Source organism: Vigna umbellata, chromosome 6 (assembly GCF_029865625.1).
Source record: "Vigna umbellata cultivar VRB3 chromosome 6, Vumbellata_1.0, whole genome shotgun sequence".
Classification (NCBI taxonomy): Eukaryota; Viridiplantae; Streptophyta; class Magnoliopsida; order Fabales; family Fabaceae; genus Vigna; species Vigna umbellata.
The window spans coordinates 26,919,460-26,991,548 of NC_142170.1; the positions used below are offsets into that span (position 1 = coordinate 26,919,460).

The 72,089-nt window shown below is 31.1% G+C and overlaps 4 protein-coding genes across 4 annotated transcripts in view; all 4 read right to left on the reverse strand.

Moving 5' to 3' along the window:
• Positions 1 to 1,277: 1,277 nt before the first annotated feature.
• LOC124823661 (transcription factor MYB14-like) lies at positions 1,278 to 2,888 on the reverse strand. The gene is made up of 3 exons (XM_047295915.2): positions 2,647 to 2,888; positions 2,440 to 2,569; positions 1,278 to 1,876 (listed from the first exon to the last, which is right to left on the reverse strand). Exons 1-3 carry the CDS (start codon positions 2,777 to 2,779, stop codon positions 1,432 to 1,434), a joined length of 708 nt encoding a protein of 235 aa, XP_047151871.1. The 5' UTR covers positions 2,780 to 2,888; the 3' UTR covers positions 1,278 to 1,431.
• Positions 2,889 to 32,018: 29,130 nt separating this feature from the next.
• Positions 32,019 to 33,440, reverse strand: LOC148197086 (transcription factor MYB58-like). The gene is made up of 3 exons (XM_088092968.1): positions 33,308 to 33,440; positions 33,018 to 33,147; positions 32,019 to 32,484 (listed from the first exon to the last, which is right to left on the reverse strand). The coding sequence occupies exons 1-3, from the start codon at positions 33,438 to 33,440 to the stop codon at positions 32,019 to 32,021; spliced, it is 729 nt and encodes a 242-aa protein (XP_087949094.1).
• Positions 33,441 to 42,194: 8,754 nt separating this feature from the next.
• On the reverse strand, positions 42,195 to 43,736 carry LOC124823663 (uncharacterized). The gene is made up of 3 exons (XM_047295918.2): positions 43,547 to 43,736; positions 43,317 to 43,446; positions 42,195 to 43,202 (listed from the first exon to the last, which is right to left on the reverse strand). Exons 1-3 carry the CDS (start codon positions 43,677 to 43,679, stop codon positions 42,527 to 42,529), a joined length of 939 nt encoding a protein of 312 aa, XP_047151874.1. The 5' UTR covers positions 43,680 to 43,736; the 3' UTR covers positions 42,195 to 42,526.
• A 27,724-nt stretch (positions 43,737 to 71,460) lies between these two features.
• The window catches only part of LOC124823664 (transcription factor MYB30-like), a 1,329-nt gene continuing 700 nt past the window's right edge, over positions 71,461 to 72,089 (reverse strand). Inside the window, exon 3 of the mRNA XM_047295919.2 lies at positions 71,461 to 72,089. This exon is cut by the window's right edge and continues 143 nt beyond it. Coding sequence (XP_047151875.2) covers positions 71,578 to 72,089 — 512 coding nt within the window. The 3' untranslated portion in view covers positions 71,461 to 71,577.

Here is a 72,089-nt window from a genome sequence, read left to right on the forward strand (position 1 = left end):
AAATCTAAATTTTCATCTCAAAGGGAATACCGAATCTCATTCACAACATTCCTTAATATCTTAATGCATTTTTAACCAAACAAATTGGAAAAGAAAAACTCCTATTTAATTATACCTTGTCTTGCAAGAAAAACAATTCCAATATCCAAAACCTTTTAAAGTAAGTTGATAAAACTTTCAAAGCTTCACACAAGCAACTTCTTTACTAAATCATCATCACTTTCCTATTTGTTATTTGATTCAACATCTTAAATGCTTCTTAATCAATATACCAACAACCTTGATATTGTATTTGGATGAAGATTGTTAGAAAATAATAACTTTTCTAACAAATTTTAACTGTATAACATGGATAGTTAAGTTTAAAAGAATTAAAATTTTAAAAATTTATGGGACAGAATTCGATATTTTTTTAAAATATAGAAATTTAAAATTTCCGTTATATAATATTTTGTTCCAAACATAATATACACATTTATTGTTTGATAGAATGACGAGAATGTAAATTTGTTTTCTTCATAATAATTATTTAAAAGTCACAGCAATACATATAATTTGAATCATTATATATATATATATATATATATATATATATATATATATATATATATATATATATTAGGATAGTGAATACCTAGACTCTTTATTTTTACATAGAATCTAATTAAAATATATATAATGTATAGTATGATTTACGACATCATGGGAATCGGTTAGAAACTCAAGCAATCAAATTAAATGTGGAATTAATGTTAAAGATGGTTATGTTAAGCCTAAGACAAACTATTATCAATTAAACCATAGTCAGGTCAGCGCTACTCAAAAGTCTATATCAAAAAAATACAAGTTTATGGTATTATGGTAAATTGGTTGCATTCATTGTACATTTATGGTATTATGATAAATTAGTTACATTTATTGCTAATACTGTCAGACGCTTACTAACTTTAGCATTACAGTGTCGTGTACATGTAACTTTCTAGTTCGACAGAACCGTAACAAATATGAATTGAAGGAATAATCTTAATTTAAACTTGAAATTTGAATATTGTTATGAAGAGAAAACTTAACATCGATCCTTAAACTGAAACATATAATCTTATATCACCATTGTTAATTTTATACTAATTACTTTTAAAACAACTTTTAATTAGCTAATATTGTAAAATTCACAGTATGTCAAAATTATATGTTATTGATTTTTGTACTTTTATAGTATACAATTTCGATTCTCTCATGAACATGAGTGATTGTCGTTCTCAAAAACAAAACCCAAGTTGCTGACACACAAATCTCTTTTCTTTTTTCCCCTTAAGGAAATTAGGAAAACAAGAGTCAACTCTTATTTCCAAAATTTCCTCCAAAATCAAGAACATACGAGCAAATGTGCAAGACCACTTCAATAATTTCAAGCATATTCTAGACTCACAACTACCATAAGTAAAATGGTTCTGTCCCATAAGAGGAAATGTGAAAATAGTCTTCATCAAGTGCGTTTTCTGAAATAAAGGGTTCGGTCCAGAAATTGCTACTAAACCCTAAATCCAATGTTTCCCATGAAGCAACACTTTCTTCTTCCTTGCACAAGTTCATGGTTGATTCTGTGTGACTTGAACAAAATGAAAGACAAGGGGAATTGTGGTCGGTGTAGGAAGTTTCTGAGGTAATTGACACTGAACTTTCCAAAATGTGGTGAGATTCAACACTATGACCCTCGTTCATTTCCATTTCAAACTCTTTGCATCCGTTGGACTTCAAATCTTCATCACAAGAGCTGTTATTGTTGCTGTTTTGGAACTTCTTTAGGTGGCTGTGCCAATAGTTCTTTATCTCATTGTCTGTTCTTCCGGGTAAACTTTCAGCAATCAGAGACCATCTATCACACAAATTTCACACCAAATACAAATCAGTAAAATACCCTTTGTTCACTGAATTCTCATTGTAATGAACAATTGTCAAACAACTGAAGATGTTGAATAGTTGTTTCTCTTTTTATACATAACAGTAACACCAAAACTAGAACTGGTGCATATATTTGATGCCTATACTTGTAGTGGAAACTATTCATCAAATCAACAAAACGACATGACCAAATTGAATTATTAAGCAAGTAAGTAACATGGTTTTGAAAAATACAAATCCTTTGTACACTGTCACAGACGTTTTTGTTAGCATTGTCGTTCAATTGAAATTAGATTTGTCGTTTTGTTACATAAGTCAAACTTTAATTAACATTATGATACATAAACTTTATCCTTTTAAAAACTGGTTTGGACTTTAAAATCAAGATTTTCTGACTCATTACAACCGTAGCTGCGACAGTATCCAGAATATTTGTGGGCGACATTTTCAGCAATGTAAAAGTCGATGACAAACATTGTGAGTATGAATTAAAAACTTAAAACTTTGAAAATTAATTAGAAGCAACAAAAGGCGTACTTATTTCCATGCTTTTTATGCAAATCAGTGATGATTTGCTCTTCCTTGGGGGTGTAGTTCCCTCGTTTTAGATTTGGCCTGAGGTAATTCATCCATCGAAGTCTGCAACTTTTTCCACATCTTTGCAACCCTGTTAGACAGAAAAGTAAAAAGGATGAATGAAGAAACTCTAAATGGATCTGATGATTGATGAGAGTGATGTAAAACCTGCAAACTTTGGAAGTTGACGCCAATTGGGGTGGCCATGATTCTGAACATAGGCAATAAGCTTCTTGTCCTCTTCTTCACACCATGCTCCTTTCTTTGTTCCATTTTTATCAAAATAGGGAGCTCTTACCATGGTGGTGTTGGAATATGTTTGTTTCTGAGAGCCAAGTTAAGGTAGAGAAATGAGGTGAAAGCAAAAGAGAATTGGGTTCCTCTGTTTTTGATACAGTGGAGTTGAAACAAACGCGTATCATGTGTTCTGACATCTCCAATCATGAATCAGAACTTATATAATCCAAGGATGGACCCATGGACCCACTCCATTTTATTAAGACTGCTTGTAAACACAGTTTTGCATCCATTCACATGAGAAAGACAACAGTGTCCAACTGTCCACATCTTCATTCCTTCTTCCCACATTATTTTACGGTATCTTTAGTGGTCCTATATGTTTCCAAGAAACATGTTCATCAATCAGTACGAACTTGTTTTAATTTATAAAAACCTCATTTTCGTTTTCTTATATTCGATTTAAAATTTATTATTTATGTTTTGGATATAGGGTTGAGAATCATAGTTAATATTCTTTCAATGTATGTATTTGTGTCAAATCTTTAACCATCTAATTCTTTATTTTATTTTTATATTTATAAATTTTGAAATGAATTTTTATTTAAAACTGATTTAATCATAATTCAAAGGATCTAAAACTCAATTAATATATTTTATCGGTAAATATGTTGAATTTGTAATACTGATGTTTAATATTAGAATCATCGATCAACATATTTGAAAAGCCGTTCAGTCTATCGAAAACCTAATATTACTAATGATCTTCCAACATTCCTTCAAAAACATTAATCCTTTGATCAACGAGAAACTGATTGGTGATACGATATAATTTAATATAATATTATCGTTATAATTATAATATATTTTAATAATATTTGTTGATTATTTTTTTCAAGTAAAATCAAATTTAAAATTTAATTCTTAGTATTTTAGTAGTTTTTTGAGATATTCATCATTATCTGAAACAGTGTTTATCATACGTAGGTTTACCTTACCAGAAAGACAAAACATAGTAGTGGAGAAACAATAAGGTAGATAAATTAACAAGAGTTAAAAAAGTAAAGAATAAAAAGAAAATGAAGATACTGGACTACTTAGTCCAATATTTTAATATTATATTCTTCCAAATGTTTAACCTTTATATAAAGGAATGGAAAACCAATACTTTAACTTTCTTTTAAACACATGTAAAGCAAAATTATATTATATGCACTGTATGGGACCTATTTGGTATTTTCATTTTCTACTGTATGGGCCCTATTTGCCAATGCCATGATTCATGGAAAGTGCTAGAGTACTAAAATAATTAAGATCGACTATAATACGATATCTCAGTGCGCTTCTTTTATTATTTATTTATTTATTTATTTATTATGTCCCGTATATCTTTTTGGAAATAGTTTTGCTTGAAATAAAATTTTTACACACTTTTAACAAAAATCAAACATCGAACTGCAGTGATCAACTTTAGGGAAAAAAATGTAAATTCTAATTTTACAGTGACTGTAGTGAAATAATTTACAACAAACGAATGAAAGATGGTCTCTTCATAATAAATGGTATCCACAACGTAGACGATAAAAAAAGAATTCTCTGGATTTTTTTTCATTTTTTTCAATTCATAAAAATGATTACGTTGACACTGATAATGCAAAAAAATTACATAACTATTCCTAGCCCCAAACTAATATTTTATCACATTATTACTATTTGTTACTTTTATTTTAGTTAATAACGTATTTTAAGCGTTGTAGGTCTTATGTAATTAAAATTTATAAAATTCAATAATTTTAAATATATTATTTATTTTATTTTACTTAATAAAAAAATTTTAAAAATAATGTATTTTAAACGTCATAGGTTTTATGTAATTAAAATTTATAAAAAATCAATGATATTAAATATATAAAGGTTAAATATGTTTTTTTTGTGTTTTACCTTTTAGTAAAAATTAAAATTAGTTTCTTTTCCAAAATTTTGAATTAATTTATTTAAATTTAACAAAATTTGGTTCAAAAAATTAAATTTATATATTTTTAAAGTTAAAAAATTAAATTGAACCAAAATTAAAAAAATTAATTCTAACTTTTATTAAATGTTAAGAATAAAAAATATATTTAATCCAATATATAAATTATAGTATAACAATAAGAAAATTTAGATCACTTTTCTAATTATATTTATCTTAAAAGGTTGTGGAATTACATTTATAAAGGTTTTTCTTCCATTACTTGTTATTCTGTTTCTTGTTCATTTTTTTTTCTTCTACCAATCCTATTGTTCAAGAAATAAACTCTGTCGTTACTTATAATGTTTGAATGACTTGAAATTATATGAGCAGGAGATTCAAGCAACTTATTCATTTCTAATCTAGATTTGATTAAGTAACATATTCAAAAGTTAGATAATAATTTTATTAAGAATAATCAAAATAATATTGCTCTCTGTGCATTTCTTCTTGTAGAGTGCTACAGTCAACTAGAGTTAAGGAATCAAGTTGAAGATTTGTTAGAAAACTGCATAAAAGTCTCGTAAAGAGAAAACTTATTTTACATTCCAAGTACATTTTTTATAGACTAAATAATGTGTCAATTTCCACATCCAACCATACTATCCACTAAATTCGATATTAATTACATATAAATAGTATTTAATATATATTAACAATTAACTCTCATCAGTAACTTTACATTCCCACCAATATTTTTGTCCTTTAGCAATTAACTCTCAATATTATTGTCTTCAATATCACTTAACACCCTTTAATATTCCCTACCATGAGAATATGAATGATAATCTTTTCTTATACTTTTAATTCGTAAATACTTATAATAATTCAATCCATTTAATTAAAACAATTGTAATGAAAATTACAAAGAAATATCTAAAAATATATGTGGATTTTTCTCTTGTTAAATTTGAAGATGTACATAAAAACCTTTTAGATATGTGTATGATATATGAATACGTAATTATTTCTTTTCGAGTGAAGAATGTTTCATCTATTTTCATAGATTATATGAATAAAATCTTTTGTCCATTTTTATATTATTTTGTGGTGTGATTCATATACGACATATTGATTTGTTTTCATGTTCAATATAAAACAACATCTTTAAAAGTTATAATTTATAGTATATTAGTAAGCGCTCGATTAAAAAATTAGTATTAGAATTAAGACCATAAATTATATTCCTAATAAGATAATTGTTCCAAAACAGATTGTGGTAAGTACATAAATTATCCCATAATATAAGCCAATTAGGCTGAGACACAATTAAAGAATTTGATTCCGTAAGAATTGTTGAGAGAAAGGTTGTGACTTTCTCATGTGATAATTTATGCACTTTGAAACATTCCTTTAACTAATATACAGTGTCTTCCATTATTAGTTGATAAAGTATACACTTGATTTTGAACATGTATTGGAACTTGATAATGTTCAAGTTAGGAAATATCTATCTTTCAAAGCTAAATAAATTAGAAACAAAAATAATCACATTAAGCAATACTTTGATAAAGATATCACTATGGTTAAGGTGGTATGAGAATTGAAGTCTAGCGACTCAAATTGGGAATTAAAGGAAAAAATATGATAAATTTATCCATATATTTCTTAGTGATTTTTGAGAAAAAAAAAGCTTGTTAGTAAGAATGTAATGTTTAATTTATTTAAGATAGAGAATAAAGTTTAAATTAAATAAAGAATGATTATTCATACTAATACTTATAAATCCTAAATTCTCTTACTGACTTCAGTATCGGAGAGTCTTTTACAAGTTGATCTCTCCCTTCTGAGAAGCAAGGAAGTCCATTATGACTAACAAAAGCTTGTAGCCACTATTAGGTGATAAGTGTGATAATGACTTAAGTCGCACCTATCAGAACCCCTTATTTGTTTTTTTGTCATTTATTTCATGTAGAATTCCATTAAAAGATGCCAGACTTGTATATAGTTTTCACATATAAAAATCATTACCTATAGGAAAATGGAGGATTGGAGAAGATTAAAGAGATGTTGCTAGAAGCAACTCTCCCAGCGAGTCATCAACATTCGCCTAGCGAGATCTTGACAACACTAGCCCAACTAAGAAGCCTAGTGAGTTGAACAAGTCAACATGTTAGAAAAACTACCTCTCAACCAGCGAGAGGATATTATGACCTAGCGAGAAAACAATTGTTGGTGAATGTTTGAATATGTTAGAGATATATTGTGTCGATGAGTGCATAGAGTTTGGGTAAAAAAGTCCAACCCTGATGAGTCTTTACCCGTATCATTTTATAACCTTTATATTCAGTAACTTTATATGTTTAGAACTTATTTGAATCAATAATTGTTTAAATTCATTGCCTAAACTAGTAAGTAATCATAATGATCTCAACAAACACAAAATCTCTTGGGAAATGATACTTAGACTTACAATCTATATTACTTGAATGATTTTGTGCGCTTGTTAAGGATACTAGGATCTTATCACTTGTTCGCAAATCCATGCTCAAGATCTTAGTAAGATCATTTGGTGTCTACCCTGGGATTGAAGCGCTTTTTAAGGATAAAATCGTGATAGAGTTTCACACTCTAAAGTGACTTAGATGTATGGTGATTGACTCTAACGATGTCACTTGATGAACTTGAGATCGATACATTAGGCCCACCATGGGCTGATAATGAGGTTCTCAAACGAATCATCAATCCCTTAAGCCCTCCATTATGGATGACCAATCATTCCTCTTGGACCTTGATTGGGGCTTATGTTCCTACCATACTATTAGCATTCTCTTCAAGCCAAGTTAGGCCAAAGCAAGAAAATGAAGCTATAGAGGTAGAAGTGGTGCAGAAGCTATGGATATGATGGTGAACCTTATGGTTTTGGAGGTGTTCATCACAAATTTGGTGAGTATTTGATGTGAGATGGATAGGTCTCTTGAGAGGTTGAGCCAACTCTAGAGAAGGATGGCTAGAGGAACCTCATGGGATACTTAGCCTTGACTTGAGACAAGATATGGATGCACAATAGTTTTGGCATCATAACATTATGATTTATCTAGTGTTTTAACAAGGGAGGAAGATACCTCTAATAATAGAGGAAGGTATCTCCAAAATAGACCAAAGCCCTAAAAACTCTTTACTCTTAGAGTGTCATGTGGCAATCCACTTTAGCAAAAGTTTCTCCACTTAGAAAATGATATATGACCACTACCTTCTTAAGAAAACTCTTCATTAAGAGCTTGCCATATGGCCACCGTGTCCCATGGTGGGACACCCGCCACCAAGCTATGGTTATAATCCCTATACTACTTGGCTCTTAACACAAGGCCTAAAAGATATCTTATACTACCTGACCGTTAATACAAGGTCCATAAATACTTTATGATGGCCCACATGAATAAGACTTTAGCTCCACCTTACATACATGATTCTAATTCTTCTTGAATTTGTTTTGCTATGCTTCTTCTGATTGGACCCTTGGCTAGGAATTTACCATCATACACCCATTAATCTCATATCGCTTAGGAGTTTAGGCCTAAGACAGTTTAAATACTCCTTCCTCTTTTCACCCTCTGAAAGGACAAAATCGTGATGGAACTTCACATTCAAAATCGGAAAATATCTCAAATGCATGGTGATTGACCTTAATGATGTCACGCAACATACTTGGAATCAGAACATTAACGTTCACCGTGGGATCGATAATGAGGTTCTTAGATGAACCATCGGTCCCTTAAGTCCTCCATTATGGATGACATGTCAATCCCCTTAGACCTCGATGGAGGGACTTATGTTCCTACCATACTCAATAGTCTAACATTACTTAGAAGTTGAGATCGAAAACATTTTAAATACTCTTTCCTCCTTTCATCCTCGTATGAACCTTTAAATACCTTATATGTATATGTATAGTGATTGATCTTAAGAATATTTAGGTCAAGTAATAATAAGAATAAACTATAAGGGTGTGTTTCAGTGTATTAACAAAAATTATATGCATATGGTTAATATATATTTCTAGTGTGTGGATAGATAGATAGTTTGGAGTTAAAAACATATAAAAAAAAGTTGTCATATTTTTATCGAGTTTATCAATTATTTTAATTAGATTGTTTAAATAATTTAATAAGTTAAACAAATGGAATGGTGAAATAAATTATGTAAGAAGTTTAAAAAATAAATATCGATAAACGCAAAACTAAAAGAAAAACACTAAAAGGTAGAAATTAAAATTTTAGTGGAACTCTGGTTTCAACGTCTTTGCGTAGTTTGCAAGAAACTCCTCTTTTTAGTGGGCGTCTCCGGTTTCTTTTACCTTGGATAAGATCGTCCTATATAAAAAGTCGTCAATAAATAATAATTAAAAAAAAATTATGTTGAAAATACTTTTATTTTAAAATATAAATGTCTTAAAATAATATTCAATTAAAAAAAGTTATTCTCACATTGCAAAAAAGTATAAATAGTTTGTTCTCTCATTTTTTAAAAAAGTTTTGACAGTTCATCTCGAAAGTATATAATGGTTGTCTCTTGAACGTTTAAATTTTTCCTTCTATTATTACTATTTTTTTTTCACCAGTATTATTATATTGACTTGGATTTTTAAAAGCAATTTCAATGTCACACACATTTTTGACTAATTCGTTAAGTAGAACCGCAAAACCGTTTTTCTACAGTATTTGGTTTCAAATGGTTTCTATGGATTTATTTGGATCAACTCATTCAGACTGAACGCGTTGCAAATTAGGTTGATTTGCAGTGTTGAAGCTTTATTTTTACATTAGTTATTATTAATAGCTTGGATTTAATTAAAAAATTAAAATTTGAATCATCCTATCTTTATTTTTATTTTAAGTTGTTCATATAAAATGATGGCATACCTTAGAAAGACTTCAATTTTTTTTCTTGAATGTCTTCAACCTTTTATTTTTATATAGTACTTTCTCTCTCTTTTTTCTCATTTTCCTTAAAATAAAAGAAAGATATATTTGCAGAAAATATTTAATGTTTAAGTTAATTTTTTATGTCTGTAGATAATAATGACGTAACTAACGAAAACATAAATCATACTTTTCAGAAAAAAAAATGTTATTTATAGTTATTATATCAGTTTTTTTTCCTTGAATGGAGTTGGACCCATAATTCAAATACATATTAATTCATGAACCTTGATAACTAAGTATACATATTAAATCTATTGGTGTTTTGGATTTAAGATTTTAGTATCGGACCTTTATTTTAAGGTTTAATCCTTTTTGACGTTTTTATTTGTGTAGGAATGTCTCAGAGGTCCTCGTTTTCTAAAGTGTATCAAAATAGTCCTTAATTTTATATTAATTGAGTCGTTTCCGTTAAGTTGGCTGGACGACGTTAAAAAAATTGATGAGTGGGATGCTGAGATGACGAACGAACACTCGTCCACCATCGAACGAACGCTCGTCCACCAGCGAACGAACGCTCGGCGACCACCGAACGAACGGTCGTCCAGTGTGGAACGAACGGTCGTCCAGCGATAAGAGGTGGACGAACGTTCGTTCGCTGTAGACGAGCGTTCGTTCGTCATCTCAGCATCTCACTCATCAATTTTTTTAACGTCGTCGAGCCAACCTAAATTGATATAAATTTTCAAAATTAAGGACCATTTTGATACACTTTAGAAAACGAGAACCTTTCTGAGACATTCCTACACAAATAGGGACGTAAAAAAGGATTAAACCTTATTTTAATTATGTTTTATCTTATTATTTATTTATTTTATTAAATTTGATTCCATACGATATACCATGTTATGTACTAAAAGTAAGTCAATGAAAACCATTGGGTGGAGTCACTTTAAGCACTCCGATTTCGAGGGTCGTTCAATGTGTTGGAGACTACGAAAACGAAATGCACCACACACGCGGTGGAGAAAGCAGAATCGTCAATTTTTCAACCAACAAAAACGGAATAGAAAAAAACAAAAATTTATCAAACACGGTGACCAATGACCATATATATACGCTGTCTCCATAAGTAAAAAGAACAAGTAAAATATTCTGTGATAAGTAAAAAAAAAAAAATTAAAATATTTATGGTATCGAAATAAGCGCGATTGGGGTTGATTTCACGAAAATAGCGTAGGCTGATGACGTCATATTTAAGACGTCAGCACGTAAATAAAGCTAATCTTACTTTAATGACGAAACTGCAAAGGAAGGCGTCTTCTTTAATAAACAATATCATTTGATTGAGATAGATTCTTACGTGTCTCACGATGAAAAACTATGCCCTCGTGCTTTTTTTTTTCTCTTCGACTATATGTGGCATCAAACATATTCAAATTCAATTTTGTATGTAGTTTTAGTTTCTAAACTTGTTTTTAAGAATTGAAAATAGACAAATAAAGGATATATAGATTATGCTGTATATTGCCTTTATTCGATTGAAAAAAAAAATACTCTGTTAACTAATTAAATCTTTTATGTTTACAACTATTCATTATGAGAAGTTTGGTAGTTTTATTAATTAGTTGATATTTTCCATATGTTTATTGTTATACTATTTTTTTATTCATTTTCATCTTTTATATTTTAGAAAACTCCACTTAATTTTTTATATTTAAACTACAACCCACAAAAAATCGTAACATAATTTTTACAATTACAATTTTCAAACGCTAATATATTGTTAAAAAATTAGGATGTTTTAGATTTATGCATTCAAATAGAATACTATATAAAATCTGCAAAACAATTTGATACATAAACAAAAAAGATTAATTTGTTAATGTTACTACTCATGTTTGTATAATATATTATTCATATTATATATATATATATATATATATATATATATATATATATATTAAAATGTAGTTTTAAGCAAAATTGAATTACAGTTCTTGTAGCAAAGGTTTTAAGAGAAATTATAATCATTTGCTTAAGGAACGCTTATAGTTTTTGAGATTGCTTTAGTGAATATTAAAAAAAATTGTGTTGTTGCAAATTTTTTAACGGATCATGCTTACATTGATGTACTAAATCAATGTAAATTATATTTTGAATATATAATCCTCATGTTTAATGACAATTAGTCGATGAATTGTTTTTCATTTTAGTGTAATAATTTTAGTGTAATTAGAAAGTTAATTTGTTTGAATGTGGCTATTATATCTTATATTAGATGAAAGTCATCATTTTGACATGTCTTACTAACTTCTAGACAAAGGTGACTTCTTTCAAAATTTGTTAAAGCATGTTTTACATTTATGATTATTACATAATATATATAATGTAAGTTGACTACTAGAGTTTTCTTGAATAGTAATTAAAATCAGTCACCGAAAATAATGCTTTCACTAAAATCAATTAAACGTGTTATGTCTTCAATTACCAATTTCCATTATCGCACAATAACATCTAACTAAGAAAACAATGAAAAACCTCCATTTTACAACATTAATAGTGTAGTTAGCTTTAATTTTTTGTTTGGCTAAATTTTTTGTTTGATTTGATTTTTTTTATTGAACTTCTTGTTGAAAGGTTTGGGTTACATTGTATGTATATATGAATTGGTATTTTTTGCATTTCAAGTTTTATAAGTCAGAACCAACTAAATTTAGAAGAAAAAAAAAATCCAAATTTATATTTAGATCTTGCATTGGTTCACATAAATTTTGAAACTTTTATTTGTGTTTATTTGATATAAGAACTCTTTATGTTAGATATCATGTTAAATAAAAAATTACAACTCTTCTATCACTATAAAAATTCTTAAAATTATTAATAAAATTTTACTGATAAAAAAAATTATTAATAAATTTGAATTATCAACAAATTTTAAAATTTTAATTATGTAATATTTTATATATTGAAACAGTAAAAAGATAGTATAAACATCGATACAAATCTATTCGTTATATGAAATATTAGGATGTAAAAAAAAATTATACCAATTGAATACAAGATTGAGAATAAGAATGATTTTTTACATAAAATAAAGAGAACATAGTAATGAAACTCGTCACTCTTACATCCTCTTCCTATCAAATTTAATATATGAAGTTCCTTTATCAAATTTAATATATGTAAGTTAGAGTGGATTTGGAAATAAATTTTTTTAATCTCTCACATTAATCAAATTCTTCACTAATTTTTATAAATGTTGCTTCCAAATTTACTTTCATTTACCTCTAAATTTACTCTCATTTACCTCCAAATTCACTCAAATAAACAACAACAAAATTTATCTTCAAATCCACTCAATCATTCTCCCCCAAATCCATTCAAGTAAACAAAGGGTTAAGTTTTTTAATCTACAAAATTACACGATAAGTGAAGTGAAGTTATGATATTTCCTTTACTTAAAAAAAACTAATATTCAATAGCTCATTACATAGACTGATTTCATCCTAAATATCTACACAACATATTATATCATTTCACATACATACACAACAATCTATCAATGTTTACATCATACTCCTACAAAGTAATTATCCTTATAGATACATTCTCACATCAAAATAAGTTTTCTCCATTTTCTATGCTAAGTTTATTTTTTTTTAACTGGATTTATTTTTAAAAAATGTTACTGCACATTTTTTATAAATGAATCGTCACTCAAGTTTCAGTGACTTACAAAACTTTTTTTCTTTTAGAATATATTAAAGCTTAATTTTGAAAAAAAAAATTGATTGTAAATTCAACTAAAACTGGCTTGTGATAGAGAATTTAAAGGAGATTTGTGCATATTACATATGTTTTTTTTATAGGATTCGTTTTTATTGGTATAGGTTAAGTGTTTTTTTTTCCTTTTTAGTTATTTAATGAAATTGCATATTAAAATTCTGTCAGCTAAGTTGAAATAATTTCTCACTAAGTAATCCCATTAATGTAATTTAATTTTTAGATTTAGCTACATAACTTAATCACTCAATCAATATCATTTTTATTTTAAGTGAGTGTTGTAATGTTTTCACGGTAATAAGAGTGTTTGAATTAATTTTAAAAAAGGATAATTAAATTTCATCAATGTTTAAGATTTATTTAATTTAATGACATATTTTATTTGGTGTGTTTATACGAGTGATATAGATAGTAAATAGAGTTGAGTCTAAAGTGTTCAGGTTGAAGAGATAAAAGATATAGAAATATAGAACTTTGAGAGTAGAGGTGTGACTTTAGAAAAGTAGGGGTTTCATAAGAATATTTTGAACTCCTTTTCGTTCAATACATATACAATCAGTTACTTCTCTTATTCTATATTTTTCTCTTTTAAGTTTTTCTTCCTTCTTTAAGCACATTTTAGGTATGGTTTCTACCTTCTTCTCTTACAGATTTCTAAATAAGGGTAGAGCACAAATTGTAGAGTCAAAATATGGAGTAAGTTTTTTCAATTCCTCATTTTTTCCCCTCATATATAGGTATATATAAGTCAGATTCTTTGAGATAAATGAAATCTCGGTGACATTTAACTGAATATGATTGTGATTTGATTTTTGGTTAAGTTTGGGGTTTTAGGTGTCTAATGGCCTTTTATTATGTTTTGTTTCACCGTATTTTTAAAATCTTTAAAATTCATTAGAGAGATAAACACTAGTGAAAAAAAAAATGGGCTTTCACGAGATTAATGATAGTTAAAAAACTAATGTTATGAAAAAGAAATGTAGTGATATTTTTACAATTTCAACAAACTTTTTAACTACGGTTATTTAAATAATCATTGTTAAAAGTGTAATTGACAAAATATAAAAATCGTTGTTAAAAGTCAAACAAACAAGAAATAACGATGGTTATACATAGAATCGTCGTTCAAATTATAGTACTTTTAAAAAAAATAAGAAGCATAAGTTTCTTTCTCTAATGCGACTTTCATTTAAGCACTTTCTCTTCCCCATGCACTTTCATTTCTCTTCACAGAAACCTTTACCACATGCTGCGAAGCATTGTCGATCTTGCCACCAATTGCGAGTTTTCTTTGCATCATGTTGTAAAACCCACGTTGCAAACACTAGTACAAAAACATCGTATAACGTCGATGTTTTTCGGCCTTTCACGTCAAATTTGAGGTCGACGTCATATCAAGAGACGTTAAATCGACGTCGAACATAGAACAATTCAACGCAAAGCAAATTAACGTCGAATTTTAAAATTCGACGTTAATCAATTTTTTTTTTGTTTTTTAAATTAATTGTGATACTTTTGTATAACTCTACGAGACCTGAAAAGTAGAAAAAGAACAAATTCTAGTTTTTTGTATTTTATAAAGCATGAACTATGAACGTGTTGTGTAGTATCCACAACAAACAACGATAACAAACAACAATAACAAACAACAAACAAGTTCAATCAAACAACAACAACAACAAACAGGTTCAACCAAACAACAACAACAAACAGGTTCAACCAAACAACAACAACAACAAACAGGTTCAGCAAAAAAAAAAATCAAACCAGTTTAACAAATAAGTTCTTCAAAACGAAAACGAAAACTAACCTTCAAAATGTGGCTTCGTCTGAATAAAGTGTTGCCACCAATGAGAAAGAAAGAAAAATGCGCCTATGAAGGACAAGAACACGAAAATAAAGTAGTTAATTAACATGCATTTGTAACAAATGAAAGAAAGATTACATGTGATGGTTGTCAAACTTCGTTCGGGAAATGCTTGAGCAGAGAAAAGGGTATCGCGCGCTGAGATAAAGTGAATGAATTTTCAATCTCCCGCTCAAATTTTTATTGAATTCGCTAACCTTTTAACGTCTAACGCTAAGGCATTTGACGTTTTATATCATTTTGACGTCTACTTCTAGGGAATTCGACATTTTGTGCCAAACATTTTCGCAAAATTTACCCAATATAACAAATTTGACATCGAATTACAATTTTAGACGATGTCTAATAATTACATTTATTTACAAAAATGCCATCGATCATTTTTAACGTTGGCTATTCAGTGGTTGGACGTTGAACGGGTGACGTTATACGCTATTTTTGCACAAGTGAAGGCTCATTCATAAAACTATCCACATCGTGCCGTGAGTCTCCTCCACGAAGCTCTCCACATTATGCAACAAAACCCTCGCCATGAGTCTCCTTCTCACTCCAAAAACCTCGTTTCAAGCTTTTCTCCCCACACTTGTGCCACAACCATTCTTGTTGCATTATTTGGTCACGCCACAATCCTTCACTGCCCTAATCGCAAAAAAGGTGTGAGCTTTCCTCCACACTTACAATTTTCTTTCGCATTTTTTAATCACTCTTTTTATGATTTCCCACACTGCTAATGATTGTGTTTTTGTGTTGTTGGTTACTCTAGTGAATGTCCTTGCCTTTAGAGCCTCCAACACAAAAAAAGTGGGCCCTTTACTCGCAAGGTGGGTTTTGCTGGCTGTGCTGATGTCTCTCGCTTTGGTTTCGCAAATGCACTATCTTTCCCTTTTCACGATGACGTTGCTATCATGCATCGCTGCTACTGCACACCTTGCTAGCCCTTCCATTGTCGTGCAAGTTGTCCCACTGTTGTTGATTGTGCTTTCTCCCTACCAATGAACATCGTGATACTCCCTCACTCTCCATGTTTTTTATATTTTTAAAATCAATTCATGAACGACGATGAACATCGTCGTTAAGAGTTATTAATTATGAAATTAAGAAATTTTTTACATGTTAGTGAAGTAGAGATTAAGGCGAGTTTGATTGTAAATTATATTTTGAGAAGATTTTGTTCTTGAAGAAAATCTTTGAGTTTGTGAAAATTTTGCTCGTTAATATATTTATATGTTAGAGTTATTGTGTTCTTTGAGGGGAGATACAATGGATATTTGATACCAATGAGACATGGATATAAACTCATGTCGGTGACTAAAACACCACCTCCAACAAAAAAATTTAAGACAATAAGTTTGTGACTCTATTTCGATAGATATTGTTTACCTTATTCATCATATCTAATATGAGACTTCTAATTCACACTTGAATTCTAAAGAATATTTCTTTCAAGTATGAGTTCTTTACACATTAGTACACTTCTTCTAATGAGAAAATATTTCTTAAACATGAGTATGTCAATAATGACCCTTACTTGTATCACCATTTATCATAATTGGACACACGTGGCTAAAAATCTTGTTAAAAATTATTTTAATAAAAGGAATCCATAAACCTATGATCCACACCTACTTCCTATTGTACTCATTCGAGTTAACAACAAAGATAAATCAATAATTTTGATGTTGGGGTTCTTTGAGGGGAGACACCATGAAAATTCAACATCAATGGTCATGATAAACCTCTATATAAGAGGTCATGACAACACCTCTAATTAAAAAATTTAAGACAATAGGTTTGTGACTCTTTCTCTATATATTGCTTATCATGTTCATTCCTATCCAATGTTGAACTTCAAAATCACATTTGAGTTTCTAATAATCTCCCCCTTAAATATGAGTCTATTCCATATTGATTCATTCATCCTTAAGCATAAACACTTTTTAACCATAGGTATCTCATTGGTGATCCTTACTTGTATTGTTTACTTGTTTGAGCCAGTCACCAAGACAAACCAACACCTTTAATACCACATATTGGATTCTTTGAAGTAAGTCACTAAGAGATTTGACATACGTATTGGTAGTTCAATTCATATTTTGGAATTGGTTACGTATATAAGTGAAATTTGAACATTCTTGAAAATGAATTAATTTCCTTTTATATTGATTAATGAATTACTGTGTTGATGTTTTGAGTGTGAGTCTTATATTTTTCTGGATCAAATGTGAGACAATATAATTTATTGACTTGAGTATTAAAATGTGAATTGGATAAATGAATTATTTATTTTTGTCAAATTTTAAGTTATCCAGTTTTATTGAGTTGTCACTAATGTAAATATCACATTAAACTATGCTCTATAGACTATGGTTTTAAGAAAAATGTAGCCTATAAAAACACAATGACATTTTTGTAATTTTTGGCAAAGTGTAGGCTACGATTTATACCGTAGCCTATACCCATCCGAGAATAGGATTAGCTTCAACAATTTGAACTATTCCCGTGCATACTCATTCTTGCCTCCTACTATTTTGTCTTTGTTTTTAGGTTTTCGTACTTATGTTTTCTCTCATTCTTTTCTCATTCTCATTCACAGGTTCATACAATGTTTTTTGTTCAGGTCTGTTTATAGATCTCTTTATGTTGTCTTTGTTCACCAACTCTTTTTTTGTTAGTTTTGTTCACCATTTGTTGCGTGTTTGTATAATGACAACCATTGTTAGACTCAGTTCTTGTTCAAGTACTACGTTCCTAAATTTGAATTCCTAAATTTGAATGAGAGAAAAACACTTAAAAAAAATAAGAAAGAAATAGTAAATAATAAAATTTTGAAAATTTTGGGACCCAACCACGGTTGGAAGATGTGTTACAAATATATGCATTGCATACTCTCTAAAAACAAATACATAATAATAAAAGTTAGCACCAAAAAATTGACTCAAAGATCAATTTATATCTATTTTTAGTGAAATTTTGAAAGAGTTTACTAATTGCAAATTCCTAATTATGTTGTTTGTTTTTAGTTCCATAAAGTTATCTAATGCTGTTAAATCTTGATTTAATTTTTCATAATGTTTAATAGATGTGAGATTTACTAAAATGAAAATATTTTTGTTTAAAAAAAAAATCATAACAGAGGTTACAATGGAATGAAGCCTATTCATGACTATAGGTTACCATGTTTTCATCCAACCGTAGCCAATTATGAAATTTATTTTAAACAAAATATTTTTTTAAACCTATAGAATGTGGTATTTTCATATAACTATAACCTATTATGACTATATAAGCTATAAGCTACAATGTTCAATTATAACCTATAATCCATCTTTTTAGCTACACCTTAATATATTATGGTTTATTAATCGTAGTTTAACATTGAAAGTAATCATAAGAATATCTTTTTACTATACTAGTATGTATATAATTATAAATGATATTGTATAATACTTAAATACACAAGAGTATATCTTAACTTTTTTCTTTATTACTTACTCTCTATACTATGTTTATTTTATAATTCTGATTATTGTTTGTTGATATATATAATGAGAGAAGGAGATTTTATCAATTTTTGTAAATTTATGTGTTTGGATAATTATAGTATGATGTTGTTTATATATTTATATGGGTGTAATTTATATTTTGTGTACTTTATTTTATTCTAATTAACAAAATTGCTTGTTACATTTTGAATCATAAAAAATATTTTTCACATGCCGACCAAAAACAATGATCATTTTAATAAAAGCGGCAGGTTTACATTCACCATAGATTATACTATCATAACCCTTTGAATTTTTATTGTTTAAGTTAATTTGTAAATAATTAAATCCTCCAAATCATTCAATATTTATTTTAAAGATTTGAAACACAATATAAGTATAAGTAAATGTTTAGGGTTTTATGATACAGGATATATAATACAAAAAAGGAATTCAGATCTTCTAAAGTTAGATTTTAAAACAAAATAAGAAATTATATTTGATTGCGTAGTAGAAGTAATATTACTTTATTCTGTCAATTACAGAAAGCAATGTTCGCCAGTGAGAGAATATTTTACCAGGATTTGGCGCCGTGAAAGTGGAAGTGATGATGCTGTGAATAGCTTGCGTTGGCCAACTACGTCACGGTAATGATGATGTAATTACCATTGCGTAACGCTGGAAGAAAACATTTTAATAGCACGTGATAAACAAAAAATACAGGTTAATTATTCAACTTAGACAAAAAAAAAAAAGTGGCTAATATAAATATGACGATTCTTTTACCTTTTTGTTTTTGTCTTTTCTTTACGTATTATCACCTAGAAATTTTGCAACTCCAAAAAGATTCCAATCTCAATGCGTGACTCATCCGAATTAGTTGAGCTGATCCAGACAGCACTTAGAAAATTATAAATATCCTTTATCATAAAAAATATTTTACTTTTAAGATAAAATAGTAATACATGTCCTTTTTAAAAGGATAATTTTATTCGAGTAAGAATAAATTATAATACACAGCATAGTTCTTTTCGAAAATTTCAAACGATCTGAATCTAAAACCACTAATTAAAAAAAACCGCTTTCATCAAACAGAACATTTAGACAATATAAAGGTTGGTTTAGGAGATTTTGCATCATGATCTGAGAGATAATGGAAGTATTAAGAGTGTATAAAACGGTGACGGTGTGCACCGTATACTTCTACAATAACACTTGTAAATACTTGTATCACTGTGTCCCTAAAACGGAGAACAACTACTGAACTGCTTAGTTGTCCCAAATAATAATAGCTGCTTCAACCATCATCACCTTTTTTATGCTCAATGTCATTTCCCTAAGCCTTTGGGTTTCCTGTTACTAAATATTATGATTTTTTTTAATAAACTAAATCAATTTAAGATTATTTGTAAATTAAACTAGTAAATAATTGTTTTTCAATCTAAATTAAATTTTCACTAGTAAAAAAGAGGGCTTTTAACGCGCTATATACGCTTCGGTTATTACAAGACCGAAGCGTATAAAAACACAGTGGCATTTCTGTAAATATTGAAACATTATATGCCTCGGTTATCCATAACCTGATGTCTATTTCTTCTACTGCCTCAGTTACTATGAGAACCGAATCGTAAAACTACGTGCCACCTCACCAGTCTCGTCTGTCCCATCTGCAAAGGCAGAATTTTTCAAGCCTTTTGCCTCGGTTTTAGTCAGACCCGAGGCAACAGGGTATTTAAATTTTTTTTAAGCATTTAGCACCGTTTAAGACCCGAGGCAGTATGCTCGCCTCTCCGCCGCGTGCTCGCCCCTTTGTCGTGTGGTCGTCCCTCTCGTTGCGTCAAAGGTCGCGCTGCGACAGTTCGTCCACCACCGGCGCCTCCATTGTCTCCAGCGAAGTCCTTCCTTGCGGCGACACGAATTGGTTCTATGTAGGTGCAAATTCGCGATTAGGGTTTCCATCTAATTTGGAGATTTTTCTGGAGGTTTCATGGACGAAGTATGAGGAGGTTGTTGGAGATGAAGGAACTCACGATTTGGCTCACGGTGGTGATGGTGGGTTTTGGTGGTTCATGGTGGTTTCTAGGATGAGATTGCTGGTGTGAGTGGGTTTTGGCTTTTACTGCAGTGGTTGGATGATTGATGGAGGCATTGCGTGAGGAGGATGAGATTGCTGGTGTGAGGTGTTTTTGTAGGTCTGTAAATTTCTGATGATGAACGAAGAAGATGGTGGTTCACAAATTGGGTGGTAGGGCGATTCTCGCGAAGGATGAAGGTGGTCTATGATGGTGTTTTGGGTGGTCTGATGTGAGAAAGACAGTGGTGTTTGGCGGCGTGAGGTGTTTGGAAGCGTGAGAAGGACGGATGGTGGTCGGCGGTGGGGAAACCAGTGTTTGGAAGCGTGAGAAGGACGGATGGTGGTCGGCGGTGGGGAAACCAGTGTTTGGAAGTGTGAGAAGGACGGATGGTGGTCGGCGGTGGGGAAACCAGGAAGACCATACTACCTCGGTTCCCTTTTAACCGAGTTCTAATCCTACCATACTACCTCGGTTCCCTTTTAACCGAGTTCTAATCCTATATCATTTTGCCTCGGTTTATAACCGAGGCATAAAAAAACATGCTTTTTACCTCGTCTAAATATACTTCGGGTCAAGAACCGGTGCCTAAAGGCTAAAATAACCAGTGCCATAGCCTCTAAATGCACTAGTGTTTTTTAATTTAGGATTCTACAATTAACACAAAATTTATGTGTATTTCGTTTATATTATAGATCAATTTTACAAAAAATTTCAATTAGCTTAATTATCGTTTATATTATAGATCATGCATTTGTTTTCAATAATCTTATTTTTTTTATAGTTAGATAAAGATGAAATAATGGAGATGAAATGCAGTGAAAAAGAACGAAGAAGATGAAGATGAATTAAAGTGAAATTTTTTGATAAACTGGAAATGTAAAGGTACAAGAAATATAAATGGCTGGAAACCAAAATATCAAAGATATAGAATAGAAATTGGTAAAAGAAATTAATGAAAACAGTAACCCAAATTATAGCATGACTAGATTTCTCATTATCTTATTCACGGACTTGTAAATGCTATTTGTCGTGTTAATTTTGTACATGAACAACCTCTTTATATTTTTCTCCTTTTTTTCACACTTAAGCTAAAAAAATAATTACATATTGCAATATTTGTCTGAAAATCATTCATGCCATCTTGATTATGCCTACTAAACTCATGTTTTTGCAGCAGTTACCATATGTTATCTTCTATTTCAATCTCACAATGTCCATCTTTTCATTATATTTAAAGAACTTATTGAGATACCCTCTTTTGATATCTCGATTTCAATATCCTCAACTGACTACCCCAGGAGAATGTTGATTCATGAGGATATGTGAAGCACAAGTACTAATTCCTATTATAGAACTTGTATTGCAAAATTTGTTTTCGAAAGCAACCACATTATTTGATCACATCTCTTTTCCTTGGTCAAATCCTTTCCACTAAGACTCAAGAGTGGGATTCTCAGTGAACGATTTTGTTGAAACAGTAAGGTGCAGTCTCTTCCACAAGATCTGGACCATGGGTCATTCATCATCTCTTGTTCACTTTATAAACAGTGCATTTGTGGTCATTCCAAAACACACTTTCTCTTATTCTCTTATTTTTTTTCTCTCTTTTCTTTCCTATAACATCCTGAGTTTATTTACTTTACTCTTTTTAGAGTTCCTTGTTAGTTCTGATATCTCCGAATTTTCAAAAAGTTCTTATTGTATCCTAAGGGACTTGCACAACACATCGCAGATAAGTCTTTAAGGATTATAGATCTACACTTCTCGAGAAATCTTTATTCGTGGTTTTATTTTTATTATTATCAGTTTCTACAACAATTTTAAGGACTTATGTGGAGAATCAAAACTTTGTTTTCGGAACGTAGATGTTCTTTGCTAAACCATTCCCTGATGTGTCAAAAATTGAAGTCTTTTCTAGACAAAACTTTCGACTCTATCAAGAACGTGTGTCTACCATGTTAGACATGTATAGAGTTGCTACTGCTCTTTCATCTCCAAAACTCGACTCCAATCTCCCTCCAAATTCAAAACAAGTTGAAGATTGGATTCATGCGAATAAGCTATGCCAACATACTTTACTTAGTGCATTTTCTAATTATTTGTTCGATGTGTACTATTCCTATAAGAAAGCACAAGACTTTTCGGATTCATTGATTCTCAAATACACTGCTGAAGATGTCGTCAGACAAAGGTTTGTCATTGGAAACTACTACTGCATTGAAGATAAGGACATAAAGTCTCAAATTAATGAGTACCACAAGTTGCTTGAAGATATCAAAGTTGAGAACATTCTTCTACCAATGAATTTGTTTCAGAACTTGTGATTGAGAAATTACCACTATCTTAGATTGATTATAAACAATAGCTGAAACACAAACATAAGTAGATGTCACTTCTATAGTTCATCACACACAAAATTATTGAAAATACCAACAAAAAAAGTGTGCTACTACAAGGGCCAAAATTTTGTCTGCAAAAGCAAATATGATTGAAGATAAACCTGCTCTTAAAAGGTACAAACAGAAACCTAATCACAAAAGGAAAAATAATTTTCGAAAATCTCGTTCCAAAGGATCTAACACATCTTTATGAAGAAAGGAAATTACTTCATATGTGGAAAGTCAGGCCATCATGCACCACAGTGTCGGCACATACTAACAAATGACAATCCTCCTAAGGTAAATATAGCCAAATGAGATTGCTGCAGTCGTTTCACAAGTAAATTTGATGACCAATGTGAGTAAGTGAATGGTAGACTCTGATGCTACAAGACATATCTGAGTAAACAAAAGTGTTTGTACCTTCTACACTAGTGTAGGGGATGGAGAAGAACACGTTTACTTCGGTGATTCCAGGACAACTCCAATTATGGGGAAAAAGAAAGTTATTCTCAAGCTCACATCTAAAAAGACTCTGGCTTTGAGTGATGTGCTACACATGCCACCAATAAGAGTTAATTTAATTTCTATAGAACTATTGGAAAAAGTGAGGGTTAAAGTGTGATTCGAGTCTAAAAAGATTATAATGACAAAAAATAATGTTTTATTCGGGAAATGATATTGTGATCAAGGTTTTTTTGTACTTAACATTTCTAAAAATAATAAGGAATCTTGTTCTTCTACTTATATTGTTTATTCATATGATATGTGGTATGCTAGATCATGACATGCAGATTCTTCATATCTTATAAAATTACAATGACTAGGATTAATTAAGATACATGATAAATAGAGTACTAAATGTGATATATGTGTAGAATCTAAAATAACAAAGAAAACTTGTTATCATGTAGATCGTCAAACTGAATTGTTAGGGTTAATTCATACTGATCTAGGTCATTTAAAACAAACAATGTCTAGGGGCAATTAAATTTATTTTGTAACCTTCATAAACGATTATTCAATATACACCAAAGTATGCTTAATCAAACATAAAGATGAAGCATTTGATATGTTTTTTACCTATAAAGAAGAAGTAGAAATATCAATTAAATAAGAAAATCTAGAGGATTAGATCAGATAGAAGTGGTGAATATGTATTTTTTAATGTTTTTTATGTTAGAAAAGGTATAATCCATGAAGTTACCCCACCATATTCACCTAAGTGTAATGGAGTAGTCGAGAGAAAGAATAAAACTCTTAAAGAAATGATGAATATCATGCTTGTTAGTTCTAGTGCACCTAATAGCCTTTGGGGTAGAAGCCTTGCTTATTGCTTGTTTTTTACAAAATAAAATACCTCATAAGAAAACTGGTAAAACTCCATACGAGTTGTGGAGATTTGTCAACCTAACCTTAAATATCTAAGAGTATGGGGGTGCCTAGCTAAGGTGATGTTACACGATCATAAGAAAAGGAAAATAGGCTCTAAAACTTTTGATTGCAAGTTCTTAGGCTATCTTGAACATAATCTTGTCTATAGATTTCTAGTTCTTAAAAGTGATATGCTTGAGAGTAATTCTATATTGGAGGCAAAAAATGCTGATTTTTTTAAGGTTTAATGTCTCAATAGGTCCCTATTTTCACCTAGAATTTCAAATAGGTCCATTTCTTTTTCGGCATCTCAATTGAGTCCTTATTTTTGTAAAATTGAATCAAATAGGACCTTTCCGTCAAATTGAAATGACGCCGTTAAGAAGGGTATGATGACAATATAGTTTTTTATTACGTGGCATTAAAAACGTGATTGAATTATATTTTTTTAATTTTTGAATTAAAAAATAAAGCATACAGAGTGGAAACTGATGTTTAAGTAAGGGCAAAGTTGGAAATTAAACCTAAAATTAAATGTTAGATCTTCTCCGCAATTGAAATCCAAATCTAAATGAAACTGGGGAAAGTTGAGCTTTAGGGTTCGTTGGAGAAAACAAAAAATTTTCTGTTCGTGGTATGGGCTGCAGGGATGGCAAAGATTTTTCTGTTGTAGCCCGATTTAGGGGTTTTTCTGGGTAGTGCGATTTTGGGTTCTCTGTTTGCAGGTTGTGCGAAGGAACAAGCTTCCATTGTTGTGCGAGATTGATGACGGAGGTGCGGCGTCCATGGAGTTTGGATGAGAACGAAGGCAGCGGCGCTTTGGCGAAGAGGCTTGCAGTGGAGCTTCAACGACGATTTAGGATTGTTCTGTAGAAGAAACGCGATCTGCGATGACGACATTAATCGCAACGTGAGGCTTCGTGATGGTGCGAATTGCAGTGACGCGAGGAAGATGGTGAGGACGAAGGAGAAGGTGGCGGTGCGATGGTGGTCTTTCGCGGCGACACATGGGATTGATGGTTGTGACGCGGCATAGCTGACGCTTGAGGGAGAAGATGCTTTGATAGTTGATGGCCTTGCGGCGACGTGTGCGTAGTGGCTTCGAATGGAAACATCGCCGTTGATGGCGTGATGAGGACGATCAAGATGCTTGCGCGTGGAAGATGGGTGTTGGCCTGATGCGATGGTCCGGCGGCAAGGTGGTTGCTGGTGGTGCGGCGGTGGCTGACGGCGCCCTAGGGTTTGGTTAGGGAATTAGGGTTTCAGATTGTTAGAGAAGATGATGATGTGTCAAAGTGGTGATGTGGTAGCATGTTATTGGCTGAAATTTTTTTTCTTTTTTAACTTTATGTTCACGGATGTGTTGCTGGACTGTTGAATTTCACAATGTAAATGAGAATGAGGCTTTCAACACTTAATTTTAGGTTTAATTTCCAACTTTGTCCTTACTTAAACATCAGTTTCCACTCTGTATGCTTTATTTTTTAATTCAAAAATTAAAAAAATATAATTCAATAACGTTTTTAATGCCACGTAATAAAAAACTACACTGCCAGCATACCCTTCTTAACAGCGTCATTTCAATTTGACGGAAAGGTTCTATTTGATTCAATTTTACAAAAATAAGGACTCAATTGAGATGCCGAAAAAGAAAGGGACCTATTTGAAATTCTGGATGAAAATAGGAACCTATTGAGACATTAAACCTTTTTTTAACATGTTTTTCCCTTAATGGTTAGTGAAACGTATGAACTTGTTGATAATAATAATAATAGTGATGGCCTATGTGAGGATTTGAAAAGAAGTGAAAGATAGAGGAATGGAACTTCCTTTGGTAATGGTTTCCTTAATTATCTCGTTGATAATGATCCAACTAGCTTTGTACAAGCTACTTGTGCTTTTGATGCCAAACAATGGGATAAGGCCATTAGGATTGAAATTGAATTAATTTAAAAAATAGTACTTGGATCTTAGTAGATTTGTCTGAAGGAGCAAAACTCATTGGTTGCAAGTGGATCCTTAAGAAAAGGTATCACTCTGATGGATCTATAAAGAAGTATAAGGCAAGGTTAGTAGCAAAAGGCTTTACTAAAAAACCCAACATAAATTATTTTGACATCTTTGCCCCTATGACTAGGATTTCCTCCATTCGAGTATTGTTAGTCTTAACAACTATCTATAAGCTAGTGACACACCAAATGAATGTTAAAACTGCCTTTTTGAATGGTGATTTAGAGGAAGAAATTTATATAACTCAACCTGAAGGGTGTGTTGTACCTAGTCAAGAGAATGTATTGGGTTGAAATAAGCACCAAAACAATGACATGAAAGACATGACAAATGTATTGCTATGTGATGGTTTTTCACTTAATGATAAATTTGAAAATGGTGATTGTGTCATTATATGCTTGTATGTGGATGACATGTTAATTTTTAATACATGCAATAAAATTATCGTTTAAACTAAATTGTTTCTAGGATCCAATTTTGAAATGAAAGATATGAGTGCAGTCAATGTGATTTTAGGTGTTAGAATTATAAGGAAGGGAGATAGTATATTACTATCCCAAGAATAATACATTAAGAAACTCTTAAGAAGTTTGGATATTATGACTTCAAACTAGTGGGTACACCTTATGATGCTAACTCTAAATTAATGGAAAATAGAGGAGAATTTATCTCCCAGCCTCAATATCCTCAGATAATTGGGAGCTTACTGCATTCAATGAGATTTTCTAGCCCAGATATTGCTTATGCAGTGGTAAACTGAGTAGGTACACTCAATGTCCAAATCAGAAACACTAGGATGCACGTACAAGGTTTATGAGGTACTTAAGAGGTTCAATGGATTATGTTGTTGAATATAGTGGATTTTCCGTTGTACTAGCAGGGTATAGTAATGCTAACTAAATCTCTAATTCAAATGAGACAACATCCACTAGTGATTATGTATTCAACCTTAGGGGTGGTGTGATTAAATAGAGATCTACCAGACAAACAATTATTGCAAGATCAACAATAGAATATGAGTTTGTTGCTCTTGAGGTGACTGGTAGTGAGGCTGAGTGATTGAGAAACTTCTTAGAAACCATTACATTAGGGATGAAAACAACCCTATGGTGTCAATATATTATGGTTGTCAATCGGAATAGCTATAGCTAATAACAAGAATTACAATGGAAAGAACAAACATATACAATTGAGACAAAATTTAGTGTAGCAACTACTAAAGAGTAGAACCATTTCCATTGATTATGTGAAGTCAGAACGAAATCTAGCATATCATCTAATAAAACCCTTGGGAAGAAATATGATCTTTGAAATAAGGGAATGAGACTTAAGTCACTTGTAAACAAACAAGTGATGATAACACAACCTTTGTCATTGAAAATCCCATGAATAAGGTTTATATGGGTAAAAACAAGTCACTAGTACAAAAATATCGTATAACGTCCTTGTTTTTTGGCCTTTCACGTCGAATTTGAGGTGGACGTCATATCGGGAGACATTAAATTGACATCGAATTAAAAAAATTCGACGTTAATCAAATTTTGTTAATTTTAGACGTTAAGAATTTTTTTTGTTTTTTTTAATTAATTGTAATCATTTTTTACAACTCTACGAGACCCTAAAAGCAGAAAAACAACAAATTTCAGTTTTTGGTATTTTATAAAGCATGAACTATGAACGTGTAGTATAATATCAACAACAAACAACAATAACAAATAACAAACAAGTTCAATCAAACAACAACAACAACCAAGTTCAACCAAATAACAACAACAAACAAGTTCAACAAAAAACAGCAACAAACAAGTTCAACAAATAAGTTCTTCAAAACGAAAACGAAAACGAAAACTAAGGAATAAAGTGTTTCCACTAGTGGTAGTTAATTAACATGCATTTGTATCAAATGAAAGAAAGATTACATGTGATGGTCGTCAAACTTCGTTCGAGAAAAGTTTGAGAAGAGAAGAGAAGAGAGTCTCACACGCTAAGATAAAGTGAATGAATTTTCAATCTCCCGTTCAAATTAAAAAGGAGAAATTTTTGGCTGACAAATAATACGTTGAAGCTCCTATAAAATTCGACGTATTATATGTGGTTTAAAAAAAAAAGAAAGAATTAAAAAGGGGTTACTTTTTGGCTTCTGGCTGACAAATAATACGTCGAAGCACTTACATAATTCGACGTATTATTTGTTGTTTAAAAGAACAAAGAAAAAGGAATTAAAAAGGGTGACTCTTTGGCTTCTGACTGACAAATATTACGTCGAACCCCTATAGGATTCGACGTACTATTGGTGGTTTAAAAGAAAGAAGAAAGAGAATAATTACGATCATAGAACGTCGAATTGAATGAGGCTTCGACGTTCTACAATTGCATTTATTTACAAAAATTTCACCGGTCATTTTTAATGTTGGCTATTCAGTGGTTAGACGTTGAACGTATGACGTTATACGCTGTTTTTGCACTAGTGTTTTAAGCAGTAATGTCCATTCATATGGTGTGTGTGTATGAAAGTGCTAGAGATTGCATTATTGAGAGATTAAACTTTATAATTAAAATACTATGTGGTGGTGAACGAATTTTAGTTTTAAATTTTTTTTTAATGATTTTCATATCCCTTACAGGTGGTGTATGATTTGCATCATACACTTGATGAAATCACCTATATGAGTGTCAAGTGGGGTCGCTTGTGTGAGATCTTGGCATGATCTCTAGAGCACTCATGAATATCAGGTACACACATGACTTAGTAAGCGCAACACAACGATAATAGCAAGAATTGTGAGAGGTGTTATGATTGATAAACTTCTAAGACACGTCAAGTGTCATTGGTTTATATAGCTTGTTATATCAACTACACTATGTTAAGTTTCTCAATTTAAGACTAGTTCATATATATTGCTATAACAACTCTGATGCATTATATCTTACGAAAACCAGAATATTTCTTCTTTATTTTTATCATTTTTTTTTGCAATACGTGGGGAATTGTTATAAAACTTGTATTGTAAAGTCTATTTCCGAAAGCAACGAATGCACGTTGCTTGATGAACGCCTCTTTTCCTTGGTCAAATCCTCTCTGCAAGGCTCAGGAGTGGGATTCTCAGTAAACGACTTTTGTTGAAACCATAAGGTGTGGTTTGTTCTGCAGGTTCAGAAACATAGGTCGTTCCTCATCTCTTTTTCACTCTATAAATAGTACATTTGTGGTTATTGCAAAATACAATTCCTCTCATTATTTTATTTTCTTCCTTCTGTCTTTTCTTTCTTATAACATTTTGTGTTTATTTTTTTACTCTTTTTAGATGCTAGTTTTGATATTTTTAGAATTTTTGAGAAATTATTGTTGGATTTTGAAAGATATGTCTAACACACCATAAATTAGTCTTTAAAAACAATGAATTTACACATTTCGAAAAACCTTTCTTCATAATTTTTATTTTTATTATTGTGAGTTTCTACAACAATTGCTTATTACTCTGTTCAAATATAACTCTAAAAGTACTTAAATATAATATTGAAATTGTAGCCTTAAGTCGTTTAAATATAAATCATAATTAAAAAATATTTTAAACATAACTTTATGATATAATTATTTTCAATTTAATTATAAAAGTATTTATTTAATCAATTAAGTTATTATATTACATAAGATATATACTTTATATGTAAAGGATTTTTTTTGTTTATATGTATATTTGTTTTTCAATTTTATTCTTTAAATTCAAATAAATATTTTATTTATATTATCTTTTTAAATGATTATTTATTTAAATTTAACTATTTTTTAAAAAAGATTATCTAAAAAATAAAATACAAACGTATATTTTTTTTTATTGTACATATCTTATGATTTTATCCTTGGAAGTGCGATAACTGTTATTATTGTATAACTACTTTGTGTTACTATACATACTTTGTTAAGAGAAGAGTGAAAAGTAAAGTGTAAGGTTTGAAGAGTGAGAGAACAATTACTCCTCACAAAATAAGATAATTCTTTCTATAATTGCTTTTTAATGTTATCGGTTTCTTTAATATTCATAAAGAATAAATATATCAACAGACAAAATAGACAATATAAATTATCTTACTTATTTAAATAAGAATATCCCTAAATCAAAATATTTTTATTTTTATTTTAGTACATATTAATTATGATAAAGAAAATAATTTATATTAGTTAAGGTTAGTGTAGACTTTAATGGATAGCAAGTAAATAATTTTTAAATATAATTTATTTTATATAAAATTATTACTAGGCTGTACAAATTTATTTGACTTTATAAAAATTGGAGATTATTAATGGACAAAAGAATAACAGGACTATATAAACAATAAAATGAAACTAAATCTAATATAATATATATATATATATATATATATATATATATATATTAAAGAATAATATTTTCTAAATGCGAATCTTTTAACAACGAAGATTTCCATACTTTTTTTCTATATTCGAATAACTTCAGTTGTTGTAACTCTCACATCAACTAGACTAGAGATAAAGTCAGTTTATAATATATAAGTGGGTCGTCTTATAAATTGGTTTTGTAAGATTGAGTTAGGCTTAAAATTCACTTCTACTTCTACCCGCTATTGGGCCATTATCGAACTATCCATTAAAGTATAGTCTCATACTCGAGATGATATCTATATCTTGGAGTGAGAAGTGTGTTAGAAGTCTCACATCAACTAGAAATAAAACGAGTTTATAAAATTTTGTGAGATTGAATTAGATTTAAAGTCCACCTCTTTAACAATAGTAATAATATTGACACAGTACATAACAAAATGTTTATATTTTCGTAAGACAAAAATTAAAATGTTTATATCATTTCATTAATCTGAATTATTAATTAACATAAAATAAAGTAAAGCGTTAAATTAAGAGTAACTTATTATTATTATTATTATTATTATAATAATAATATGTCAGGATGGAGTGGATTGGCTATTAAACCTAATCTAACACATCAGCTTTAAGCTGTGTCACATCATCATCCATTAATTTCGTTAACTTATATTTAACGAAAGAGACCAATCTGATCCACTATTTTAAAAATTAGGACTAATGTAAAACACTTTTATAACGAGGGACTAAATTGAGATTTTTCAACCAAAGTGGGGACTAAATTGGCTATTAAACCTATATAGTAATAGCTGAATCCTCTTTATCTTGGAGATAAAATGGAGGTGTCCATCTCTAAACAAAATATAAAGTACTTACTCCATTTATTTAAAAAATATTTCTGTAAATACTAAGTACAATGATATTTTATCCTAATGAGTTATACCATATATATTAATTACAATAAAGTGAGACACTTGTCATGGTTACATAGGATCCCATATAATTAAGAAACATTAGTGCTCGAATTAAACGAAAGTCAACCCGCTTAATATTTATGGTCGCAACGTTCTTCGAAAAAGGGAGGCAATCTCTAAGAATGATTTACAAGAAATATGCAGCATCGAAGTTTGGAATTAACAAAGCCATTCCTTTACCAGTGCAAATGTCATCTTTAAAAGTATGAATAGTATCTTCTAGAAGGAATGGCTCAGACCAAAAATCGCCGGTGAATTCTTTGTATGATACCAATGGAGGAACACCATCTTCTTCAGCACCAGTGATAAGCGTATAGTTGTCTCCTTCTGGTGTTTCTGCGGAAATGGGCAATGAACTTTCTAAAATATGAGGGAAGATATCATCACCACTATTGCCTCCTAGCTTTTCAGAATTTTCATATTCACCACTCTCCTTTAAATTTCCTTCAAAACTCTTGTTATCACCTCCCTTCAACTTCAGCTCAGATGCTGTCATTTCACTTCTCTTCAAGCTCTTCTTCAGGTGGCTGTGCCAATAGTTCTTTACCTCGTTGTCTGTTCTTCCAGGAAGTTTTTCAGCAATCAAGGACCATCTATCAGGTCAACACCATTTATTAATATTCTATAAACATCACATATCATCCAACAATAACTCTATATATCAGGTTTACATTAAGGTTCACTTCAGTCTCATCACATTCCTAGGATTCAGGTAGATTTATATTAGAGGGTGCAAACTTTACTTTAAATTTAAATTTAAATCACATGTATATAAGTTGAATCCAGTTCTAAACTTATTTAACATTAAATATAACATTAAGTTTGAAGATTACTTTTTAATCTATGAAATATATCCACTTATCTTCCTAAATTCATGTTAATCATATGTACAAGAAGAAAGAAGCACAAAAGATAGAGTCAAACAAGAGTATGAGAAACATGGAGACATGATCTGATTGTTTGATAGTTTTCGGTAATGAAATCTAATGAAAGCAGAAAACATTGGAATGATTTTTTTTTGTCAGAAATCTGGAATTTCTCTCAAAATCTGGAATATGCATGGATCTGGGGAACCCAGAATAGAAGTTTTGAATGAATTCTAAAAGTTGAAAAGACATATATATACCTATTTCCAAATTGTTGGTGTAATCTGATGATTATTTCTTCTTCCTCTGGGGTGTAGTTCCCGTGTTTTAGATTTGGTCTCAAGTAATTCAACCAACGAAGTCTGCAACTTTTCCCACACCTTGCTAAACCTGCAACAGAAGTATACAAAAGCAACGTTCAAACCTCATCAGAATGTTTACCATTATAAATCATCAGTTAACTATACAGTTAAAGAGTCATTAATGATACAAATCAAAACGAAACTGAAACTGAACATCGATGATCATGATCTGACAGAATAATATATACCTGCAAACTTGGGGAGTTGACGCCAATTAGAGTGACCATAAGTGTGAACATAAGCTCTTAACTTATCATCTTCTTCTCTGCTCCATGCACCTTTCTTCACTCCATTTTTGTCATAGAAAGGAGTTCTTACCATCTTTATAAGTAAAGATTAATTAGGCTTTAGAATGACTCCCAGAAAACTTATGAAGCACAGTCTTCAGAATTTCTTTGGGAATTATATATAAACTAAAACGCGTTTCATCTAATAGTTCCCTAAATTAAACAACCCTAAAATAGATTAAAAAATGGACCAAAACCCAATCTAGGTCCACGCATTAATTTATTAGTTGTTTACCATTATTTTTTTCCTCTCCATTTCCTGATGTCACGGATAAATTATATATAGATGTGAATGCAGCAAGTCATTTTATTGTTGGATAATCATGTATTCTGTAAGTAATACCACTTCATGATATTGTTTTATGTGAATTTCAGAGTCTTTGCATAAATAATTAATTTTATTATAGATTGAATGGATCATAAACTAATTGAAGTATCGCTTGACTGTGATTAAAATAAAATAAAAAATAGACTGAGAGAAAGAAAGAGTTTATTATAAATGGATTTTTATTGATGACTTGGAAATTTCGGTTATGCAAATTAAGTGGCAGTATATGTTATATAACCGGAGATGAATCTTCCCAGTTTAAACACATTGAAAATGGAAACCTGTGCTGCATAATTAAATGTCAACTTTTCACACAATCTTAATCAAATAGAATACAAGATTATTAAGAGTTTATGAAGGAAGTGTTTCACTAATGCAAAGTGATTGAAAACAAAAGAAATAAACTGAAAAGGAACTAAACAAAAGAAAGAAAAGTCAAAAGTGGATGAATAAACCATAAGAAAAGGCAATGCATAAACATTTTACTGTGTGCAAAGACTTCCTGTACAATTTTTGACTCAACATTGGCATCTTTGAAATATTTGCATTGGATGTATTTAAATGAAGGATTAAAAGTTGTTTTATTGGAACATCTGCATTGGATTTATCCAACTGACTTTGATGAAAACAAGATTAGCAGCAGCTTATAACCCTATTTAAAACTTTTAATTTCATACAGTTACATCTCACGAAGATTCCCATATTTAAATATTTCAATATATTGTTCTTAGTTCTTAAAATTCGAATTGTTTAAAACAGACCAAGGATCAAATCATATTGAAAATATATATAAAAGAGAAAAGTTTTCGGTTGTAAAACAAACAGATCAGTTTAACTATCGGATAAAGTATACATTAAAAAAAAGTCATTATATACCAACTAAATTTAGAAATAAAAAGTAATTAATAATTATACTCACTGCCTGACATTATTTTATAGACTAAAAATGATTAATATCTAAAATAATTAGTTATTATATTAATTAAGACAACTGTAAATATTTAAAATTTTCTTTATTATTAACAAAAAATTATTATTGATTTATGAATTATAATTTAGAAACCAATTATAACTTTTTATTTATAATAAAAGATATTTTAATTATCAATAATATTTAACCAAAAATATGTATAGAAGCTAATTTTTCAATTAGAGACCAGTTTTTATAATTAAAACATTGATAATTAATGTTAATAATCAATTTAGAAACCATTCATAATAGAAATTATTTTATTTATCAATGAGATTAATTATAATTTTTTATTCATAATAGAAACTGTACGGTCCTCCCTACCCCATATGCCGAACGGTTCTTAGGTCAACCACTAGGCCTACAACCCTAGCCGACCACATGGTCCAGACCGAACGGCTATTCCTAGGTCGAACGGTTCCTCTTAGATCGCCACCAGGCCAACAACCCTGGCCGACCAGGCCGACCACCCATACTGATTGACCGTCTCGGTCGACCAACCACTAGGCCAACCACATGGTTAGATTATAAACAGTAATAGTTCATTAAAGTCCCTAATGAAAATTAAGGTATGATTGTGCCATCATCAGGCCCAAGAAAGGTAAAATCTCATTACAATCATTATAAATAAAGATCTCAAGTATGACTTCAGACCAGGTTGCATAATACATGCTCTACTTGCTATAATAATCACTCGGTCACTTTACTGACTTGAGCGTCAGAGTGTGTGTCCGCCCGCCCGGCTTGGAGAACGAGGAGGGAGAACAAATACTATAACAGGGATACGAAGAAGAGGAGAGAGCCCGTTCGGTCTTCGCTAGCACGTCCAGTCCCCAAAAACAGGTGATCGTCCAGTCTTCCACAGCTTGGAGCGCTTGAGGTATTTATGCGGCCCGTCCAGTCTTCAACGTCCGTCCGATCATCAAGGTTTGCCCTGTCTTCGACATAACATGGAGTGTTTTGAGCGTAGAACATCCCCAAACCTTATACCCGAAACAGAAACTATTTAAATTATATATAATATTTTGTTTATAAATTAATATATAAATTAGTCACTATAGTAATTAATTATTTTAGTTGAATTTTTTTTTCATTATTTAATGTATTTGAGTAATAAAATGTAGAAATTATACTGAAATCAAAATCCAAACAGGTAATTACTATTTATTTTTTGTTAAATAAAAGTGTAGGTTGGTAAAAAAGGAAACTTAGCATCTATAGATATGCCATGACAGTTTCTTCATGTACTTCCCTATAAATGAATTTCCCATGTTATGTATATATTGTGTATAGTTTTTCAAAATATGTAATTTAGAACTTAAAAATAATATTTGGATTATAAAATTCTTTAAAGTTATTTTTCCGAAATACATGATCCTGAAACCATTCTGACTTATGAATTATCTATTTTGAAAACCAAATAATTTTCAAATTACATAATGAGTCATTTTATTTTTGAATTATACAATTTAGAAGTCATTTTTTATAATTTAAATTTTTTAATAAAATATAATTTTCATATTATATAATTTAGAAATAAAAGTAGTGACATATGTATTATACAGAATAAAATGGAAAATTTCTTTTATATAAAAATGCAGAAAAAACAATTATGGAGGTGCAGGAAGAAACTACCATATTTGGGACGTGGCTATCCGGTTGATGAATTGGGCTCGTAACTCTCTTGGTGGACCCTTTGCTTGGCCCAAATTATTATAGTATTTGTAATAGTTATTAACATCATTTATCATCTTAAAAACTAAATAACTAATTCCATCAACGTTCTTCACTCAGAAATAAACTTCAATATAAAAATAAATAAATTATTGCAAGAATGGAAGAATTAAATAATTACGCAGCGTATTATTTGTGTTCAAATCAAAGTTTTCCTATTAACATTTATAAGTTGAAGAGACAAGACTCATATTATTTAGACATATCGTATAACATAAGCAATTGTATCAGAAGTTTGAAAATTTATACAAACCACTTATAATACTTTTTGTAATTTTACATTAACCAAAAAAGAAAAAATTGTTTCTTTTGTTTTCCTGTTTGAACTGATTGATTCTTCTTTCACATTTTCCATATCTTAAAATTGATGATATGATATTTTCAAGCTATAATAATTTAAATTATATTACTTTTAGATAATTTAATTATTTTGTTACTTTTTTAAAATATTATATAAAAATAATTTTAAAAAACAATAGAAAGATTAATTAATAAATAAATAAAGATAAAATTAACCCTAATTACATTTAAACATTCTTGACCAAATTTGAGTATATCATCCCTAATTATACGAGACATTATTATCTTATTTATTTTAATTATTTATTTTAAGATTAAATATCACTGCAAAAAAATATTTAAATAACAACCAATTTTAAAGATAAAAAACAATTAGTCATTATAATGAACAATCTAGATATCAATTTATAAACTAAATATTATTGGTATTTAAAATATTAAAATTTTGACTATTAAATAAATTAGGGTTAAATATGTTTTTAGTCCCTAAACTATTGACCGTTTCTGGTTTTCGTCCCTCTTTCAAAGTAAGGTACAATTTAGTCCTCAATCTTTAAAAAACGTTCGTTTTAGTCGAAAAAACGAACGTTTTGAGGACTAAAACGAGGACTAAAAACAAAATTTTGAGGACTAAAACGAACGTTTTTCTAAAGAATGAGGACCAAATTGTACCTTACTTTGGAAGAGGGACAAAAACCAGAAACGGCCAATAGTTTAGGGACTAAAAACATATTTAACCCAATAAATTAGTATCTAAATTGGTTTTGATTAATTAAAACTGTGTTTCGTTCCTAAACTAAATATGAGTTGTTCTCATTCTTTAGTGAGGAAAAACAATTTTTTTAGTATAAGAAAAAGAAAACATATTTAATCTTTTATGATTCTAATATCATTGAACATTTTATTATAATTTATTATTATTATTTTTAATATTTATTTTTTTTCTTCTATTAATTTTTTTATATCTGCCTTTCCTTGGTCATTTTTATTTATTTATATTTATCTTCCATTATGTACTGATATATTTATATCCAGTTATGTTATCTTTTTATTTATTTATATTTATATTCAGTTATTTTTCATATCTATTTATATTTATATTCTATAATTAGGCTACTATAGAAATTAATAAAAAAAAAGTTGGTGCAGATTTTCTGTCCCTATATACAAACGAGGACTTATGAATATATTAAGCGCAAGAATCTCTTTAAAGATAACAGCGAGAAACTGATATACACTTTAATGATGTTTAATACAACGTCATTATATTTTAGTTGGAACATAATTAGATGAGTAAATCAAATTGAAAAACAAATATAAATTCAAAGACTCAATTTTGTAAAATAGTTTATAAACCTATTAAAATTTGTGAAGTAATTTTTCTTAAAAGAAATATTAAGAGGTAAATTTAAATTTAATTTATTATTACAAAATCGTTTATAAGGAAAAAATTATTCTTGTTCATATACCGTAAGATATTTGTACATTATCCAATAATTAATAATAAATAATATAATATATTTAAAAAATCTAATTAATATAAATATTATATTAAAAGATAAATTTATAATAATTAATTTATCGTTAAGAAACCATTTATAAATAAGTAAAACTTATCTTATTTATAGACTATAAATTAATCTGATTAATAATTAAAAGTAAGATCGTGAAAAGAAAAAAAGAAGAAAAAGTAAAAGTATGTTAAGTAGGGTATGCCACGAATACCTGTTTTCTTTTCTCACAATGACAAGCTGACTTGAATCCTTTAATTCGACGAAAACGTGTTTCATCCCCAAATTCTTGGACTCGTGTTCAAAAACAGAAACATCATTGTCAAACATTATTCATTTGTTGTTCTGTTCTGACAACTGAACACTGTTTTGAAAGAATTGCTCCTTCCCAGAAGAAGGACAAACATAGAAAGAAAGACTTGGAATTCCAAGTCACAGTCAAGCTGCTCCGTGCTACATGTCACACCACTTTAATTCACCTTTTCTTTTTCGCTTTCCTCATTATTCAAATCTACTAATAAAATACTTTTATTGCATTCCCATTATTCAAATCTACTTCTCATCAAATACTTTTATTGCATAAATAAATTATTTGGAAACATCTTATTCATATCATTTTACGCTCAAATATATCTCATTTGCTCTTCTACCCTTCTACCTCATTCTTTAATAATTTTTTACTATAATTTTACAATATTCATATTCATAGTTTATTTTTTGTTGGAAAATAATATACTAACAAATATTAATAAATTTTAAAATTTTCACGTAAATTCAATTGAGCGCGAAAAGGAAAAAGAGTAGTCTGTTTCCAGTATGAACTCATGAAAAGTAAGAGAAAGAATATGACAAAAAATGTATTTTTTTTTAATTATAGCTATTTTATACCCTTTTGAAAAACTTTGTATAAATAGGGAAAAGGACATTTTTAAAGAGTAAAAAAAAGTCTCTCTTCCTCTTTACATACTGAACGGGGAAAATGGTGTTTTTTTTTTCCTTTTTTCTCTTCTCTTCTGTTAAAAAGGAAAATAAAATTAATTGGTTGCACCCAGTTTTTTTTATAATATTAAAGAAAATAGTTTACTATTGCAAGTGTAATTTAATTAAATGAAAATCTTATAATATTACATACGTGATTTCGTTTACGCGTTTCGCTAATATTCCTGTAGATAGATACTACTATTATACGGAATTTGCATTCTTGATTAGTTTAAAGTTCACGCACGTTTCTATAACTGTAGTAATCAATAGTAGTATTAAATAGTTAATTAACACAAAGCACACAACTAATTATTAATTTTATGTAGCTAGTCATGACAACATAGGGTGACATACACCAAAAGAATTAAGCGTAAGTGTTACTATGGGCTCATAGCCGATCGAACGGTAAAGGTGTAGAAGAGTCGTCCGACCGATGATACCTCTCAGGTCAATGAATGGATCAGTAAAATCAACCCGACCGATGATACCGCTCAGGTCAGTGAACCGATCGGTTAAATCAGCCGTTAAGATAATTAATAGTAATAACTGTCGGAGAGTTAATGAAAATAATTATTATTTATTGACAATTAATATTGTCATTCATTGGTGGTTAATGAGTCAGACCTAACGGTAAACTCATTATAATTTATAAATATTTGTCTGGCAAAGGAGTCGGCTATGAACCTATAGTAACAGTAAACATGTTGCTTCAAATAATCATCTCATTATTCATATCGTTCTTATTAATTATCGAAGTTGTTTCATTGCAGATTCAATGAATCTCCGTATTAGAAGGATTGCCTAAGATAAATCTTAATTAATAGTTGTTCATTAATATTTTATTTACAAAGAATAAGACAAGGACATTTTTTTTATTTCGTATTTTCTAGACAACAAAACATAAAACAATAATACCAACAACACAATAGATTGTGAATTATATACGAGTAATAGGAAAATGGGTAGCCCGGCTCATTTGACCAGTTATTTTTAATCTGGTCCGTAAAAAATTACATTCACAAGCTAGAAGTTTTGATTAGTTTCACCAGGGTCAGTTAGTTTTTTTTAATATATATATTAAAAATATATTTAATTATACAAATATTTTTAAATTTTTAATTAATTAATTAATATTTTTAATTAAATAAATTAAAATAATTATTAATTTTATATATTAAATTACTTTATTAAAATTAATAACTAAAATTTAATATATAAACTATTTTTTATCAATACTTATATATAAAGGGATTTTTTTTGTGTCCACTTTTTTTTTTTTACTTTTATCTTTCAAGTTATCATTTTATTTAAATTTAACCGATTTTTTAAATTTAATCATTTTTTTAAAATTTAACTACTTTTAAAATCAAATAAATAAAAATCACCTACTAAATAAATAATTTTTTTTACAAAAATAAATAAAAACTATCTATAATAAAATTATAAAATTATTTATATTTATTTCCATAATTATAATTTCATTATTTTTGTTATCAAAGAAAAAATAAAGAAATATGTAGATGCATTTTCACTAGTTAATTTGTATTCATATTTTAGTGTGTAATTTTATTTTAAAATTAACTTTTTTTATGAAAGTTTATATTTAAAATAATTTTATTTGAAGACATAATGGACATCTAATATTAGTTAATGCTAATCCTTTTTAGCTAGTTCTACCCTCATCAAACAATACTCTCTAAGCAAAATATTTTCTAAGTTGGTAAAACCTTTATTCTATAGAAAGAATTGAACATAATCGTATCTTTCCCACTATATTTATTTTTCATTTCTATGTATATATGTAAATTTTACCATGTTATAGTCTTACATCTTCATCTGTCCATTCTTAAGTATCTTGAATTCTCCGATTGAGTGTCACACGTCCTATTTCCTATAGGAATGGTTATTCTTGTGTTCTTTCCCAATCAAATCTATTTCTAATGTCATTCCCACCTATCATTATTCCACCTCCCTAACTTTTCAACTATTTTTCCTTGTTCTTTGAGATATTTTATAGTTTATAAATTTTGTTTCTTAACAATATTTCACCAAACCATTTATTATTCTCAAATTTATCTTATTATTTGATCTAACGTTCTACAAAACAAGACTATTAAACCAATTCTCCTTTTGTTCTTCCCTACATACCTTGCACACATGTCTCCTCATAAAGATTCATATGTTGTGTTTGCTAACATTTAAGCTTCTCCATGATAATACTTAGACTCTAAAATATCTTTCCATAATCGTTATTTTCTCACTCTCACTTTCCATTTCAATTTGATAGTAAGGTTATATTAAACTATTCAATGTCTTTAATCCTTGCTCATCCCTCTTCTTTTGGTGTGCACATTTTTTTCTTGCTTAATCCATATAATTTTTCTACCCTCTAATCTCCAATAAGTCTATTTGTATTTTCTTTATATATTTCCATAATTGGATCTTTAAAGAATGAAAGCAATAAAGAGGTAGTAATGTAATGACACACTTAATGAGACAAATTCCATTAACAAATTACAAGTATCCTTCTACTTTATCAATTTACTCCTAACTTCCTTTACTATATTTTATCAAAATTCTTCACTTCTTGGATTTTTCCCAATAGTTATATTTTAGTATTTAAATGAAACTTTCATATGATTCCAATTCAATATCACTGAGAACCTTTAAAAACATCATTCTTTAACCTGAAACTTCTTCGTTATTTATATAATTAATTTCTTTTAAACAAGATAATTCAAACAATTAATATTTAAAATTATTTTTATTTTAATTTTCACTTTAGAGAAAAAGGTATAATACATTAAAAGAAAATCACATCGATTGGTTTGTTTAATTAATTTGATTCCATTAAGAATTTGGATAAATGATAATCACTGGTACAAAATTTAACTTATGAATGAACAAGAATCAATATATTTTTTAACTGATTTATTCTCGTTCTTTTAAGCAAACATTTTTGGATTTGGCATTAAATCTATTCCTTCATTTCATTAAATGATCTATTGGTACATTAAATGTCTGAGCTTTACTATGATCATAGAAACAACAACTATCAATATCACAACAATAGAAATTTACCATATTTAGATTTAGGAGGGGAAAAAATACTCAAACAACTTCAAAATACTTTATTTATATATAGTGTTGTTAAGCCTGACTAATACACACCTCGAATAAGTAACAAGAGTTATCTTATGTCGTTATTCATAACTGTGTATAATACTCTCAAAACTATGGTTTCTCTAAAAACAACTGGTGGTTTCGTCCACGAGCGTAACCTAATAGCAATGACTTTATCCCCAGAGATCATCATAGATTGGAGTAAAATATTCAGATTCTACAACGGAAGGGACAAGAAGTTCGCTTGGAACGTGGGACATGTCAGCCACATATGGCTGCATCCAAAAGTTCTCAACTGTTGCCTCTGCATATGCATCGAGAAAACTGCCAGAGCCATTATCGACAACAATGCTTTCGCTGCTTGATCCATGCGGAGACATTGCACAACAATCATGAACGTCAGTATCAGTGCTTTGAATTGCGCCACTGGTATCTCCTGACAGTATTTCACATGCTGCACTGTAGGAGATGTCATCCAGATTTAGCTCGCTCCAGAAACTTTCGTTCATCGGCTCCATGTATGAATCCAGAAAACCAAAGTCATCATCTTCAAAAACCAAACTTTTCATGCTGGCAGCACTGCAATCATCTGAAGCTGTGGAGGAAAACACGCTGCTGGAGGATGAGAGTGGTGAGACCGAGGCTGATGCATTATCAGAAGTCCCGGAATTGGATGGAAGAGTAACAGTAAAACCATTTGGGTTGGATTCTTTATTCTTTGATTTGAAGGCTCTAGCTTCTTCATTTGTTACTGTATTTTGTTCAGACCTTTTCTTCAGAGTAGTGTGCCAATGGTTTTTTATTTCGTTATCTGTTCTTCCTGGTAACTCAGCCGCAATAGCCGACCACCTGCGAACAATGGAATCGTAAGACTAACATTCCAGTGTTTAAACACCATTTTTATTGGTTGATGTTTTTATATAGAGGGTAGATTTCATTGTATAAGGAAGTAATGATATATACCTGTTACCAAGTTTTTTGTGCATTCTTATGATGCAATCTTCTTCTTGTTGAGTGAAGTTCCCTCTTTTGACGTTAGGCCTCAGATAATTCATCCATCTCAATCTACAACTTTTCCCACATCTTGCCAGACCTAAAAATCAATTCAAAAGGTAATGAATAAATTTTTTACTATAAATCCTCACTAAAATTTATTGGCTTATTTAGTTTTCACAAAGCGTTGAAATATGTACCTGCAAACCTGGGAAGTTGGCGCCAATTCCAGGAACCATATCTTGTAACATAGGCAATTAATTTTCTATCTTCCTCAGGAGTCCAAGTACCCTTTCTCAGTCCACTTTTGTCACAAGATGGGGTTCTCACCATCTTTGTGAGTTAGTGTTTTACGTTTCAATGGAAGAGGAAATTTTGGCTATGTTGGAAAACAAGTGTGTGCAAGAATGGTTTGTGTCTGACCAGTCACTTATTTATACTCTGCGCGCGTTCACATTCCAAAACGTGTATCATGTTCAATTATATCGCAAAGCCCCATAATTAAGAAATACATGTGACTTCCGAATAAGGGTCTCGCTCAGCTGGCCGTTCACGTGATCATGTCTCGTACTTACTAGTCAAAGAAACTGTTTCTCTGCGCTTTCACACTTATGGCACTAAAATATGTTGATTGCGACATCATCATATGTTAACTGCTACTTAGTATCTTCCACGAACGTAACACGAAATTTGTGTCCGCTTTTGCATTTTCACACGTGACCAAAATCCACAACATAAACGCATCTAATAATTACGGTCAACTCTTGTAGATGCTGTTTCCCCGCACCTAAATAATATATTCAGAGAACTTCAACGAAAGTAACAGTCTTCCCTGTGTTATTCAATTACCCTTCAAGAAATGACAGCGTTTTCTGTTTTCTTTATTTTATCAAAGGAAAACTAAAATATGTAGAAAATAAATATTATTTTTGAAATTGGAAATCATATACTTTTTAAGAGAGAATTGTTTGCGCTGAAAAAATGTAATAAAAATAATTTTAACTAGTATCAAACAACGGTAATAAAAATAATTTTAACTACTATCAACCAACGAATTTTTTGTCATTAATCATAATGACTTCACTAAAGCTACTTTTGTTTTTTCTTCTGAAAAGCTTCTTTTTCTTTTTTTTTTCCAATTATAGTATCATTAAAGCTACTTTTTTTTTCTGGAAGCACGATGTGGTAAATTCGGTGAAAGTATTAAAACGAATTTTTTCTTCTTTGATGGTAGTTTCCTTTGCAATATCTTATTCAGGCCAAATTAATACTCAAGGATAATTCTTAGCAATTCAGTTTAAGTAATATTTGGTTAACTGTATATTAAGCTTTTAATAAATGCATTTCTAGAAGTATTTTTACATTATTTCATTAAACTAATTTTATTAAAAGTATCAGGAGAAAACCTTTAGGCTAGAAAATAGGCAATCTACTCTAAGATTAGTAAACGTAAATAAAATCATATTTTCCTATGTTTTAAAATTCAGCAACATGATTATTTGATATTACTAAGCTGAGAAAAATTTAATACCTGAATATATCGAACGAAGAATTTTAATAAATGTTTTTAGGAGATTAAAATAATATATTTAAGCTAAGTGTAACATAGAAAAAAAGTTTCAAAAATAATGAATCTAACATTAAATTTGGAGACGAGGTTACCCCGTCCTCTATAAGTTCTACCACATGTATGGTAAGAAAAAATTAATTGGTTGACCGAACAGGAAATAATCATCCTATTCACCGCACAGGAAAAAACGTATTTAATTCTTTTCTAGGAGTGTGTTAAAGATATTGATTAAAACAAAATAATATGTTAAATTGGTTATAAAGTATATATTAAATTGATTCTATAACTGATCAAATATAATAGGTCTTAGATATAATCGATATTGATGTAATGTATTTAACTATTATATCGGTCATCGATAAATCGATGTAATAGATATACTTTTTGTTGAAAAGGTTTAAACAATATTTTTAAAAATGACTATTTCACTACAAAAAATAATGAATTTTAGAAGGGGTTTTTTCCGGCGGTTTTAGAAACCCTGGATAAATTCCGGCGATTTAGGTTTTAAAACCGCAAGTAAGTTTTTTTTTTCTTTTAATTCTGGCGTTTACTAACCAAAGTCGTCCCTGAATATATTTTTATTTTAAAATAATTTTCGGTGGTTTAATATTAGATGACTACCAAAGTAAGATTTTGAGACAAATTAGAAAAGGTTTTTACGGTAGGCAAATTAGAAAGGTTTTTCCCCAATCCCTAATTCCCTTCCAGCACTTTCATTTCTTCCCCTGCCTTCATCAGAAGCTTTCCCTGCTTTGTGTGCGTGTTCGTGTTCGTCTGTGTTGTGTCTTCCCCAGCTTGGGCTGAGCATCGTGGTTGAGGCGGCGAGGTCGACGCGAGGTCGAGGTATGTTCCTCTTCTTCTTCTTTTACTCTAACCTAATCTTCATCTATCTCTTTATCTATATCTTCATTTTTCATTCTAACCTAATCTTCATCGTTTCTAATGATAAGAATTTATTTGTTGATTTATTTTAATAGCAGAGACTTCAGTGTCACTGTCATTCAGGTAAACTTGATTTGTATTATCAATGAAACTGATTTATTTTGGTGACACCATTTATATATAATATCATGGTATTTCATAGACACAAGAAGGGGTAAATGTCCACTGTAAATGGTGCATTGTTCTTGGCCAAAAATTGACAATATGAATCATTAGGTCACTGTAAATGTTTATTGGAGACTCATACTATATTTTATAATACCGCTTAGTGCTTCTTCGACTTCGATCACAAACTTGAAATCAAAAGTTGCGTCAAGCAACTTTTCACTTGCAGGTTCAGCTTTAGGGACAACAACCGTGAATTAATTTATTAATTTGAATGTTAAGTTTTCACTTGCAGGTTCAGCTTTAGGTTCAGCTTTAGGGATAACTTTATGTTAAGTTATTAATATATGATATGTATTTTGATTCAATTTATCAATTTGAAATAATTTATGAATTGGAAAACTTGATTTGTTTTTTGGAATATTGTTTCATAGAGTATTTTGATTTCTATCAACGGTTTTAGATTAGTAGTTCGATTAGTATAGTCTAGTTTTGATTCGTGTTTTACTAATTAGCTATAACCTATTGTTTTACTCTTTCCAGTTTAGTGCAACAACATCAGCCAATTGAATTATAGTTTCTCTGTTACTGGCATGTGGTGTTTGAGGTTTTGATTGTGTACTTGATGTTTTTACTATTTTTTTAATTATTAAATATATCTTCTTTCGTTCTACAGATTTGATTTTTTTGAATTTTAATCTAACCAATTCATACTTTTAGCAGAAGTACATGTGCAGATGTTAGTCCCAGGTCCCTCTAAGCTTGTTAATTGTGATGATGCCTAGCTGTTAAATGTCCTTTTGTTCATGTTGTTGTAAGAAAACCCAGAAAGAGGTATTTCTTTCCCTTTTTCTTAATTCTTTTAAACCTTGATCTTTGTTTTTTAGCTTCTAAAATATGGTATGTGAAGACAAGTCTGTCTTTGGAAACCCAACTTATTGTAATATGTTAATACAACTATAGGAAGTAGTGCTTTGTCTCCTTCTGTTAATTTAGAGATCACTCATGACTCTTATTTTTCTTCATTTATTTTTATCACTGCTTTTTGTTTTTTGGATACCAAACATCTAAATCTCTAAATTCAAAATATTCCAAGCAACAATTTACTTTTAACATTAAGTAGGTGTACTACTTAGTATTAAATTATTCCAAGCAACAATTTCATAACTAAGTAAGGGAACTACTTAGTTATGAATTCTTATGTAGTGTTTCGTTGAATATCATCACTTATTCTAACCTTTCAATCCTCATGGCATGAACAGAGGTCGTTTTAATGGATAAATCATGGATAGACATGCCTCGAAATACATGTCAATATATGAGAGAATTGAATACCTTCTTGGACTTTGCATTAACTAATAGTGGTGTCAGGGGAAAGATAATATGTCCATGTCAAAAATGCAATTTTAAGAAATGGCAAACTCGTGAAGAAGTATATGATCATTTAATTATTAAACCTTTTCCAAAAGGGTATACAATGTGGCTTCTACACGGGGAGAGAAGAGTAAATGACGAAGCGCCTCAAGTAATGGCTGAAGCTCCTCAAGTAATGGTCGAAGAAGATGGTGGAAGAGTTGAAATTAATGATAATATGTGTGAAATGATTAATGATGTATTTGAACATCATTGCTCTAACAACGACATGACGGATGATGACGAGATTGGTGCAGAGTCAAGCCATGCTAGAAGTCATGATGGGACAAATTTTTTTGAATTAATGCAAGATGGACAACAAAGTTTATATGAAGGATGTGATAAATATTCAAAACTTTCATTCTTGGTGAAGTTGTATCACATCAAATGTCTATGCAGAATAAGTGACAAAGCTATGTCCATGATACTAGAGTTGCTAGCAGATGCATTTCAACATGCTAAAATTCCAAATTCATTCTATGAAGCCAAAAAAGTCATTAACAAGCTTGGTCTTCATTACACAAAAATTGATGCTTGCCCGAATGATTGTATGTTGTATGTTGGAGAAGACAAAGATAGAGATTCTTGTAAGAAATGTAAGACATCAAGATGGAAGCCAAAAAAGAGAAATACAATTGATGATGATGTTGTTGTTAATAAGCGAAAGAAGATTCCTGCAAAGGTGTTAAGGTCTTTTCCTTTGAAGCCCCGATTACAGAGGATGTTTTTATTATCTAAAATAGCTGAGCATATGAGATTGCATGCATCAGAAAGTATGGATGAAGGCATGTTAAGACATCCAAGAGATTCTGAAGCATGGAAGAAATTTGACCTCATGCACCCTCAATTTGCCTTAGACCCTCGAAATGTGAGACTTGGTTTAGCTACTGATGGGTTCAATCCATATGGCAACTTGAGCACCAATCAAAGTATTTGGCCAATTGTTCTCATACCATACAACCTTCCTCCTTGGATGTGTATGAAACAAAGTTCATTCATTCTCTCCATGATCATTCCTGGAAAACGAGCACCGGGCAACGATATTGATGTTTACTTACAACCATTAATAGAAGAGTTGAAGGAGTTGTGGAACATTGCATCAACATTTCCGGCGGTTTTTAATAAACCCCTGGAAAGTTTCGAACTCAGCTACTTCCGGCGGTTCTATAACCCCGGTTAGTTCCGGCGGTTCTCAAAAAACCCCTGGAAAAGGTACAGTTTGTAGAATCTAGTGAGTGCCGACGGTTTCTAATAAACCGCTGTTAGTAGGGGCGGTTTTGATGAACCCCGGTTAGTTCCGGCGGTTCCCAAAACCCCTGGAAATTGGAAAAAAACCTCCGTTACCTTTGTGACGCTGGTTTTTCCAATGGTTCCTGTAACCCCTGGAAACATATTTACCAGGGGTTAAAACCCCCGGTAATGTTAAAAAAAACCCCTTCTAAAATTGCATATTTTTGTAGTGTTTGATCGTTATGATAATAATAGATCTAACTTTTTCATAAATTTTTAAAATGAGTCAACAAATATTAGATCGGTTATGACATTAACCATCTAATAAGTGATGTATTAGATTGGTTAATGTTATAATCGATTTATTATGTGTTGTTTTTTATTTTTTAAATTTTATTTACAATTGAAACTCAAACTTATTTTATTTAAAATAACACAATACAATCCCACACAAATAAAATTGGATAAACTTAGACTATAATTCAAATCTAACCATGGATTTTACCAACTTTGTCCTAAATCATAAAGAAAATACTAATACAAAATAAACAACAAAATAAAAGATACATATGAACTAATTTTTATGCTAAAAGAAGTATTTGACCTATTTAGTCATAGTTTATTCAATCATGTAAAATCTTAATGCTTTATTAACAATATATAAAAGTTTATATACATTGAAGTACGAAATGTATATTAGTTATAAAAAGTGAGGATTTCATAAGTGGCTATTAGTTCGTTTATATACTTGCATTGAAGTTTAGTGACAATGATTGATTTGATAAAAAATTTATTAACAATATAACATAAAGTGTACTCACAACATTCATAGATTGAATAATTGTAATGTTTAGCATGTGATTCTCTTGCATGATTTTGTAGACATCCCGTGGATAGATTTGCTGAAACCCTAGCCAACTCAGGAATCAAACTAACATTTTGTTTATGTTAGGGCTCATTGAGGCTTATGGCTAAAATCACATGCAATTGGGAACTTTTGTCTACTATGGACTTGTAGAAGATAATAACAAAGTTAAATATGAAGTTTGTGTTTATTTAGGAAGTGTATCACTCTAATAAAGAAAAATATAATTCTTTCTTTGTTGAAATAACTTAACTAATAGTTTAGGCCATAAGATGAATGTTCCAAGAGCCTTTCCCACTAATTTCATCTCCTCTGTAGGCATTGGAACCGAAGTTGTGGCATATCTAATATCGTCAACTACCACTCCAACCAACTACCATTCCAGCCAAATGATTTGAATGCGTAATGAGCATGGTTGATCCCCTTGAATACAATATGCCAATGACAACTCGACAAGGATTAACTAACATACAACTTACACATTTAGGAGATATCAATACCAACAACCTCTGCTTCAAACATATACTCTATATAAAACGCAATTGTTTCCTCAACATTATCCCTCTCAACAATAGATGCTTCTAGACGATATAAAATTTTCACATAGCTTTTAAATATGTTCCCATGCAAAGTAGGCTTCTAGGTCATTAGCTCCATTAAATTTAGGGATAACAATCTTCCTCCACATCTTATCTCTCCTGGGCGTGTGGTTTCCAAATTCATCTCATCTTTGACCTTGCCTTGGTCTAAAACCATGCTCTTCTTCATTATTATCCTTCCCAAGCGTGTAGTTCTCAAACTCCTCCTATCTTTGGCCCCTTTGGGGTCTAAAAACATGCTCTTCTTCATCATTATGAGAATAAAGGTCTGAATCATCGTGTCTCCTTCTCTTTCTCTCTACTCCCTACAATCTCAACCTCACATCTTCATTAGACTATTGAAGTCTTTTAAACTACAGATGAGTGTGTTATTGCATTTAAGTCATTTGTAAGTTTAGCTTCTCAAGTGTAACCATAATATTCACAGTCTTAGGTGATTGAGGATCACAATTTGGGAAGAAGCTATGTCCCGCAAGAAAATGTTAGTAATAATATATATATATATATATATATATATATATATATATATATATATATATATATATATATATATATATATATATATATAGGACCTCACCACACCTCTAAGTGTCTCACTCAAATTTCACTCGTATATTACATAAATAGTTTTCTTTTTTCTTTTTTTAAGTACTTTGTTGCCTTTTTTCACTCAAATTCCCTTTAGTGCTTGACAGAAAACTCCAATAGCTTAACCAAAGACTGAACAAACAATGTGAAAAACGTTACGAGATCTAAGTCTTAACTGAATAGGTCAAAGAGAATAGAAATTTTTTGACAAAACTTCAAGGAATTTTTAAAGACACAAAATAATAAAATTATAAAATTATGGTACTACCAAAAAGAGTTAAATAAGACAATGAGAAGACTATAAAAAAAGACCGAAAATATATAATTTAATATATTAACATTCATAACAATAGTGAAACATGGTCATTTGTGTTGAACTCTACACTATTTTTTACTCTTGGATCCTTACTGTTTTTTTAATATAGGCTTAATAGCTTATTTTGTCTCCAGTTTTGCTCAAATTTGTCAATTAGGTCCATCCTTTAAAAAAAGTGTCAAATGCGTCCTTACTTTGTAAATTTTGCATCAACAAAGTCCCTTCCATTAAATAAAAACAAACGAAGTTAAGAGATTGATGATGTGACAGAAAATAGTATTAACGTGATATTTTGTAGATGTATTTGTGCTGATGTGTTAGTGAATTAGAGGTTGACGTGGAAAGTAATTCACCCTTCACGCACCATGGTCTTGATTCTTCCATCATTTCATCTTTTTTCACTATACCAAAAAAAAGTACTCATTCTTGCTCTCAGCAACATCATCACAAACAGACTCATCAACCTCATTCATCACTCCTAGTAACACTCAGATTCATCACCCAGTATCACCACCTTCACTCATACCTTAGAAAATCTCCAAAATCCTCATATAATTATCACATGCATATTCAAACCCAACCCAAATAGAGAACACCGAACAAAGAACCAGCTCCAAATCGAAAACCAAAACTCCATAATCGCTAATCGCAAAAACAAAAACAAGATCAGAAACCCTAAAATGACCAAGAACACAAGAACAAAACACTTGACTGAGAAATTCCCCAAATTAGAAACCACCTGTTAAACCCCCAAATTACAAAATTAAATCACAAGAATAGGAAAACCCCAAATGTAGCAATCATCAAAGTCGTCTTCTTCATGGCTCGACCCGTGTGAAACGCGAGAAAGAGGAGCTCCAATTCGAGCCCTAACCTGTAGAGAAGCACAAAATCCTAACTCGAGATCGAAACTCAAGATTTCCCAAATTCAGAAACCCAATTTCGACAAAACCCCAAGGTTTCCCTTTTGAATGGCAATGACGCTTCCCCTACAACAAAACCATAGAACCAGAAGAAAGTTTTGGGAAAGAAGAAGAGTTCATGCAAACCCCAAATCGAAACCTTCAATCACAAGCCTTGTTGCCGCGAAACCGCCTAAAGACGGAGCCTACCACATCGCAAATGCAAACCAGCTCTTCTCCTCCACGACGACGCCATCAAACAAGGCTTCTCACATCACGAAGACGTCAATGGCCACGGCTTGGTCGCGGCAATGGCTTGCGCGGGAGAGTATCGTTGACTGCACCAACAACCTCGTCAGTCAATGTCGAAGCTTATCTCAAGTGCGCATGGAGGGAGGAACGCCGTAGTGGCTGGCGGTGTCTCTAGCGACGATCAGTGTAGCCGACGGTAGTTTTTGCCGGCCAAAGGGAGGCACGACAGCGTTGGAGGGTAGAGCTGCCCCTAATGAAGCTGGAGAAGAGACCTTTTTTTTTTAAAAAAGAAAAAAGGAAACCCTAGAGAAAAGAGGGTTTGGGCCTGGCCTAGAAAATACTAACTGCACCCCTAAATTTCATCTCTACACCTATTCACTAACACGTCGACATAAATATACCTATAAAATAAGACGTCTTCTACCATATCATCAATCCCTTAACTCTATTTTTTTGTATTTAACGGAAGGGACTTCGTTGATGCAAAATTTACAAAGTGAGGACGCATTTGACACTTTTTTTCAAAGGTTGGACGTAATTGACAAATTTGAGCAAAACTAAGGACAAAATAAGCTATTAAGCCTTTAATATATATGTTTCTTTTTTACTTGGATCCATATATATATATATATATATATATATATATATATTAATTTGGCAGTTTCACACACAAATAAAGATTGTCCTTCAAACACCAAAACTCATGCAAGATCAAGGTAAGCATTTAATTGAGACTACAATTAACAAAAAAACACAAAAAAGAAAAATAGATAATTTTCATGAATCAAATGTAGAAATACACATATTAAAAGAAGAAGAAAAAAAATACAAAAATTAAAACTCAGGAGAATTGGATTTTGGGCTTTTTTTAATATGACAGAAAAATAAGATAGAAGAGGATATCCAAACAAAAACCTTGCTTTAGATACCATATGATGCGATCCTCTCCATGAAAGAGTATCACTAGTGCAAAAAAGGCCTTGAACGTCACCCTTTATACGTTCGATCCTCGAATATCCAATGTAAAAAATGGCCGGTGACATTTTCCGTAAACAAAACAACTATTTAGACGTCGGCTATGGGGAGCCTGACTTCTAAATACTCATATACATCGGCTCTCCCGAATGGACGCCAAAACTAAACAAAAAAGTTAAAACAAATTAATTTTTTATTTTATTTAGACGTCTGTTATGGGGAGAACCGACTTCTAAAGCCATTTAGACATCTGTTGTGGCGGGAACCGACTTCTAAATACTCAGCCCAAAAATTTAAAAAGTCATTTTTTTACTCAATTTAGACGTTCCATCCCGCTACTTCAACTTCTAAAGCGCTTTAGACGTCTCTTATGGGGGGAATCGACTTCTAAATACTTAGCCCAAAAATTTAAAAAGTCATTTTTTGAGTCCATTTAGACGTCTGATCCCGCCACTCCGACTTCTAAAGCCATTTAGACGTCTGTTGTGGGGGTAACCGACTTCTAAATACTAAGTCCAAAAATTTAAAAAGTCACTTTTTGACTCCATTTAGACGCCTGATCTTGTCACTCCAACTTCTAAAACCATTTAAACGTCTGTTGTAGGGGAACCAACTTCTAAATACTCAGCCCAGAAATTTAAAAAGTCACTTTTTGACTCCATTTAGACGTCTGATCTCGTCACTCTGACTTCTAAAGCCATTTAAACGTTTGTTGTGGGGGGAACCGACTTCTAAATACTCAGCCAAGAAATTTAGAAAGTCACTTTTGGACTCTATTTAGATGTTTGATCTCGCTACTCCGACTTCTAAAGTCATTTAGACGTTTGTTATGAGGGGAACCGACTTCTAAATGTTTGCATTAAAACACCGCGAACGCGTGACAGCCGTTACGTGCACTCATTGTTCATTATCTTCCTTGCGTTTTCTCTCCACAAGCTACGTTTTTCAAGTTCATTTTCTCTATTTTGCATCGTTTCAATTAATTTTACTCTGATTACATTACTCTTTGATGAAATATCTTTCATTTGAACTGATTAAAATGCGTTTTCGTTGGGTTTTGGTGTAGTTTTGCTCGTGTCCTTGGGCGGCGTTCTTGGGTGGCGATTGCTTGCGTTTTGCACTCCTCCAATTCCCTCCACTACGTTTTCAAAACCATCCAATACAAAAAAAAACATACAATCCATTCTCTTCAACTAAAATATAAAGTTGTAAACTCGAATCACCATGAGACAGGAGCAACCCGAGAGGCCTCAAGTGGAGAAAAATCCAATCAAATACGACGACGTTTGAGATGTCTGATCTGTTCAGGTTAGACGTTTATATAGACGTCTGATCTGTACAGGTCAGATGTCTATATAGACGTCTGACTAGGGTCTAACGTCCCATCAATGTCACCCGTATAGACGTCAGGTCGGGATTAGACGTAAAAAACCCAAAATAACAGACCCCTAAAGCCTTTTCTGCACTAGTGTATGATCTTTTCTAAATTTGAATCCACAAGGGCACCATAAAAAAATCATAGAAGAATGCGGAATAAGACAAAAATGGGGACCCCATAATCTAGCAGATTGATAAGTCAAGTGAAGATTCACCACAAAGATGTTAATCTTTGATAAGAATAAGAGTTCTAATCCAAGAACTAATAGAATCCTCTCTAAAAAATGTAAATGCATATATTATGACTCAAAAGTGTCTACATATGTATATATATTCTTGGGTTATTATGAAGGGAAAAGATATAACACAACCCTCCAATAAAAAATCAACATCAACATCATCAATTATTTTGTTATTAAAGTGGAAAACAAACAAACGAATAGAGTAAGAGCAACAAATTGCAGTGTCCTGGGTTACTATGTGTGGGTGAGAGAGAGAGAGGATGAAGATGAGAGAGAACCAAATTGGATAAGTGAGGAAGGTGGATTAAGGTTAGGTGAGTGTTTCTGATTTTTTCAGTTGGTGCTACTATAGGGATGATAGAGAGAAGGTTAGAGTTAGAGAGATGAAAGAGAAAGGACTGAGAGGAATGAGGGATGAGAGAGGGGTGAGTAAGGGTTTGGGGATTTCTTATTTTTTTTTTAGTTTTGAGAATGAAAATTATTCAAATACCATTGACCTTAAAACTTAGAATCCATAATATATGAGGGTATTTTTGTCTACTAAAACTCTATATACTTTACTAAAATGTACCAACTGAAAAAAAAAGCTTACGTATATTAACAAACCCATATATATATATATATATATATATATATATATATATATATATATATATATATATATATATATATAAAATATTGAAATATTTCTATTTCAGTAATCTTGTGGAGTTTAATTAAAAACATTTAACTTATGGTACCTCCTCCCATATTTATACACTTTCTATAATGTTGTTTTATCTCTATAATGCAACACAAGAAATTTCTTTTAGTAAAACTTTTGATACAATAAATTTTTACATATAGATTTTTCATTTATATTGTATTTATCTAAGTCAATCACAAAGATGAATCATCAGTTTTATATTGTATTTACTGAAGAGACAAAACACTAACAAGATATAAACTCAATCTACATAGAGATTTTTACCATCTTGAATGAATATTTTAAGATAATACGTTTATGAGTTTTGTTCCTTTCGTTAAATGTTTAGCTTTTTTATCTATACTATGACAATTATATTCACTTAAATTTCCAACATTAATGAATTTGTTAGTGGTTAGATTATTAAAAAGTTGATGTGATAAGTTATTAAAAAATAATAATGAAACTGTGGTGAGTTTGCGGGTTGAAAATGTTCTTGAAATTTAATAAGATGTATTTGTTGCAAATTTCTCGTCAACTAGTGATAAGACTAGTTTAAAGTATATAAATGAGTGCAAACTTTAACTCTTATAAGTCGATTTTGTGGGTTTGAGTTAAACTTAAATTTTTTTTCCTAACTTAATATCAAAGCTATTGTTCAGAGTTTATTCTAACAAAATTTGTTATTTATTGAACATATTATTTCATCTCTTATCAACAGTGTCAAACTACTTTTAATGTCTAGTCTCACATATCCTGATATAAGTTTATTTAAATTTAAACGTATGTGATTGGTTTATATTATGTTTTCTTTTAATTTTTTTTTGTAAGGGTTGGAAATTTAAATATAAGTTGAAAATTTTGTATTAAAAGAATTAGGTGATATATAAAGAAAAGGCGGACACGTATAATCTCAAAATTTTAAGTTAAAAGAATTATCATACTAATATAATTGAATCTTTATTCTCCAGTCCGTTCCCCACAAAGATTATGATATTAAAGCTAATAATTTGTCTTTATTGCTAACTTTCCCATTTTAGAAAAAGCTAACAAAATAATTATTAAAAAAGGAGATACAAACTTATATGTCTTATATAAAAGAATCATAATAAATAGAAATGATATTTTCAATTGCAATTATCTTGAAACCCTGAAAGACTTTCTTAAATTCTTCTGCAAATAACCAACCATCCATATAATTGTCTTAATTTATATTTTTTTTGTAAATAAAAAAAATAAGTAAATTAGTATAACAGAACATTTAAATTCTTTCTCCCTCTCTCTCTCTATAGTGATGAGGGTTTACGAGTAATTAATATTGTTGGGTTATTGAATTGAGCCTCATTGAATACATATGCATTTATTTCATATTACACGTGTGTGTATATATATATATATATATATATATATATATATATATATATATATATATATATATATATATATATATATATATATATATATATATATGTCTTATCTTGTGCTGTTACTCTACTTGAAAGACGCTTATTTGTGAAGAAATGGATTTGTCATCTCATCAGACTTAAAATGACCACTTTTTCTATTAATTACAAAAATATATTAATTGTCTTACGGTAACCATGTAGATATTTAGTTTATTACTCTAACAATCCGATCTGAATTTAAAATCATTTAATCAATCAAAATTATTTCTTTATTTTATTTAAAACAATTATCCACAGTTTATTTCATTTACAAATATTACTTTTATTAAATAATAACTAACAATACATTTTAATATAATTTATATTTATTATATTTTATTTCAAATTACTTTATGATCTTAGATAAAATTTAATCAATTAATTTTATTAATTAAAATATATTTTTAATCTATTAAACTCATCACATCAATAAGTAATTTTTACAAACTTTTCTCTTATTCTTTTTCATTTCTTATCATCTTTTTCTTAATACAAACAATCTCACTTTCACATCTTTTTTTATCTCAAATTCACTCTTCAAAATTCATTTTCAATAACAACACAAACAAAGAATATTCTTCCTACAAATATACATAAATATTGTCTAGTTACAATCTTCTCATCCCAACTAAGCTATATTGCACATGTGTGTTATTTCTTTAACTAAGACACAATGATGATCCATAATAGCATAATATATATACCTGCTATGTTTTTAATTTGGCTAGTTATTTTAGTGTCATATTCTTTAATTATATATATTTTTATTTATAAAGTTTGAAAACCTGATACTAAAATAAATTGATAGATCACTTATTTACCTTTTACAAATGTTGAAGGGCATGGATAGTGGGTGTTTGTATGCGCTGATTTTTGAAGAAGTATGGGAAAAACAAGGGTTGCTGGGATACTAACTCTCCATGAACAGATAAAATGAAGAGAAAGAAAGTGTCTTTGTTCTCCTCACCCTTGTTTGTTATTATACACGTAGACATAAAATTATAAATTTGATATTTTTTTTTAATTCAAGCAATTAATTTTTTAATTTTTAACTTAATTAATGTAAAACAATTTTAATTTATCTTCTGAAATATTAAATTTGAAAAATTAGTATAATAATAAATAATAGTGCTACGAATATCAATGATAAAATTATAATTTAATAATTAATTAAAATTAATTTAAAGTAGTATGAACAATTTAAGCATTTTAAAATTATATCGTTTTATAATTTTCTTTAAATTATTATAATTATAAATTCCTCACAAACTTTTACAAAAAATTTCTCCATTTTCTTTCACTTCCAAATCTCTTTCCAATAATCAAATAAGCCTTTTCACTCTTTTTTTCTCCTGTAATCTAATTTGCGCAATGAAATTAAAAGAAAAAAACGTAGGAGAACAATAATCGAAATGTAAATATTTATAATCTCGAATTCTAACAAAAAAATTCAGAAACACCACCAAGTATTTATAATCTCGCAACTGGCAACGTACGTCAGAAGCAGTGACGAGGTTAATAGACGTTTAAGTTGGATATGATATTAATATGATACAGTCGTTTTGTCAGAACATGAAAACACCAGAGAAGAATAATTCAGCGTGGGATTCCCCTTCAACTAATGTTTATTATTATTATTTCGTTTCTAGGGTTTCAATTTGTCATGTGCTAATTGCTAGATTCAGGAATATAAGAATTTTTCAATTTGATCGAGAATGTGAGGTCAAGTCAGTCTTTTCTCGATAGTACGAAGAAGAACGCGGTTTCTGGTATATAAACCAGTAAAATATTACTCAGAACAAACAAACAGGTTTTGAAAATAGCAGACACTTTCTAGTTTACTTATAGCAACACTTCTTTTTTTCTATTAACTACTTAACCAACTAGGTTACTATTTTTGTACTTTACTAAACTTTCTTCTTTTATGTCCAAAAGTTCTTGGTCAAAACTCGTGGCAGTTAGTGTAGCCATCTGCATCTATCCAATAGTTTTCTCTGACTGCAAATGATGAATAGTAGAACAAAAACGTGGTCAGAAAGGTATTACCGGAACAAAACTACGTGCTTTTTCTTAATTACATGTAATATGATATTCTTATACATGGGATGTGTGAAGCACGTTTGTTTTTGACTATTGAACTCTTTGATAATTGAAAGCGTGTGCAAATCTATCACAGATAGAATTCAACTTAGCGAATTGTAAACAAAATGTTAAAATATTTTCTTGACCTTGTAAAAGCTTTGGTATTAATAACTTGTCATACATCTAACTCTTAGTATATTGTTTGAAATTAATTGAGCTCATGAAGACAAATTTGATTTTTTTTTCTAGACTTGTTCAGTCCCCAAAATTCCATTTTGAGAATCTATGTATATTAATTAGTCAGAGGAGACTCGTTAATACACTTCTTGATATACTATTTTACAAAGAAAAGATACTAATCCCTAAATTTTAAACTCTAAATTTTTATTATCTTTGTTTGTTAGTATATAAGCTTTTAAAGACTAATTACATATATGAAAACAATTATTGAATCAATAATTAAATCTTTTGTATTGTATATGTTATTCTAACTATAAAAGGTAAGAGTACATTTAATAATATTGTCCTTTATCTTAGGGGTTTGTATTCTTAATTTAGAAGTAATTGATAAAATGATTTTTCTAAACTCTTCAATTTGTATGTCAAAAAGATTAAAAAATAAAAACAACTTCTTATAATTACAAATAATAATAATGTATCCATATGCGAATTCAAGATTGTAAATTTAGAACCATGTATAAAAGATGTTTTACATAATTGATCAATAATTTTACATCTACAAGAAGCTAACAAAAGATTTAAATTGTTGAACAAATTTTTCTCTTCTTATTGTGTATAATAGAATATTGTCACGAGGAAGATGATTTTTACTGCAAAAGAGTAAATTAGGTTGTATGTATTGGAATCCAAGGATAAAAAACAACAAATGTCATAACAAGATTTTTATTGCAAAGAGTAGGTTGTATGTATTGGAATCCAAGATTAAAAAACAACAAATGTCATAAGAAACATGGACAAATTCTCAAATATGGTTTTACCATAAAAGACTTAAGTATCTCCTTTCAACCTTATAAAACATCTAATCCCTCATTTGTCCACTACAAAGCTTCTTGAGTATTATAATGTGATATTTGTCAACTATTTAAGCAAAATTGACCGTTCATCTTATTCCATACATGATAAGAAAAAAGTAATTTTTCGTTTGATTATCCACTAAATATTCAAGGATCTTGTTTTAGAATCTATTTTTGGAGCAAAATAGTGTTACTTTTATTGACGATAGTATTTGTGTCACATGCTCATGCCTTATGAAAAGTATATATGAGGTTATAAATTTTTGATAATTTTTTTCATCTCTAGTCCAAAATCAATTTGAAAAAAAATTAATTAGGTCTAATGAGTAAATTTGTGAATCAAGAATTCTTCAAAAATGTCTCATAATGGTATTGTTCATGAATTAACTATATGTTGGATAGATTAAGTTTTTGCGGTTAATGGATTAGTGGATAAAGAGAAGGGAAAAATCATCCATGATTTCAATTATGGTTAATGGAAGTCCATCTCAGGATTTTAAACCAACAAATCCACTTAGACAAGTTGATTCATTGGATCATTTCTTATTTTCAATAATTGTGAAAAGACTATTTAGGGTATGTGAAGGTGAATGTTGAAGACATTTTCTTTACAACTAAAATGAGAGTGTGAGCATGGATATGGAGTTTAAAATTCCAAATATGATTTTCTTGTACTTTGATTTATGATCATTACAATGTATCATATCAATGATATGTCATTCTAACAATAACATATGTAAAGTGTAGGAACAACAGTGGCATGATTCTTAATCAATAGGCTATATTTAAAATATTGGAATGGATTATTGTGAAAGGGGTGAGCAAAGTGGATGATAAATGGATGGATATGTAAGTATAATGGAAGTGGTTCTAATTTTAACTTGATGCTTGTGATTGCTAATAATAATAATGAATTTTAGGTGAGATATATAGCAAATGAAACAAGGATGAAGTGAGGATAGGAGGGGAATTTATTATGAAACTTGTGCATGTTTTATGCTATTTATTATGTAGATTTGCAAGAACCAATTTGTAACATGTTCAAATATCCATATGGAAAAACATAAGCTACACACCGAAATTCAAATAGAAGTGAGCTTAATTAAATGTAGTTATGTGCGAAGGATAATGCATATAGCAAAGGAAAGTGATCAAGCTACAAGTACCACTAATTTCGAGAAAGATGTGATGAGTGTAACAAATGAAAAGGTAGTAAAAATTACTTGTAATAGAAGATGGATCTATTACATCAAAAGATTTTGACTTATTGATATCGGGAAAATCTCACAATATACGCACTCTGATATTTTCATGAAATTGAGTCTTATTATTCATTATAATTGAAGGGCTTTAAATAACCATAACACTTACAATATTACAAGGAATAAAAATATCAACTATCTTAAAAATAAAATCTGCTTAATCTATCATAAAATAATATCGTACCTAGAGAAACCAAAAATCATAACTACTTATCCCTATTTTATCTCTATCAAATCAAACTAAATATTATATATTATACCCAGAAACTAATAAAATAATATTTAAACAAAATTATTAATAAAACCCTAAAATTTAAGTTTATCCCAACAAACTCCCCCATAAACTTGAATTCTTTCTTCCTTCATTCGACTTTCCATGTGCATCATCCAACTCCGGGTTTGCTTCTTTCAATCAAATTTGAGTTCTTCTTTTTCTTTATTGCCCTCCTATCTTTTACCTTGGTTGACCTCTTTAATGCTTTGACTGACTTCTATTTGACCTTAGGCGATTTCTCAACCATCTCTGCCGACTTCTTCATCGGGTTCTTCTCAACATCTTCATCTTCCTCTTCCTTTTCAAGAGTCACCTTCTTCAGCTCCTCAAGCTCAACCCTCTGTTTATTCATAATTTCATTAGTTTCCTCTAGAAGTCTCCCTATCCGCTGAATCTCTTCATCTTTTTGTTTGAGTTCTTTCTTCAGGTTTTCCTTCTCCACAATTGTTGCATCCTTTACTAAGATCACTTCATCCATTGTTGGGATTGGGCTCTCCATTTCCATTGCATCCGAGCTCTTTGCCATCAACAGGATTCCACACTCTTCTTCAACATCTTCAGTAACGAGATTCGTCTCCCCCTTTATCTCGGTCTTGCAATACTTTGCAATATGACCAAACTTGCCACAGTTGTAGCACTTTATTGACCTACACTCGTTTGCATAGTGGTCGTACTTGCCACACTTAAAACACTCCACTCTTGACTGATCTCCTCGACCTTTTCCTTGTCCTCGGTCATGCCAATTCTGCTGACCGGTTTGATCTTCATTATCATTACCTCGGCCACGTCCACCTCGTCGTCTGCCACCAGGACCTCGCCTTTGAGTAATCCGAGATTTATTCGAGTCAAACTGTACCTGTAGTAATTGATTGTTGGGTTCCCTCTTTTTCTTTTTCTTCCTCAATTCGTGGGCTTTTAATGACCCAACTAACTCCTCCAAGTGAGAGTTGACAAATCCTTTGTCTCTTCAATAGTGACCACGATACTTTCAAAATCATCCGTCAGATTTCTCAAGATCTTTTCCGCAACCCGATTAGGAGGAACCTCTTCTCCATTCATTCTGAGTTGGCTGGCCATCTTCTGCACTCGAGTTATAAAATCGACAACTCCCTCATTTTCATCCATCTCCATATGTTCAAACTCTCTTCTGAGAGCTTGTACTCGAACCTGCATCACGCGAGTATCTCCTTTGTATGCCACCGTCAGAATTTCCCATGCTTCTTTTGCTGACTTTGCATTAGCTATTTTGTCGAATCCAGATTCATCCACTACATTATACAGAAAGTACAAAGCCGATCTGTCTTTCACTCGTGTCTTTTTCAATGCAGCAATCTGGTTCACTATCTAATGCTCATCATCCGCGGGTTTAATGTACCTGTCCTCCACTATGTCCCATACGTCTTGAGATCCAAGAAGAACCTTCATCTACAAAGACCAATTGTCGTAATTGGTATTTTCCGACAATTGTGGCACACTCATCCCATTGAATACCTTTGTCATCTCTCTCACAAAAAAATCAAGCACTCACTTTTTCTCTCACGGTGTTTGACTCTCTCCTCTCTCTCTTAATTTCTCTCTCTCGGTACTCAGAGCATAAAGCTCTTATACCACTGTTGGGAAAATCTCACAATATACGCACTCTGATATTTTCCTGAAATTGAGTCTTATTATTCATTATAATTGAAGGGCTTTAAATAGCCATAACACTTACAATATTATGGGAAATAAAAATAAAATATCAACTATCTTAAAAATAAATTCTGCTTAATCTATCATAAAATAATATTGTACCTAGATAAACCGAAAATCATAACTACTTATCCCTATTTTATCTCTATCAAATCAAACTAAATATTACTATACCTAGAAACTAATAAAATAATATTTAAACAAAATTATTAATAAAACCCTAAAATTTAAGTTTATCCCAACAATTGAAACTCTGTAACTCGACAAAGACACATGTCATAAGAAATGGTGAGAGTCATCTAATTACACTGACGTTCACTATAAGAAAAAATTAAATTTCTCATGAATAATTACCCACAAAATAAAATTGGTATGTAAAATTATTTATATCTACAAAATTATTTATTGATATTAATATTATTATTAATGAGAAAACAAAAAATTGGTAAATGTAAAGTCTCAGGGGCATTACCTACAAGCATTGGAAAAACAAAATCCATGGGTAACGTTACCTAATCCACGGGTAAAAATATGAAATTCAAAATATAAAATTCTTTTCTTTCCTAAAATACTTGAGATCCATAAAATCCATCATATCTCCAAACCCCATCTCTAAAAAAATCTCCTATCTTTGTAAAATCCAACAATTAAGAAAGTGAATACTTGTGATTCTCAAAATTCCCTAAGATTGTCTTCGTTCTAATGCTCAATAGAGGTGGCTATGAACCCTAAAATCACCATTTCCATTCAACCTTTCCGGTTAGTTAGGGGTTGATTTCAAGCCAACCTTGCTAGTTTGATGATTTAGTGACCTAACAACAAGTAAGTGTTTGCCCAGTTTTTTGGGTTTTCACTTTTCTAATTTGTCTTTTATTCTAATGTAGATTCGAAATCATATCTCTAACTCTCTCTCCTAATTCGCTTTGTTTTTTGTGTATAAGCATTCACCTTTGTATGTGCATATATCCCTTGACTCGAGTTCCTTCTTCTCCTTTTGTTCCCTTCCATTTTCCCAATTTTTAAACTATTGTCATGTCTCATACATAATTTTTTGACCATTTTTTCTTTTTCGTTTCTCTTTTCTCTCTTCAATCTTTATTCTCAATTCTTAAATATGTATGAATTTTTCTTTCCTTTTTCTCTTTATTTTTCCTTTTTGTTTTATCTTTGGTCTAGTTTGAACATTAGAAAGGATAAAAAAGAACATAAAAGGGGGTAATGTGATATGACATTATTGTTTGTGTGTTAGGATAATTGACATTTTCCCCAACTCTTTATTTGTTTGAATGCCATGTTGATGAAAATCTCCTAGTTAGGTTGGGTCAAAACTAGAAGGAAAGCCATGGTGATGGTTGAAGGTTGCGGTGGTTGCAAAAATATGGTGGAAAATAGACTAAGGCCCTTGGTCATTGTCCGTTTTATGGTGATGGAGGTAATGTTTGATGATTCTCTAAGAGAGTTTGGGCCAACTCTAAGAGAAAGGTGGCTAGAAGAGACCATTTGGGTTGGTTTAACTTAGGGTGACCTTAAAAGTGTAGTATGACACAAAAATGACAACATAACTTTACTCTAAATCAGAGGTAATTATATGAAGGAGAGACAACTTTATATATAGGCCAAGGTGTCTCACAATAGGTAGAAACTTTATTCTAAAAGACCCACCTTGGTTAGCTTGGAGAGCAAGAAGAAATCCTCTCCAATAGCAAGAAGACAAGTGGCGAAACTCCTCTCAAATCAAAGAGTGACATATGACTATTACTTATGGAAAATACTTTCCATTCCTAGACTGACATGTAGCCACTAGTTAGGAGAAAAAACTCTCCCATAGGAGGGTGGCACTTGTCAAGGACATCCACTCTCTCTTGCCCACCAAGCTATCTAAAACCATTGACCCTTGGTTAGCTCATGGTGTGGACATTCCACCATGCCCTACTATAGGGCCCCCACTAGATCCTCTTGTGGATCCAACACCATGTATTGATCACAATCCTTCTATACCAACGCCATCTTCAGTTACATCTCCAAATGTACACTATCCATATGATGATCCTGTTGATGGAATTGATCCTGCTTCTCATGATTGACCGACCATTAAACCTTGTGGTCGAAGGTAACACAAAATCTTCTTCCTAATTGATTTCTATTACATTCTTTGTTTTACTTTGCCTACAGATTCATAACTTGTATTCATATTTAGGTTTCTTACTTCTAGAGTTACTTTACAAGCTATCACCAGATCTATTAAATAACAATTTCTTCAGCTTTGACCACCATGGAAGCAATCCCTACAGAGAACAGAGAACCTTTCTGGAAGAGAATGAAGGTAAAACATCTTGTTAGTTAATCATGTTATATTCATTTCATATATTAGGTTCATCTCCTTTGTTTTAACATTATTTATTGTAACAACAAAAGGTACAATGGAGAGTTGAGCATGAAGCTCAAATTAAGAAAAATTTCCACACCAAAGCATCTCACAGGTTGTTAGAAATGTTCAAAGATGCACAAATTAAAGGAGAACGCCTTTATTGGGTGGGGAACACATATGGAACTCACACTAGTGCAGTCAGAGGAAACGACAACGGTTATTTTCGCCCATAGACAGCGGTTCTTGAACCGAGGCATATACAGGTGAGACAAAAAGTCCACAACTTTATGCCTCGGTTGAACCAAGGCAAAAATGTGGAAGATTTCGCCTCGGTTCAAAGAGAACCGATGCAGTTGATTTTTCGTTTTTTTTAGGACTTTATGCCTCGGTTCCCTCTAAACCGAGGCAGTATGTCTTTTTTTTTTAGTTTCATTCAAGTTCACTGCAGATGAATAAAGCCAAAACAATAGGTTTTAGAAATGGAGAAAGGAGCATACAAATGACACAATAGTTGGGAAAACAATCACATACATTTTTCATGTGGAAGTACAGGTAATGAGCTAGAAACGAGGCTAGCATCAGATGAAGCATGGTAGGAATCAGATCCAAACAAAGCCTCCCACGTACCATTCCCCAATTTTCCAGGTATTTTTATAGATGGAATCTTAGAAGGACCTATTGGTGATAAAAGGATTATAGTTAATTCAAATTTCAATATACTAACAACCCAATGAAGAAAAAAAACTATTTTCTATTCTTAACATATAAAAAATCACAAATAAAGTATTTTCTTTCTATAGATTATATTTTAAAGCTAGCAAATAATACGACAAAACCCATTTAAAAACAATAATAATTGATTTGACCACATTAAATTCTTTAACAGATATTACAGCATGTGATCCAACGAGTTTGAAACTAAATTGGTAAGATATCAATCAAATTAATATATTAATCAAGCTAGATATTTAGTACTTTTCAACGTCTACATAGTATAAAGTAATTTTATTTTACTTTAAATAACCATTAGAAAAAACAGCATAAAGTTTTTTTGTCCATTTTTTTGCAACTATAAATTAACTCTATAATAAATTAAAAATGTCAAACTCATTAACTTATCAAGAATGAACTACAAAAACATTATTCTTGCTTCATTCAATTTATTTTCACTAGAATTTTAATATTAATAGGGAACTTAACCCCATCACATAAAACTAATAAAACTAATTAATATGGAACTTACCAAATAAAGCATGGTAGGAATCAGACACAATCAGACAAAGCCTCCCACGCACCAATATTAGACACAATCAATAAAAACTGACAATATGCAGGTTCAATATTATCAATAAAAACTGACAATTGAGTTTTCATGATGAAATATTAGACGCACTTATACCCAGCTTCCAATATGCAGGTTCAACATTATCACTTTCTGCACAATCAAGGGGCCGAAAACAGTCTAACCATAAAGGAAGAATAGATATACAAATACATTGTTATTAATCACTAGTGCAGAAAGGGCTTTAGACGTCTGTTATTTTGGCCTTTTGATGTCCGACATGCACCCGACGTCTTTGTGGGTGACGTTAACCAAACGTCTGTTGCGCAAGGTTGGACGTCTATATGGCTGAACGGGTTATTTAGGGTTACGGGGTTTGGACGTCTGTTTGTGCACTGCCACACGTCTAAGGGTCACTCAATGAAAATTATAATAACAAGTCAAAAACATGCATACACAAAACGCTATCAAAAAATTATTAACAAAGAAACTAACCTGAAGAGCAGATTCAAAATGAAAATGGAGGGAAATGGAGGAGTGCACGACCTAAAACGTAGGCCAAAAAACGCAGCCCAAGAACACGGAACAAACTGCAACAAAACGCACCGAAAACGATTTTTAATCGGTCCAAATGAAAGATATTTCATCACTGAACAATTTAATCGGAATAAAAGTAAGATTAAATGGTCCAAAACAGATAAAAAACAACCTGGAAATGCAAGGCGCAGAGGGAACTCTCACGGAAGTGCGTAACTCCTCGCGGGTTCGCGTTTTGATATATATGTCCTTCTTTTAAACGTCTTTTAAACGTCCGTTCTTGAGGGGACGTCCGGCCCCCTCCAGATTGGACGTTCAAAAGGCTGACGGGTTCAACTACCCTGTCAGCCTCTTGAACGTCCGTTCTGGAGGGGGCCGGACGTCTACAATATTATAGACGTTCGCCCCCTCCAGAACGGACGTTCAAGAGACTGACGAGGGAGTTGAAGAGTTGATTGCTTCAGCCTTTTGAACGTCCGTTCTAGATGGGGCGGACGTCTATAATATTGTAGACGTCCGTCCCCCTCCAGAACGGACATTCAGAAGGGTTAAGCAATCAACTCTTCAACTCCCCCCGTCAGCCTATTGAACGTCCGTTCCGGAGGGGCCGGACGTCTACAATATTATAGACGTCCGTCCCCATCCAGAACGGACGTTCAGAAGGCTTAAGCAATCAACTCTTCAACTCCCCCCGTCAGCCTATTGAACGTCCGTTCCGGAGGTGGCCGAACGTCTACAATATTATAGATGTCCGTCCCCCTCCAGAACAGACGTTCAATAGGCTGAAGCAATGAACTCTTCAACCCCCCGTCAGCCTTTTGAACGTCCGTTAGAGGGGGCCAGACGTCTATAATATTATAGATGGCCGTCCCCATCCAGAACGGACGTCTCCACACTCAAATATATTCATTTATGCCACTGGTCAATTATTTACGTTGGGGTTTTGGTGGACCGACGTCTATTGGGTGACGTTAAAGGCCAATTCTGCACTAGTTCTCAAGAACGTGAGAGGATCCTTGTTATTAGCCACATCGTTGTTCTTTCACTTCTTCACAGTTCAAGAATGTTCCAAATCCACAGATTTGGATGTCTTATATAACTAAATTTGGAAGCAACAAAAGGAAAGGTTTTGGTTAAACTTGAAGCCTTAGATACACAACTACTTTAATTTGTGTCAAGTATTCATGTCTGATTCGTATGCATATCAGATACCACAAATTTAAAAGAGTTTCAGCAACATCGCACTATAGAGAAATCATAACCGAAAACCCCACAATCCCCATAACCGCCACACTAAAAGAAAATTCCAGTAGAGAACTCGGGTCATCAATTCGATCAACCCCGAGAAGGGAAACGATAAATAAGAATTAAATTTTAACATTATAAAATCCAGAAACAGTGAACCAACAGAAAACCCACAAAATACCTGAAAAGGGGTAAGAAAACCCTAGAGCTTTAAGGGAAGGGGACTGAAAGGAAGGGCTTCAGGGACAACAATTCGGTCCTTCGGCACCTAAAACCAAATGGGTAGGAAAAAGGCAGTGGGCGGTGGTGGCACGACAGCAAGGGCAGTGAAGGCGTAACGAGAAATCAGTGAATGAGTGGTGGTGGAGGCGCAACAAGGGAGGGGAGCAGTGCTGGAGAACACGAGCAGTGACCATGGCGACGAACGTGGCGGTGGAGACGAGACGAGGGAGGCGCGAGTAGTGGTGGAGAATGAGTAGTGGTGGTGGAGAGCAAAGTGCAGACGAAGAAGAAAATTGTTCGCGTAGAAACTGTTAAAAATCCTAGAAAGAGCTACTACTTCGATTCTTTGTGAACTCGATGCCTAAAGGTGTAGTATTCAAAATATTTGACATTATAGGCTTCGGTTAGGCGCTTAACCGAAGCAAAATATGTTTTATATGTCTCGGTTTCACAAACAACAGAGGCAGTAGCACCTTGACAAAAAAAGGTTTGATATGAAAGGTCAGAATTAAGTCAAAACTGGAGGGTTATACGCTTCGGGTGGTTATTTAACTGAGGTAATAGAGTTGTTATGCCTCGGTTCCCCTTGAACCGAGACCTATAAGTTTGCTAAAATTGCAAAAGTACCACCGAGTTTTTATATGCTTCGATTTTCTACAAATCGAGGCGTATTAGCCGCGTTAGTATCCCAATTTTGCACTAGTGTCATTGCTGGCACATTGGAATTTTCCAGACTACGACAACAAATTGTGCTACCGCCTAAAGAAATAGGACTTTAGAAAAGGGTGGTGTCCTATACACAGGTGGTTCAATCATCGCACATGAGCATGTCATTTGTATGGAACAAATCTTCATTCATTTCCTATCAATTATGATATAACTTATGTATTTTAAAATTGATATATATATATATATATATATATATATATATATATATATATATATATATCACTTCTATAATTGTATAGACAAGAGAGCTTGGATGGGTTGTCCACGTTGATGAGGTGTTTCAATAGATTCTTCTTCAAAAGGACACTAACACATATGTTGATGAGAGGTCTCAAAAGACTATTGTAAGCCAATTGTTTAACAAAATTCAAACTTTTAATATTTATTTCCTTTTAAACTTTCAACTTAATGTAACTAAATCATTGTATATTATTTAACAAGAATATTTCTCTACTAGACTCTCACAGGCCAGATCAAAGGTGATATCTACTCATGATGCTGCATCACAATAAATGTTGATGACGATCACATCATTAGGACACAATATATTGGGTTGATGTCGTCAGTCAGTGGAAAGAAGAAATAAAAACTATATGGGGTAGGATAATTGTTGCTAATTACAGTGCTGGAAAAGGCATATTGAAGCACTAACCATCTGAAGCCAACACTTCTGAAGAGAGCAATGTCGTCCTTAGACAACAACTACAAGCTCATGATTAAGCTTATGATATACTTCTTTAGAGATTTGAGAATCTTGAAAATCTGGTCATAACATTGTTGCTTCAACAAGGACATAATTAATCCACCCTATCATCGTCCTAGCAACAATGCCCACCAATGTAGTCCACCCTAGTGCAATCATCTCCCCAACAATGGTCGCCTCTCTAGCAACAACCTCAACAACATGAAAAAGAAGAACATGATTCAAATGACTATAATAATTATTAAGACTTGATGAACTACTTTTACAAGCATTTATGTAGACTTTTATTTTAAGACATATTTGTTTTATTTACTGCTTAAATGTTTCAATGATACAATAACTATGCAATTTAATTATATGAATTATGTTTCATGATTGCACTATAAGAATTTTCATAATTAATTACATTGTTTGAATTGAGAATTATGCGTGCATTAAGTGTTTTCTTTGTTGGTTTATTGTGGTGGGTAATGAATGTTACCATGTGCACATAAGTCATTATTGAACGTTATCAATGGATTTACGGACGCATCAGTTCGACAATAATATACACGTATTGACTTTATTATTGCCGGATCCTGACTTTCGATAATTTAACTATAACCTATGACCATTACTGGCGAACTTTGGTCGTCGGTAATTACCGAAGACCTTGGACTGTCGATAATGTTATCCATTTTCTTCTTCCGTTATCGATGGTCTATGGTCATCAATACCGAGGACCATTATCCCTCAATAAGTAATGACGGTCATCGATAATTACTTATGTTCTATGGTTTTCAATATTTACCGACAAATTTTTTGTCGGTAATTACCGAAGGTCATTATCCGTCAATAATTTTTTTTGATAAGCGACTTATTGATAAATTTCTGACCATCAAAAAATTAACATTATTGACAAATCTTAGTTATTACCGAGGAATTTTGACTGTTGGTAAATAATTTTTTTTTTGTAATGTTAAGACATATGAAATTGATGTGTCTTTATTTTTATATGATACTTCACTTTTTTATTTCTATATGTAAAATTAAAATTTAGACTTACACCGGAATTTCTAACCTAATATATTTCTTATCATATTTCCATTATCTTGAAACCATAATAAGTTTCCTCCAAGACTAATAATTGACATGTCCGAGAAAACCTTAAGGCATGTGACATATGGTGAGAATAAAAGTAGAGCAGAAGCAACTTTCTATATTAAATTATAAAAGAGAAATACAGATAGGCACTCCTACATCACTATTATACAAGTATATGACTCACTAGAAACTGTTCATCAGGATAAACAAAGCTAAAACTTTGATTGTACAAAATGACTTTGACCCCACAGATCATCGTAGATTGGAGTAAAATATTCAGATTCTACCACGGAGGGAACAAATAGCTCGCTTGGAACGTGGGACACGTCAGCCACATATGGTTGTGACCAAAAGTTATCGAATGTTACCCCTCCATTTGCATCCAGAAAGCTGCCAAAGTCATTGTCCACAATGACACTTTCACTCAATGATTGATGCGGAGATAATGCACAAGAATCAACCATCTCTGTAGAAGTAGTATCTCTTGACACTACTTCACAAGGTTCACCATCAAGATTCAGTTCTTTCCAGAAACTTTCATTCACATACGAATCAAGAAAACCCAAGTCATCTTCAAACAACAAATTTTCCATGCTAGTAGAACTGGAAAAATCTGAAGTTATGGAGGAAAACTCGCTGCTGGAGGATGAAACCGGCGAGAATGATGAATTATCTGAAATCTGGGAAGTGGCTGGAAGTCTAACAGTAACACCATTTTTGTTGG

What these genes read in the sequence shown, in the direction of transcription:
- LOC148197086 (XM_088092968.1), bottom strand. Translation starts at nt 33,440, where the DNA reads ATGGTAAGAACTCCTTTCTATGACAAAAATGGAGTGAAGAAAGGTGCA. An exon ending in TCAACTCCCCAAGTTTGCAG is followed by an intron (nt 33,148 to 33,307) that starts GTATATATTATT and finishes CTTCTGTTGCAG; the next exon opens with GTTTAGCAAGGTGTGGGAAA. An exon ending in CACCAACAATTTGGAAATAG is followed by an intron (nt 32,485 to 33,017) that starts GTATATATATGT and finishes TTGACCTGATAG; the next exon opens with ATGGTCCTTGATTGCTGAAA.
- LOC124823661 (XM_047295915.2), bottom strand. Translation starts at nt 2,779, where the DNA reads ATGGTAAGAGCTCCCTATTTTGATAAAAATGGAACAAAGAAAGGAGCA. An exon ending in TCAACTTCCAAAGTTTGCAG is followed by an intron (nt 2,570 to 2,646) that starts GTTTTACATCAC and finishes TCTGTCTAACAG; the next exon opens with GGTTGCAAAGATGTGGAAAA. An exon ending in CATAAAAAGCATGGAAATAA is followed by an intron (nt 1,877 to 2,439) that starts GTACGCCTTTTG and finishes TTTGTGTGATAG; the next exon opens with ATGGTCTCTGATTGCTGAAA.
- LOC124823663 (XM_047295918.2), bottom strand. Translation starts at nt 43,679, where the DNA reads ATGGTGAGAACCCCATCTTGTGACAAAAGTGGACTGAGAAAGGGTACT. An exon ending in CCAACTTCCCAGGTTTGCAG is followed by an intron (nt 43,447 to 43,546) that starts GTACATATTTCA and finishes ATTGATTTTTAG; the next exon opens with GTCTGGCAAGATGTGGGAAA. An exon ending in CACAAAAAACTTGGTAACAG is followed by an intron (nt 43,203 to 43,316) that starts GTATATATCATT and finishes CATTGTTCGCAG; the next exon opens with GTGGTCGGCTATTGCGGCTG.